General features: G+C 39.8%; 2 protein-coding genes across 2 annotated transcripts; one reads left to right on the top strand and one right to left on the bottom strand.

The window, feature by feature from the left end:
- Positions 1 to 35,668: 35,668 nt before the first annotated feature.
- Positions 35,669 to 46,351, bottom strand: SLC25A53 (solute carrier family 25 member 53). The gene is made up of 2 exons (XM_037821683.1): positions 46,294 to 46,351; positions 35,669 to 38,349 (listed from the first exon to the last, which is right to left on the bottom strand). Exon 2 carries the CDS (start codon positions 38,316 to 38,318, stop codon positions 37,398 to 37,400), a length of 921 nt encoding a protein of 306 aa, XP_037677611.1. The 5' UTR covers positions 38,319 to 38,349; positions 46,294 to 46,351; the 3' UTR covers positions 35,669 to 37,397.
- Positions 46,352 to 46,543: 192 nt separating this feature from the next.
- Positions 46,544 to 49,731, top strand: ZCCHC18 (zinc finger CCHC-type containing 18). Its single transcript, XM_037821597.1, is given in 7 exon segments — positions 46,544 to 46,761; positions 47,125 to 47,178; positions 47,399 to 47,544; positions 47,923 to 48,291; positions 48,293 to 48,830; positions 48,833 to 49,110; positions 49,112 to 49,731. Coding segments are annotated over 4 exon segments (1,218 nt in total). The 5' UTR covers positions 46,544 to 46,761; positions 47,125 to 47,178; positions 47,399 to 47,544; positions 47,923 to 48,042; the 3' UTR covers positions 49,265 to 49,731.
- The last annotated feature ends 22,358 nt before the right edge of the window (positions 49,732 to 72,089 follow it).

Genomic DNA, 72,089 nt, shown 5'->3' with positions numbered 1-72,089 from the left:
TCCCTCTGGCATGAGTCTTGTTTCCAAGATATTCACTTGTTTAAATTCTATCACCTTCTTCAAGGCTCAAATCTCACCATTTCAATGAGTAACATCCTATTTAGTAATGCAACCTCCTGTTCTATTTATTCCCCCTTACCCTTCTCTGCTTCCCATTTATCACCACCTAACACATCATACAATTTATTTATTTATTATGCTTATTACTTCATTTCAGTGGTCCCCATTAAATGAAAGGCTCATAAGACCAGACATCTGTGTTTTGGCCACTGATATCAAGTATCTAGTACTGGGCACACAATGAGTATTTGTTAAATGAATTGTTTTCTTGTGATTTTTTGTATCACAATAAATTATATCACACTCTTTGTAATCTTCTGCAGTTTTTTTTTTTCACCCAACATTGTTTCTTTAGATTTATCCATATTGATGCTCTTACATATAGAAGTACCTTCATTTTAACTGCTATGTAATATTCCATTATATGAATATACTATAGTTTGCCCATGAACATTTAGGTTGCTTCAAGTTTTTCTATTACAATGTTGCAATTAATATTCTTGCAATAGCCTCCTATTAGTCTATAAACACATCTCCTAAAAGTGAAATTGCTAGATGATAGAGTGTGTGCATCTTCAACCTGACTGAATATCACCAAATTTCTTTCTACAGGAATTGTACCAATTTACACTCATATTGACAGCATAGAAGAATTCCCCTTTCTCCCACATTATTGCCAAAATTTAGTATTTTCAAGCTTCTTTCTGCCAAACTAATGGGTGAAAATTAACATCTCCCTAGTGTTTTCATCTTTATTCCCCAGATTATTTCATGAGAGTGATCATATTTTTATTTGTCTTCTGGCCATATATATTTCCTCTCCTGTGAGTTGCCTTCCATATCCTTTGGCCATTTTCCTTTTGTTTGTCTTTTTAGTATTGCTTCTTATGGGTTCTTCACATAATCTAGGTATTGGTCTGTAATGTATTATGCAAAAATTATTTCTCTGATTTTTTTCATTCACATTTTGTTGGTTTACAACAAGTGTAACTGGAATAAACCTATTCAAGTAGGTAAAAACCACATTTGAAACCACATAAGAAAGTATTCGACCAGGCAGATTTTCAAAACTTTTTATTTAAAAGCAGTATACATACAGAAAAGTGGACGTTATCTTTAGTGTACATCTTGATGAATGTTCACAAAGTAAAGATATCCATATAACTTACCCCTCCTCTAGATCGAGAAGCAGAACACAACCAGTTTCCCCTAGAATCCACTCTTGTGCCCGATTCCAGTCACTGCACCCAAGCATGGTAATTCACGCTGTCTCATTCATTAATTTTGCCTCTTTTGTACTTTAAATAACTAAATGGAATCATTCAGCATATACTCCTTTGTCTCTGGCTTCTTTTCCTTGACATTAAGTTTATGAGATTCATCCACGACATCATGTGTATTTGTAGTTCTTTTGTACTCCTTTCTACACCACATTTCACTGTATGAACATGCAATGTATTTATTCATTCTACAGTTGATGGACATTTGGATTGTTTCCAGTTTAGGGCTATTAAAAAACACTATTGTAATGAGCAAACTTATACATGTCTTTTAGTGAACATGCATATGAGTTTTTCTTGAGTACATGGCTAGGAGTGGAATTTGTTATTCATATGGTATGCACATGTTCAGCTGTAATAGATACAGCTAACTAGCTTTCCAAGAAACTTGTACCAATTGTTGCTTGTCTTTGTAACTTTAACTTTGCTTCTTATGCCTTTTATTATACAGTGTTTTATGAAATCAGATGTATCAATCCTTTGCTTCAAAATTTGTGGTTTGGGGTTTTGTTTAGGAAATTCTTCCCTATTCTATGGACATTATGATTTTGGTTTATATTTTTAATTGGTTTTAAAATTTTGGTTGTATTCTTTGGGGCTTTTATACATCTATACTTTTTTTAGAGAAGTTGTAGGTTTTCAGAAAAATCATGCATAAAATACAGAGTTCCCATATACCACCCTATTATTAACACCTTGCATTAGTGTGTTATGTTTGTTACAACTGATGAAAGCACGTTTTTATAATTGTATTATTAATTACAGTCCATGATTTAACTCAGGGTTCACTGTGTTGTACAGTCCTGTGTTTGTTTGTTTTTAGAATTTTTATTCTAGTAATATACATGCATCCTAACATTTCCCCCTTTTAACCATATCCAAATATATAATTCAGTGTTGTTAATTATGTTCACAAAGTTGTACTACCATCATCACAATCCATTACCAATACCTTACAATCAACCCAAACAGAAACTCTGCAATTTAAGCATTAACTTCCCATTCCCTACCCCGCCCCCAGCCCCTGCTAACCCATATTCTAGTTTCTGGCTTTATGAATTTGCTTATTCTAATTATTTCATGTCAGTGAGATCATACAATATCTGTCATATCGTGTCTGGTTTATTTCATTCAAAATGATGTCTTCAATATTCATCCATGTGGTTGCATGTATCAGAATGTCATTATTGTTTATGGCTGAATACTATTCCATTGTATGTATATACCACATTTTATTTATCCATTCATTGGTTGATGGACACTGGAGTTGCTTCCATCTTTTGGCAATTATGAATAATGCTGCTATGAACAATGATGCAAATATCTGTTCGAGTCCCTGCTTTCAATGCTTTTGGGTATATACCTAGATGTGGGATTGCCAAGACACATGGTAATTCTATACCTAACTCTCTTAGAAACCTCCAAACTGTCTTCCACAATGGTTGAACCATTTTTCATTACCACCAACAATGGAGTGTTCCCATTTCTCTGCATCCTCTCCAACACTTATAATTTTCCATTTTTAAATAGTAATCATTGTAGTGGGTGTGAAATGGTATCTCATTGTGGTTTTGATTTGCATTTCCCTGATGGCTAATGATGTTGAGCATCTTTTCATATACTGTTTGGCCATTTGTTTATTCTCTTTGGAGAGATGTCTATTCACATCTTCTGCCCATTTTTAAAATGGGTTTTTTTTTTTTATTGTTGAGTTGTAAGATTTCTTTATATATTCTGGATTTTCAACTGTTATTGGATATGCAGTTTCCAAATATTTTCTCCCACTGGGTAAGTTATCTTTTTACTTTCATGATAAAGTCCTTTGATCACAAACAATTTTAATTTTGATGACGTCCCATTTATCTGTTTTTTCTTTTGTTGCTTGTGCTTTGGCTGTAAAGTCTAAGAAACCATTTCCTAATAAAAGGTCCTGAAGATGCTTCCTTATGTTTTCTCCTAAGTTTTATAGTCCTGACTCCTATATTTAGGTGTTCGATAAATTTTGAGTTAATTTTTGTGTATGTTATGCGGTAAGGGTCCACTTTAGACTTTAGTTTTGTACAAGGCATGGATCTAGATTTCTTTTCCCATCAGGGAAGCCAATTGTCCCAATCACATTTTAAAAATTATCCATCCTTTCTTTACTCCTTTTGCAGTGCAACATCTTTCATATGCCAATTTCCTATATGTTTTTTCCAATTTTGTAATCAATTTGTCAGGCCCCCCAAAAAATGGACCTGTTAAGATTTTGATTGGAATAATATTCTATTTATGGATTAATTTGAGAAGAACTGCCACTTTAATGACATAATGTCTTCCCATGAATGAAGTTCTGGGAGAGGCTATCTGCCATGGGCCCTGAATGTACCTGCATGTTCTTACAGAGTATACCAAAAATATAAGGTCCTGACCACTATTTACCTGGGCCATTTCTCAGGGTTCTGTTTGCAGCAAGCAATCCTGAGAAGGAAACACTTCCCCATGGCAAAGAGCAGGCTTTCTTCTGCTTTTTATAAAAGCAGTGAATCCTCTAAGCTCATTTTTCCTTCCTGTAACACAACCTACTGTGTGTGCAGCCATCCATAACAGGTCCTTGGTATTGCCTTTGTGGCAATTAGGGGGCATGGGAAACAGACAAAAACCAACATGAAGCTCTGGCTACTGCTTTTAGTTTGAGAAATAAAGTCCAGTGTCTCTGATACAAGATTCTCATGTTTTCTGGCAGCGTCCATGAAATTTTGGTAGGTTAACATGTTACCTTGTAAATATGCAGTTCTTGACAAGCATATTTCACTACTTTCAGATTTTTAAAAAAATTCTTTTAGTACAGTTTTTTAATTCAGTTTTTTTTTTAATCATCATTTTATTGAGATATATTCACATACCACGCAGTCATACAAAACAAATTGTACTTTCGATTGTTTACAGTACCATTACATAGTTGTACATTCATCACCTAAATCAATCCCTGACACCTTCATCAGCACACACACAAAAATAACAAGAACGAGGCGGGGCAAGATGGCAGACTGGTGAGCTGTATGTTTTAGTTACTCCTCCAGGAAAGTAGGTAAAAAGCCAGGAACTGCGTGGACTGGACACCACAGAGCAATCTGTCTTTGGGCATACTTCATACAACACTCATGAAAACGTGGAACTGCTGAGATCAGCGAAATCTGTAAGTTTTTGCGGCCAGGGGACCCGCGCCCCTCCCTGCCAGGCTCAGTCCCGGGGGAGGAGGGGCTGTCAGCTCCAGGAAGGAGAAGGGAGAATTGCAGTGGCTGCTCTCATCGGAAACTCATTCTACTGATTCAAACTCCAACCATAGATAGACTGAGGCCAGACACCAGAGACTCTGAGAGCAGCCAGCCCAGCAGAGAGGAGACGGGCATAGAAGCAAAACAACACGAGAAGCTCCAAAGTAAAAGCAGAGGATTTTTGGAGTTCTGGTGAACACAGAAAGGGGAAGGGCGGAGATCAGGCCTTGAGGCGCATATGCAAATCCCGAAGCAAGGCTGATCTCTCTGCCCAGGGCACCTTTCCTTAATGGCCCTGGTTGCTTTGTCTATTAGCATTTCAATAACCCATTAGATCTCTGAGGAGGGCCGTTTTTTTTTTTTTTTGTTTGTTTGTTTTTTTTTTTTTTTAAATCCTTTTTGCTTTTTCTAAAACAATTACTCTAAGAAGCTCAATACAGAAAGCTTCAAAGAATTGAAATTTGGGCACGTCAAGTCAAGAGCAGAACTAAGAGAGCTCTGAGACAAAAGGCAATAATCCAGTGGCTGAGAAAATTCACTAAACAACACAACTTCCCAAGAAAAGGGGGGTGTCCGCTCACAGCCACCATCCTGGTGGACAGGAAACACTCCTGCCCATCGCCAGCCCCATAGCCCAGAGCTGCCCCAGACAACCCAGTGTGACGGAAGTGCTTCAAATAACAGGCACACACCACAAAACTGGGCGTGGACATTAGCCTTCCCTGCAACCTCAGCTGAATGTCCCAGAGCTGGGAAGGGGGAGCAGTGTGAATTAACAGAGCCCCATTCAGCCATCATTTGAGCAGACTGGGAACCTCCCAACACAGCCCAGCAGCCCAGAACTGCCCTGGGGGGACGGCACTCACCTGTGACATAGCACAGTCATCCCTCAACAGAGGACCCGGGGTGCACAGCCTGGAAGAGGGGCCCACTTGCAAGTCTCAGGAGCCATACGCCAATACCAAAGACTTGTGGGTCAGTGGCAGAGACAAACTGTGGCAGGACTGAACTGAAGGATTAGACTATTGCAGTAGCTTTAAAACTCTAGGATCATCAGGGAGATTTGATTCTTAGGGCCACCCCCCCTCCCCGACTGCCCAGAAACACGCCCCACATACAGGGCAGGCAACACCAACTACACACGCAAGCTTGGGACACCAATTGGGCCCCACAAGACTCACTCCCCCACTCACCAAAAAGGCTAAGCAGGGGAGATCTGGCTTGTGGAGAACAGGTGGCTCATGGACGCCACCTGCTGGTTAGTTAGAGAAAGTGTACTCCACGAAGCTGTAGATCTGATAAATTAGAGATAAGGACTTCAACTGGTCTACAAACCCTAAAAGAACCCTATCAAGGACAGCAAATGCCACGAGGCCAAAAACAACAGAAAATTATAAAGCATATGAAAAAACCAGACGATATGGATAACCCAAGCCCAAGCACCCAAATCAAAAGACCAGAAGAGACACACCTAGAGCAGCTACTCAAAGAACTAAAGATGAACAATGAGACCCTAGTACGGGATATGAAGGAAATCAAGAAGACCCTAGAAGAGCATAAAGAAGACATTGCAAGACTAAATAAAAAAATGGATGATCTTATGGAAATTAAAGAAACTGTTGACCAAATTAAAAAGATTCTGGACACTCATAGTACAAGACTAGAGGAAGTTGAACAACGAATCAGTGACCTGGAAGATGACAGAATGGAAAATGAAAGCATAAAAGAAAGAATGGGGAAAAAAAATTGAAAAACTCGAAATGGACCTCAGGGATATGATAGATAATATGAAACGTCCGAATATAAGACTCATTGGTGTCCCAGAAGGGGAAGAAAAGGGTAAAGGTCTAGGAAGAGTATTCAAAGAAATTGTTGGGGAAAACTTCCCAAATCTTCTAAACAACATAAATACACAAATCATAAATGCTCAGCGAACTCCAAATAGAATAAATCCAAAAAAACCCACTCCGAGACATATACTGATCACACTGTCAAACATAGAAGAGAAGGAGCAAGTTCTGAAAGCAGCAAGAGAAAAGCAATTCACCACATACAAAGGAAACAGCATAAGACTAAGTAGTGACTACTCAGCAGCCACCATGGAGGCGAGAAGGCAATGGCACGATATATTTAAAATTCTGAGAGAGAGGAATTTCCAGCCAAGAATACTTTATCCAGCAAAGCTCTCCTTCAAATTTGAGGGAGAGCTTAAATTTTTCACAGACAAAGAAATGCTGAGAGAATTTGCTAACAAGAGACCTGCCCTACTGGAGATACTAAAGGGAGCCCTACAGACAGAGAAACAAAGACAGGACAGAGAGACTTGGAGAAAGGTTCAGTACTAAAGAGATTCGGTATGGGTACAATAAAGGATATTAATAGAGAGAGGGAAAAATATGGCAAACATAATCCAAAGGATAAGATGGCCGATTCAAGAAATGCCTTCACGGTTTTAACGTTGAATGTAAATGGATTAAACTCCCCAATTAAAAGATATAGATTCGCAGAATGGATCAAAAAAATGAACCATCAATATGTTGCATACAAGAGACTCATCTTAGACACAGGGACACAAAGAAATTGAAAGTGAAAGGATGGAAAAAAATATTTCATGCAAGCTACAGCCAAAAGAAAGCAGGTGTAGCAATATTAATCTCAGATAAAATAGACTTCAAATGCAGGGATGTTTTGAGAGACAAAGAAGGCCACTACATACTAATAAAGGGGCAATTCAGCAAGAAGAAATAACAATCGTAAATGTCTATGCACCCAATCAAGGTGCCACAAAATACATGAGAGAAACATTGGCAAAACTAAAGGAAGCAATTGATGTTTCCACAATAATTGTGGGAGACTTCAACACATCACTCTCTCCTATAGATAGATCAACCAGACAGAAGACCAATAAGGAAATTGAAAACCTAAACAATCTGATAAATGAATTAGATTTAACAGACATCTACAGGACATTACATCCCAAATCACCAGGATACACATACTTTTCTAGTGCTCACGGAACTTTCTCCAGAATAGATCATATGCTGGGACATAAACAAGCCTCAATAAATTTAAAAAGATTGAAATTATTCAAAGCACATTCTCTGACCACAATGGAATACAATTAGAAGTCAATAACCATCAGAGACTTAGAAAATTCACAAATACCTGGAGGTTAAACAACACACTCCTAAACAATCAGTGGGTTAAAGAAGAAATAGCAAGAGAAATTGCTAAATATATAGAGACGAATGAAAATGAGAACACAACATACCAAAACCTATGGGATGCAGCAAAAGCAGTGCTAAGGGGGAAATTTATAGCACTAAACGCATATATTAAAAAGGAAGAAAGAGCCAAAATCAAAGAACTAATGGATCAACTGAAGAAGCTAGAAAATGAACAGCAAACCAATCCTAAACCAAGTAGAAGAAAAGAAATAACAAGGATTAAAGCAGAAATAAATGACATAGAGAACAAAAAAACAATAGAAAGGATAAATATCACCAAAAGTTGGTTCTTTGAGAAGATCAACAAGATTGACAAGCCCCTAGCTAGACTGACAAAATCAAAAAGAGAGAAGACCCATATAAACAAAATAATGAATGAAAAAGGTGACATAACTGCAGATCCTGAAGAAATTAAAAAAATTATAAGAGGATATTATGAACAACTGTATGGCAACAAACTGGATAATGTAGAAGAAATGGACAATTTCCTGGAAACATATGAACAACCTAGACTGACCAGAGAAGAAATAGAAGACCTCAACCAACCCATCACAAGCAAAGAGATCCAATCAGTCATCAAAAATCTTCCCACAAATAAATGCCCAGGGCCAGATGGCTTCACAGGGGAATTCTACCAAACTTTCCAGAAAGAACTGACACCAATCTTACTCAAACTCTTTCAAAACATTGAAAAAAATGGAACACTACCTAACTCATTTTATGAAGCTAACATCAATCTAATACCAAAACCAGGCAAAGATGCTACAAAAAAGGAAAACTACCGGCCAATCTCCCTAATGAATATAGATGCAAAAATCCTCAACAAAATACTTGCAAATCGAATCCAAAGACACATTAAAAAAATCATACACCATGACCAAGTGGGGTTCATTCCAGGCATGCAAGGATGGTTCAACATCAGAAAAACAATCAATGTATTACAACACATTAAAAACTCGAAAGGGAAAAATCAATTGATCATCTCAATAGATGCTGAAAAAGCATTTGACAAAATCCAACATCCCTTTTTGATAAAAACACTTCAAAGGTAGGAATTGAAGGAAACTTCCTCAACATGATAAAGAGCATATATGAAAAACCCACAGCCAGCATAGTACTCAATGGTGAGAGACTGAAAGCCTTCCCTCTAAGATCAGGAACAAGACAAGGATGCCCGCTGTCACCACTGTTATTCAACATTGTGCTGGAAGTGCTAGCCAGGGCAATCCGGCAAGACAAAGAAATAAAAGGCATCCAAATTGGAAAAGAAGAAGTAAAACTGTCATTGTTTGCAGATGATATGATCTTATATCTAGAAAACCCTGAGAAATCAACGATACACCTACTAGAGCTAATAAACAAATTTAGCAAAGTAGCGGGATACAAGATTAATGCACATAAGTCAGTAATGTTTCTATATGCTAGAAATGAACAAACTGAAGAGACACTCAAGAAAAAGATACCATTTTCAATAGCAACTAAAAAAATCAAGTACCTAGGAATCAACTTAACCAAAGATGTAAAAGACCTATACAAAGAAAACTACATAACTCTACTAAAAGAAATAGAAGGGGACCTTAAAAGATGGAAAAATATTCCATGTTCATGGATAGGAAGGCTAAATGTCATTAAGATGTCAATTCTACCCAAACTCATCTACAGATTCAATGCAATCCCAATCAAAATTCCAACAACCTACTTTGCAGACTTGGAAAAGCTAGTTATCAAATTTATTTGGAAAGGGAAGATGCCTCGAATTGCTAAAGACACTCTAAAAAAGAAAAACGAAGTGGGAGGACTTACACTCCCTGACTTTGAAGCTTATTATAAAGCCACAGTTGCCAAGACAGCATGGTACTGGCACAAAGATAGACATATAGATCAATGGAATCGAATTGAGAATTCAGAGATAGACCCTCAGATCTATGGCCGACTGATCTTTGATAAGGCCCCCAAAGTCACCGAACTGAGCCATAATGGTCTTTTCAACAAATGGGGCTGGGAGAGTTGGATATCCATATCCAAAAGAATGAAAGAGGACCCCTACCTCACCCCCTACACAAAAATTAACTCAAAATGGACCAAAGATCTCAATATAAAAGAAAGTACCATAAAACTCCTAGAAGATAATGTAGGAAAACATCTTCAAGACCTTGTATTAGGAGGCCACTTCCTAGACTTTACACCCAAAGCACAAGCAACAAAAGAGAAAATAGATAAATGGGAACTCCTCAAGCTTAGAAGTTTCTGCACCTCAAAGGAATTTCTCAAAAAGGTAAAGAGGCAGCCAACTCAATGGGAAAAAATTTTTGGAAACCATGTATCTGACAAAAGACTGATATCTTGCATATACAAAGAAATCCTACAACTCAATGACAATAGTACAGACAGCCCAATTATAAAATGGGCAAAAGATATGAAAAGACAGTTCTCTGAAGAGGAAATACAAATGACCAAGAAACACATGAAAAAATGTTCAGCTTCACTAGCTATTAGAGAGATGCAAATTAAGACCACAATGAGATACCATCTAACACCAGTTAGAATGGCTGCCATTAAACAAACAGGAAACTACAAATGCTGGAGGGGATGTGGAGAAATTGGAACTCTTATTCATTGTTGGTGGGACTGTATAATGGTTCAGCCACTCTGGAAGTCAGTCTGGCAGTTCCTTAGAAAACTAGATATAGAGCTACCATTCGATCCAGCGATTGCACTCCTCGGTATATACCCGGAAGATCGGAAAGCAGTGACACGAACAGATATCTGCACGCCAAAGTTCATAGCAGCATTATTCACAATTGCCAAGAGATGGAAACAACCCAAATGTCCTTCAACAGATGAGTGGATAAATAAAATGTGGTATATACACACGATGGAATACTACGCGGCAGTAAGAAGGAACGATCTGGTGAAACATATGACAACATGGATGAACCTTGAAGACATAATGCTGAGCGAAATAAGCCAGGCACAAAAAGAGAAATATTATATGCTACCACTAATGTGAACTTTGAAAAATGTAAAACAAATGGTTTATAATGTAGAATGTAGGGGAACTAGCAGTAGAGAGCAATTAAGGAAGGGGGAACAATAATCCAGGAAGAACAGATAAGCTATTTAACGTTCTGGGGATGCCCAGAAATGACTATGGTCTGTTAATTTCTGATGGTTGTAGTAGGAACAAGTTCACTGAAATGTTGCTATATTATGTAACTTTCTTGGGGTAAAGTAGGAACATGTTGGAAGTTAAGCAGTTATCTTAGGTTAGTTGTCTTTTTCTTACTCCCTTGCTATGGTCTCTTTGAAATGCTCTTTTATTGTATGTTTGTTTTCTTTTTAACTTTTTTTTTCATACAGGTGATTTGAAAAAAGAAGGGAAAGTTAAAAAAAAAAAAAAAAAAAAAAAAAAAAAGAAAAAAGACAAAAAAGGGAAAAAAAAAAAAAAAAAAAAAAAAGATGTAGTGCCCCCTTGAAGAGCCTGTGGAGAATGCAGGGGTATTCGCCTACCCCACCTCCATGGTTGCTAACATGACCACAGACATAGGGGACTGGTGGTTTGATGGGTTGAGCCCTCTACCATAAGTTTTACCCTTGGGAAGACGGTTGCTGCAAAGGAGAGGCTAGGCCTCCCTGTATTTGTGCCTAAGAGTCTCCTCCTGAATGCCTCTTTGTTGCTCAGATGTGGCCCTCTCTCTCTGGCTAAGCCAACTTGAAAGGTGAAATCACTGCCCTCCCCCCTACGTGGGATCAGACACCCAGGGAAGTGAATCTCCCTGGCAACGTGGAATATGACTCCCAGGGAGGAATGTAGACCTGGCACCGTGGGACGGAGAACATCTTCTTGACCAAAAGGGGGATGTGAAAGGAAATGAAATAAGCTTCAGTGGCAGAGAGATTCCAAAAGGAGCCGAGAGGTCACTCTGGTGGGCACTCTTATGCACACTTTAGACAACCCTTTTAGGTTCTAAAGAATTGGGGTAGCTGGTGGTGGATACCTGAAACTATCAAACTACAACCCAGAACCCATGAATCTCGAAGACAGTTGTATAAAAATGTAGCTTATGAGGGGTGACAATGGGATTGGGAAAGCCATAAGGACCAAACACCACTTTGTCTAGTTTATGGATGGATGTGTAGAAAAGTAGGGGAAGGAAACAAACAGACAAAGGTACCCAGTGTTCTTTTTTACTTCAATTGCTCTTTTTCACTCTAATTATTATTCTTGTTATTTTTGTGTGTGTGCTAATGAAGGTGTCAGGGATTGATTTAGGTGATGAATGTACAACTATGTAATGGTACTGTAAACAATCGAAAGTACAATTTGTTTTGTATGACTGCGTGGTATGTGAATATATCTCAATAAAATGATGATTAAAAAAAAAAAAAATAACAAGAACAACAATCAGAGTGAAAAAGAGCAACTGAAGTAAAAAAGAACACTAGGTACCCTTGTCTGTTTGTCTGCCCCCCCTACTTTTCTACACATCCATCCATAAACTAGACAAAGTGGAGTTTGGTCCTTATGGCATTCCCAATCCCACTGTCACCCCTCATAAGCTACATTTTTATACAACTGTCTTCGAGATTCATGGGTTCTGGGTTGTAGTTTAATAGTTTCAGGTATCCACCACCAGCTACCCCCATTCTTTAGAACCTAAAAAAGGTTGTCTAAAGTGTGCGTAAGAGTGCCCACCAGAGTGATCTCTCGGCTCGTTTTGGAATCTCTCTGCCACTGAAGCTTATTTCATTTCCTTTCACATCCCCCTTTTGGTCAAGAAGATGTTCTCCATCCCACGATGCCGGGTCTACATTCCTCCCCGGGAGTCATATTCCACGTTGCCAGGGAGATTCACTTCCCTGGGTGTCTGATCCCACGTAGGGGGGAGGGCAGTGATTTCACCTTTCAAGTTGGCTTAGCCAGAGAGAGAGGGCCACATCTGAGCAACAAAGAGGGATTCAGGAGGAGACTCTTAGGCACAAATACAGGGAGGCCTAGCCTCTCCTTTGCAGCAACCGTCTTCCCAAGGGTAAAACTTATGGTAGAGGGCTCAACCCATCAAACCACCAGTCCCCTATGTCTGTGGTCATGTTAGCAACCATGGAGGTGGGGTAGGCGAATACCCCTGCATTCTCCACAGGCTCCTCAAGGGGGCACTACATCTTTTTTTTTTTTTTCCTTGTTTGCCTTTTTTCTTTTTTTTTTTAACTTTCCCTTCTTTTTTCAAATCAACTGTATGAAAAAAAAAGTTAAAAAGAAAACAAACATACAATAAAAGAACATTTCAAAGAGACCATAGCAAGGGAGTAAGAAAAAGACAACTAACCTAAGATAACTGCTTAACTTCCAACATGTTCCTACTTTACCCCAAGAAAGTTACATAATATAGCAACATTTCAGTGAACTTGTTCCTACTACATCCATCAGAAATTAACAGACCATAGTCATTTCTGGGCATCCCCAGAACGTTAAATAGCTTATCTGTTCTTCTTGGATTATTGTTCCCCCTTCCTTAATTGCTCTCTACTGCTAGTTCCCCTACATTCTACATTATAAACCATTTGTTTTACATTTTTCAAAGTTCACATTAGTGGTAGCATATAATATTTCTCTTTTTGTGCCTGGCTTATTTCGCTCAGCATTATGTCTTCAAGGTTCATCCATGTTGTCATATGTTTCACCAGATCGTTCCTTCTTACTGCCGCGTAGTATTCCATCGTGTGTATATACCACATTTTATTTATACACTCATCTGTTGAAGGACATTTGGGTTGTTTCCATCTCTTGGCAATTGTGAATAATGCTGCTATGAACATTGGCGTGCAGATATCTGTTCGTGTCACTGCTTTCCGATCTTCCGGGTATATACCGAGAAGTGCAATCGCTGGATCGAATGGTAGCTCTATATCTAGTTTTCTAAGGAACTGCCAGACTGACTTCCAGAGTGGCTGAACCATTATACAGTCCCACCAACAATGAATAAGAGTTCCAATTTCTCCACATCCCCTCCAGCATTTGTAGTTTCCTGTTTGTTTAATGGCAGCCATTCTAACCGGTGTTAGATGGTATCTCATTGTGGTCTTAATTTGCATCTCTCTAATAGCTAGTGAAGCTGAACATTTTTTCATGTGTTTCTTGGCCATTTGTATTTCCTCTTCAGAGAACTGTCTTTTCATATCTTTTGCCCATTTTATAATTGGGCTGTCTGTACTATTGTCATTGAGTTGTAGGATTTCTTTGTATATGCAAGATATCAGTCTTTTGTCAGATACATGGTTTCCAAAAATTTTTTCCCATTGAGTTGGCTGCCTCTTTACCTTTTTGAGAAATTCCTTTGAGGTGCAGAAACTTCTAAGCTTGAGGAGTTCCCATTTATCTATTTTCTCTTTTGTTGCTTGTGCTTTGGGTGTAAAGTCTAGGAAGTGGCCTCCTAATACAAGGTCTTGAAGATGTTTTCCTACATTATCTTCTAGGAGTTTTATGGTACTTTCTTTTATATTGAGATCTTTGGTCCATTTTGAGTTAATTTTTGTGTAGGGGGTGAGGTAGGGGTCCTCTTTCATTCTTTTGGATATGGATATCCAACTCTCCCAGCCCCATTTGTTGAAAAGACCATTATGGCTCAGTTCGGTGACTTTGGGGGCCTTATCAAAGATCAGTCGGCCATAGATCTGAGGGTCTATCTCTGAATTCTCAATTCGATTCCATTGATCTATATGTCTATCTTTGTGCCAGTACCATGCTGTTTTGGCAACTGTGGCTTTATAATAAGCTTCAAAGTCAGGGAGTGTAAGTCCTCCCACTTCGTTTTTCTTTTTTAGAGTGTCTTTAGCAATTCGAGGCATCTTCCCTTTCCAAATAAATTTGATAACTAGCTTTTCCAAGTCTGCAAAGTAGGTTGTTGGAATTTTGATTGGGATTGCATTGAATCTGTAGATGAGTTTGGGTAGAATTGACATCTTAATGACATTTAGCCTTCCTATCCATGAACATGGAATATTTTTCCATCTTTTAAGGTCCCCTTCTATTTCTTTTAGTAGAGTTATGTAGTTTTCTTTGTATAGGTCTTTTACATCTTTGGTTAAGTTTATTCCTAGGTACTTGATTTTTTTAGTTGCTATTGAAAATGGTATCTTTTTCTTGAGTGTCTCTTCAGTTTGTTCATTTCTAGCATATAGAAACATTACTGACTTATGTGCATTAATCTTGTATCCCGCTACTTTGCTAAATTTGTTTATTAGCTCTAGTAGGTGTATCGTTGATTTCTCAGGGTTTTCTAGATATAAGATCATATCATCTGCAAACAATGACAGTTTTACTTCTTCTTTTCCAATTTGGATGCCTTTTATTTCTTTGTCTTGCCGGATTGCCCTGGCTAGCACTTCCAGCACAATGTTGAATAACAGTGGTGACAGCGGGCATCCTTGTCTTGTTCCTGATCTTAGAGGGAAGGCTTTCAGTCTCTCACCATTGAGTACTATGCTGGCTGTGGGTTTTTCATATATGCTCTTTATCATGTTGAGGAAGTTTCCTTCAATTCCTACCTTTTGAAGTGTTTTTATCAAAAAGGGATGTTGGATTTTGTCAAATGCTTTTTCAGCATCTATTGAGATGATCAATTGATTTTTCCCTTTCGAGTTTTTAATGTGTTGTAATACATTGATTGTTTTTCTTATGTTGAACCATCCTTGCATGCCTGGAATGAACCCCACTTGGTCATGGTGTATGATTTTTTTAATGTGTCTTTGGATTCGATTTGCAAGTATTTTGTTGAGGATTTTTGCATCTATATTCATTAGGGAGATTGGCCGGTATTTTTCCTTTTTTGTAGCATCTTTGCCTGGTTTTGGTATTAGATTGATGTTAGCTTCATAGAATGAGTTAGGTAGTGTTCCATTTTTTTCAATGTTTTGAAAGAGTTTGAGTAAGATTGGTGTCAGTTCTTTCTGGAAAGTTTGGTAGAATTCCCCTGTGAAGCCATCTGGTCCTGGGCATTTATTTGTGGGAAGATTTTGATGACTGATTGGATCTCTTTGCTTGTGATGGGTTGGTTGAGGTCTTCTATTTCTTCTCTGGTCAGTCTAGGTTGTTCATATGTTTCCAGGAAATTGTCCATTTCTTCTACATTATCCAGTTTGTTGCCATACAGTTGTTCATAATATCCTCTTATAATTTTTTTAATTTCTTCAGGATCTGCAGTTATGTCACCTTTTTCATTCATTATTTTGTTTATATGGGTCTTCTCTCTTTTTGATTTTGTCAGTCTAGCTAGGGGCTTGTCAATCTTGTTGATCTTCTCAAAGAACCAACTTTTGGTGATATTTATCCTTTCTATTGTTTTTTTTGTTCTCTATGTCATTTATTTCTGCTTTAATCCTTGTTATTTCTTTTCTTGTACTTGGTTTAGGATTGGTTTGCTGTTCATTTTCTAGCTTCTTCAGTTGATCCATTAGTTCTTTGATTTTGGCTCTTTCTTCCTTTTTAATATATGCGTTTAGTGCTATAAATTTCCCCCTTAGCACTGCTTTTGCTGCATCCCATAGGTTTTGGTATGTTGTGTTCTCATTTTCATTCGTCTCTATATATTTAGCAATTTCTCTTGCTATTTCTTCTTTAACCCACTGATTGTTTAGGAGTGTGTTGTTTAACCTCCAGGTATTTGTGTATTTTCTAAGTCTCTGATGGTTATTGACTTCTAATTGTATTCCATTGTGGTCAGAGAATGTGCTTTGAATAATTTCAATCTTTTTAAATTTATTGAGGCTTGTTTTATGTCCCAGCATATGATCTATTCTGGAGAAAGTTTCCGTGAGCACTAGAAAAGTATGTGTATCCTGGTGATTTCGGATGTAATGTCCTGTAGATGTCTGTTAAATCTAATTCATTTATCAGATTGTTTAGGTTTTCAATTTCCTTATTGGTCTTCTGTCTGGTTGATCTATCTATAGGAGAGAGTGATGTGTTGAAGTCTCCCACAATTATTGTGGAAACATCAATTGCTTCCTTTAGTTTTGCCAATGTTTCTCTCATGTATTTTGTGGCACCTTGATTGGGTGCATAGACATTTACGATTGTTATTTCTTCTTGCTGAATTGCCCCTTTTATTAGTATGTAGTGGCCTTCTTTGTCTCTCAAAACATCCCTGCATTTGAAGTCTATTTTATCTGAGATTAATATTGCTACACCTGCTTTCTTTTGGCTGTAGCTTGCATGAAATATTTTTTTCCATCCTTTCACTTTCAGTTTCTTTGTGTCCCTGTGTCTAAGATGAGTCTCTTGTATGCAACATATTGATGGTTCATTTTTTTTGATCCATTCTGTGAATCTATATCTTTTAATTGGGGAGTTTAATCCATTTACATTCAACGTTAAAACCGTGAAGGCATTTCTTGAATCGGCCATCTTATCCTTTGGATTATGTTTGCCATATTTTTTCCCTCTCTCTATTAATATCCTTTATTGTACCCATACCGAATCTCTTTAGTACTGAACCTTTCTCCAAGTCTCTCTGTCCTGTCTTTGTTTCTCTGTCTGTAGGGCTCCCTTTAGTATCTCCAGTAGGGCAGGTCTCTTGTTAGCAAATTCTCTCAGCATTTCTTTGTCTGTGAAAAATTTAAGCTCTCCCTCAAATTTGAAGGAGAGCTTTGCTGGATAAAGTATTCTTGGCTGGAAATTCCTCTCACTCAGAATTTTAAATATATCGTGCCACTGCCTTCTTGCCTCCATGGTGGCTGCTGAGTAGTCACTACTTAGTCTTATGCTGTTTCCTTTGTATGTGGTGAATTGCTTTTCTCTTGCTGCTTTCAGAACTTGCTCCTTCTCTTCTGTGTTTGACAGTGTGATCAGTATATGTCTTGGAGTGGGTTTATTTGGATTTATTCTATTTGGAGTTCGCTGAGCATTTATGATTTGTGTATTTATGTTGTTTAGAAGATTTGGGAAGTTTTCCCCAACAATTTCTTTGAATACTCTTCCTAGACCTTTACCCTTTTCTTCCCCTTCTGGGACACCAATGAGTCTTATATTCGGACGTTTCATATTATCTATCATATCCCTGAGGTCCATTTCGAGTTTTTCAATTTTTTTCCCCATTCTTTCTTTTATGCTTTCATTTTCCATTCTGTCATCTTCCAGGTCACTGATTCGTTGTTCAACTTCCTCTAGTCTTGTACTATGAGTGTCCAGAATCTTTTTAATTTGGTCAACAGTTTCTTTAATTTCCATAAGATCATCCATTTTTTTATTTAGTCTTGCAATGTCTTCTTTATGCTCTTCTAGAGTCTTCTTGATTTCCTTCATATCCCGTACTATGGTCTCATTGTTCATCTTTAGTTCTTTGAGTAGCTGCTCTAGGTGTGTCTCTTCTGGTCTTTTGATTTGGGTGCTTGGGCTTGGGTTATCCATATCGTCTGGTTTTTTCATATGCTTTATAATTTTCTGTTGTTTTTGGCCTCGTGGCATTTGCTGAACTTGATAGGGTTCTTTTAGGGTTTGTAGACCAGTTGAAGTCCTTATCTCTAATTTATCAGATCTACAGCTTCGTGGAGTACACTTTCTCTAACTAACCAGCAGGTGGCGTCCACGAGCCAGTTGTTCTCCACAAGCCAGATCTCCCCTGCTTAGCCTTTTTAGTGAGTGGGGGAGTGAGTCTTGTGGGGCCCAATTGGTGTACCAAGCTTGCGTGTGTAGTTGGTGTTGCCTGCCCTGTATGTGGGGCGTGTTTCTGGGCAGTCGGGGAGGGGGGGTGGCCCTAACAATCAAATCTCCCTGATGATCCTAGAGTTTTAAAGCTACTGCAGTAGTCTAATCCTTCAGTTCAGTCCTGCCACAGTTTGTCTCTGCCACTGACCCACAAGTCTTTGGTATTGGCGTATGGCTCCTGAGACTTGCAAGTGGGCCCCTCTTCCAGGCTGTGCACCCCGGGTCCTCTGTTGAGGGATGACTGTGCTATGTCACAGGTGAGTGCCGTCCCCCCAGGGCAGTTCTGGGCTGCTGGGCTGTGTAGGGAGGCTCCCAGTCTGCTGAAATGATGGCTGAATGAGGCTCTGTTAATTCACACTGCTCCCCCTTCCCAGCTCTGGGACATTCAGCTGAGGTTGCAGGGAAGGCTAATGTCCACGCCCAGTTTTGTGGTGTGTGCCTGTTATTTGAAGCACTTCCGTCACACTGGGTTGTCTGGGGCAGCTCTGGGCTATGGGGCTGGCGATGGGCAGGAGTGAAGTTGTGTTGTTTAGTGAATTTTCTCAGCCACTGGATTATTGCCTTTTGTCTCAGAGCTCTCTTAGTTCTGCTCTTGACTTGACGTGCCCAAATTTCAATTCTTTGAAGCTTTCTGTATTGAGCTTCTTAGAGTAATTGTTTTAGAAAAAGCAAAAAGGATTTAAAAAAAAAAAAAAAAAAAAAAAAAAAACGGCCCTCCTCAGAGATCTAATGGGTTATTGAAATGCTAATAGACAAAGCAACCAGGGCCATTAAGGAAAGGTGCACAGGGCAGAGAGATCAGCCTTGCTTCGGGATTTGCATATGCGCCTCAAGGCCTAATCTCCGCCCTTCCCCTTTCTGTGTTCACCAGAACTCCAAAAATCCTCTGCTTTTATTTTGGAGTTTTTCGTGTTGTTTTTTTTCTATGCCTGTCTCCTCTCTGCTGGGCTGGCTGCTCTCAGAGTCTCTGGTGTCTGGTCTCAGTCTATCTATGGTTGGAGTTTGAATCAGTAGAATGAGTTTCCGATAAGAGCAGCCACTGCAATTCTCCCTTCTCCTTCCTGGAGCTGACAGCCCCTCCTCCCCCGGGACTGAGCCTGGCAGGGAGGGGCGCGGGTCCCCTGGCCGCAAAAACTTACAGATTTCGCTGATCTCAGCAGTTCCACGTTTTCATGAGTGTTGTATGAAGTATGCCCAAAGACAGATTGCTCTGTGGTGTCCAGTCCACGCAGTTCCTGGCTTTTTACCTACTTTCCTGGAGGAGTAACTAAAACATACAGCTCACCAGTCTGCCATCTTGCCCCGCCTCTTTAATTCAGTTTTATTGAGATATATTCACATACCATATATTCATCTATGGTGTACAATCAACTGTTCACACTACCATCTTATAATTATGCATTCATCACCCCAATTTATTTTTGAACATTTTCCTTACACCAGAAAGAATCAGAATCAGAATAAAAAACAAAAATAAAAAAAGAACACCCAAATCACCACCCCCCATCCCACCCTATTTTTCATTTAGGTTTTGTTCCCATTTTTCTGCTTATCCATCCATACACTGGATAGAGTGCCATCCACAAGGTTTTCACAATCACACTGTCAACCCTTGTAAGCTACATTGTTATACAATCGTCTTCAAGAGTCAAGGCTACCGGTTTGGAGTTTGGTAGTTTCAGGTATTTACTTCTAGCTATTCCAATATATTAAAACCTAAAAAGTGTTATCTATATAGTGCGTAAGAATGTCCACCAGAGTGACCTCTCAACTCCATTTGAAATCTCTCAGCCACTGAAGCTTTATTTTGTTTCATTTCACATCCCCCTTTTGGTCAAGAAGATGTTCTCAATCCCACAATGCTGGATCCAGATTCATCCCTGGGAGTCATATCCTGTGTCGCCAGGGAGATTTACACCCCTGGGAATCATATCTCACGTAGGGGGGAGGGCAGCGAGATCACCCGCCAAGGTAGCTTAGTTAGAGAGAGGCCACATCTGAGCAACAAAGAGGCACTCAGGGGGAGACTCTGAGGCACCATTATAAGCAGGTTTAGCTTCTCCTTGCAGCAACAAGTTTCATAGGGGCAAGCCCCAAGACAGAGGGCGCAGCACATCAAGCTGTCAGTCCCCAGTGTTTGTGAGAACATCAGCAACAATCCAGGTGAGGAAGTCCAACACCTCTGCATCCTCTCCCAACTCTTCAGGGGGGGGCCTGAATATATATTTTTATTTTCCACCCAAATTACTTTAGGATGTGTTGCTATTTCATTCTAATCTATGCAAACCTACCATAGCTCACTTCCTATTCAAAGTTCCATGTAATTGTAGTGTTTGAACAAACTGACTGTAGAAGTTATATTGTGTAGAAAATATAGATCCTACACCAAATAAACATCTCTTCCCTTGGTCTCACATGGAAGTTGAAGGTTTAACACAGTCAGTTTCATCCTTTACCCTTTGGCCCGATTTGCTCTAGTCTTAAACAGATCTGCTTTATTCATATCTCTAATTGAAGTCTGGGCACTATTTCAGCTTTTTTTTTTAACAGTTGCTGTATGCATTAATACTTATATTCATATCTACCGAGCTTTAGCTCTGAGTTTCAGGTGTAACACAGATACCCAATGTTCCAGAGACTGATCAGGTTATACATTAAGGGGTCAGCATCTCGGAATATGGAGATAGCCATTACAATTCAGGAATAGATTTGACTGCTGTAAGAGCTTACAATCTAGGGACCATCACATTAATCATTTCCCTGTTAGGCTGTGCTCTAAGATTCAATTCTGAGTTTACACATTGTAGTTAGTCCATATTGGTGAGGCATTATAGTGTTTGCCTTGGTTTCTGGCATACTTCACTCAACATGCTGTCTACAGGATCCATTCACCTCATTGCGTGTTTCACAGTTTCACTCCTTCTCGTAGCTGCTCAGTATTCCATTGTATGCACACACCACAGTTCACCATTCTGTTCCTCAGTCAGTGTACCCTTAGGCCACCTCCACCCATCGCAAATCATGAATACTGCCTCCATAAACACCAGTATGCAAGGGTCCATGCACGTCTCCGCTCTTGGATCTTCCAAATACACACTCCATAATGAGGTTGTAGGACCTTATGGCCCCATATACTTAGCTTCCTGTGGAGCCACCAAAGTGACCTCCAGAAAAGCTACACCATTCTGCCTCCTCATCAACAGTAAATATGCACATCCCTCTCTCCATGTCCTCTCCAGCACTTTTACCTCTATTTATATTTTTTCCTACAATCTTATAGAGATATAGTCATATAACATACAGTCATCCACAGTGTACAATCAGTTGTTCACGGCATCATCACATAGTTGTACATTTATCACCACAGTCAGCATTTGAACATATTGATTATTATGAAAAAGTGGTTTTTTTGGTGACTAATAAAAAAGATAATAAAAAGAAAAATAAAAATGTCATACAATACAATATAATAGTAAGAACAGAAAACAACGCCACTACCAAGAATCCCATATCCCTCCCTTATATCCCCCCTCTCATACTCATTTAACTTTGGTATATTGCCTTTGTTACATTTAATGGAAGCATATTGGAATGTTGTTGTTGACCATAGACTCCAGTTTGCTTTGATTATGTTTTTTCCCAAATACTATCCCTTTCTCAATACTCTGCATGGCTGACATTCATGTGTTCTCCCACGTGAGAACATTTTTATATTTGTACATTTAGCAACAGTCATTGGCCACTCCAGTTTTTGCCAAGCTATACAGTCCCAGTCTTCTCATCTATCTTTACCTCTGGTGTCATACATTCCCCTCTCCCACCCCTTTCAGCTTTACTCACAGACATCTTTGTTCCATGTACTTACAATATTGTGCTACCATTGCACAATATTATGCTATCTATTTCTGGATCTATACAATCAATCCTGCTGAACATTTCTGTAGTCCTTCAGCATCAAATGCCTGATCTCTACCCTCTTTCTATCTCCTGGTAGCTTGTGTTATCAGCTTTTAACTCTCAAAGTTTGCTCATTAGTGTTATTTCATATTAGTGAGACCATACAGTATTTGTCCTTTTGTTTCTGGCTAACCTCACTCAACATAATGTCCTCAAGGTTCATCCATGTTATTATTTGTTCCATGTCTTTGTTCTGTCTTACAGCTGCATAATATTCCATCATGTGTATATATCAGTTTGTTTATCCACTCGTCCATTGATGTACATTTGGGCTGCTTCCATCTCTTGGCAATCATGAATAACACTGCAATAAACATCTGTTTACAATTGTCTGTTCATGTCTTAACTTTCAGTTCCTCTGAGTATATACCTAGCAGTGGAATAGCTGGGTCATATGGCAAATCTATACTTAGCTTCCTGAGGAACCTCCACACTGTCTTCCTGAGTGGTTGTACCATTCTACGTTCCCACCAGCAATGAATAAGTGTGCCTCTTTCTCCACATCCTTTCCAGCACTTGTTATTTACTGTTTTTTGGGTAATGGCTCTTCTGGTAGGTGTGAGATGGTATCTCATTGTGGTTTTGATTTGCATTTCCCTATTGGCAGTGAACGTGAGCATTTTTTCATATGTTTTTGAGCCATTCATATTTCCTCTTCGAAAAAGTGTCTCTCCATGTTTTTTTGCCCATTTTTTAATGGGGTTGTTTGTCTTTATGTTGTTGAGTTGTAGGATTGCTTTATATATTCAGGATATTAAACCCTTATCTGATATGTGATTTCCAAATATTGTCACCCATTGTGTAGGCTGCCTTTTTACTTTTCTAACAAAGTCCTTTGATGTACAAAAGTGTTTGATTTTGAGGAGATCCCATTTGTCTATTTGTTCTTTGGTTGCTTGTGCTTTTGGTGTAAGGTCTAGGAAACCACCTCCTATCACAAGATCTTTAAGATAGTGCTCTATGTTTTTTTCTAAGAGTCTTATAGTCTTAGCACTTATGTTTAGGTCTTTGAACAATTAGAGTTAATTTTTGTATAAGGTGTGAGGTAGGAGTCCTCTTTCATTCTTTTGGAAATGGATACCCAGTTCTCCAAACACCATTTATTGAAGAGGCTGCTGTGTCCCAGTTGATTTGGCTTGACTGCCTTATCAAAGATCAATATCAATTGTCCATAGATGCGAGAGTCTATTTTGGAACACTCAATTCGATTCCATTGGTCAGTATCGATGTCCTTATGCCAGTACCATGTAGCTTTGTAATATGCTTCAAAGTCAGGTAGTGTGAGACCTCCCACTTCATTCCTCTTTCTCAAGATATTTTTGGCTATTTGGGACACCTTGCCCTTCCAAATAAATTTGGTTATTGGTTTTTCTATTTCTGCAAAGTAAGTTGTTGGGATTTTAATTGGTATTGAATTGTATCTATAAATCAGTTTAGGTAGAGTTGACATCTTAATTATATTTAGTCTTCCAATCCATGAACATGGTATGTTCTTCCATTTTTTTAGGTCCTATTCAATTTCTTTTAGCAGTTTCTTGTAATTTTCTTTGTATAGGTCTTTTGTGGCCTTCATTAAGTTTATTCCTAAATACATGATTCCTTTGGTTGCTATTGTAAATGGAATTTTTTTTATTTCATCCTCTTGTTGCATATTACTTGTGTATAAGAACACTACGGATTTTTGCATGTTGATCTTGTAGCCTGCCACTTTGTTATATTCATTGATTAGCTCTAATAGCTTTGCTGTAGATTTTTCTGGATTTTCTATATATAGAATCATGTCATCTGTAAACAGTGAAAGTTTTACTTCTTCCTCTCCAAGTTGGATGCCTTTTATTTCTTTTTCTTGCCTGATTGCTCCAGCTAGATCTTCCAGCACAATGTTGAATAACAATGGTGACAGTGGGTATCCCTGTCTTGTTCCTAATCTTAGAAGGAAAGCTTTCAGTATCTCCCCATGAAGTACGATGCTAGCTGTGGGTTTTTCATATATTACCTTTATCTTATTGAGAAAATTCCCTTTTATTCCTATCCTTTGAAGTGTTTTCATCAAGAAAGGATGTTGAATTTTGTCAAATGCCTTTTCTGCATCAATCGAGATGATCATATGGTTCTTTTGCTTTGATTTATTGATGTGGTGTATTACATTAATTGATTTTCTTATGTTGAACCAGGTTTGCATACCTGGAATAAACCCCACTTGGTCATGGTGTATAATTCTTTGAATGTGCTGCTGGATTCGATTTGCAAGTATTTTGTTGAGGATTTTTGCATCTATATTCATTAAAGAGATTGGTCTATAATTTTCTTTTTTTTTGTAGTATCTTTGTCTGATTTTGGTATTAGGGTTATGTTGGGTTCATAGAATGAATTGGGTAGTTTTCCCTCCTCTTCAATTTTTTGAAGAGTTTGAGCAGGATTGGTATTAATTCTTTCTTGAATGCTTGGCAGAATTCACATGTGAAGCCATCTGGTCCTGGGCTTTTCTTTTTTGGGAGCTTTTTGATGACTGACTCAATCTCTTTGCTTGTGATTGGTTTGTTGAGGTCCTCTACTTCTTCTCAGGTCAGTGTTGGTTGTTTGTTCTTTTCTAGTAAGTTGTCCATTTTGTGGAAGTTGTCCAGTTTATTAGCGTATAGTTGCTCATAGTATCTTCTCATTATCTGCTTTATTTCTGCAGGGTCAGTAGTTATGCTTCCTTTCCCATTTCTGATTGCATTTATTTGCATTTTCTCTCTCTCTCTCTCTCTCTCCCTCTCTCTCTCTCTTTTTTTTTTTTTTTTTTTTTAGCCTAGCTAGGGGTCCATCAATTGTGTTGATTTTCTCAAAGAACCAGCTTCTGGTTTTGTTTTGTTCTGGTATTGTTTTCCTGTTCTCAGTTTCATTTATTTCTGCTCTGATCTTTGTTATTTCTTTCCTTCTGTTTGCTTTGGGGTTTGTTTGCTGTTCTTTCTCTAATTCTTCCAGGTGGTCAGTTAATTCCTTGATTTTTGCTCTCTCTTCTCTTTCAATATACGCATTTAAGGCAATAAATTTCCCTCTCAGCACCACCTTTGCTGCATCCCATAAGTTTTGATATGTTGTGTTTTCATTGTCATTTTCCTCAAGGTATTTAGTAACTTCTCTTGTAATTTCTTCCTTTACCCACTGGTTTTCTAAGAATGTGTTGTTTAGTCTCCATATATTTGTAAAATTTTCAATCTTCTGCCTGTTATTTGTTTCCAACTTCATTCCGTTATGATCTGAGATAGTGTTTTTTATAATACCATATTTTTTATTTTGTTGAGGTTTGCTTTGTGACCCAGCATGTGGTCTATCCTGGAAAATGTTCCATGAGCACTCGAGAAGAATGTGTATCCTGCTGTTGTGGGGTGTATTGTTCTATAAATGTCTGTTAAGTCTAGTTCATTTATCATACAATTCAATATCTCTGTTTCCTTGTTGATCCTCTGTCTAGATGTTCTATCCATTCATGACAGTGGTGTATTGAAGTCTCCAACTATTATTGTGGAGTTAGCTACTTCTTTCAGTGTTCTCAGTGTCTGCCTCATGAATTTTGGGGCACTCTGGCTTGGTGCATAAATGTTTATGATTGTTATGTTTTCTTGATGAATTGACCCTTTTATTAATATACAGTGTCCTTCTTTGTCTCTTTTAATTGTTTTACTTTTGAAGTCTACTTTGTCTGATATTAATATAGCTACTTCTGCTTTTTGCTGGTTGCTGTTTGCATGAAATATCTTTTTCCAACCTTTCACTTTCAGCCTATTTTTGTCCTTGTGTCTAAGGTGAGTTTCTTGTAGACAGCATATAGATAGGTCCTGTTTTTTAATCCATTCTGCTAGTCTGTGTCTTTTTATTGGGGAGTTTAATCCATTAACATTTAGTGTTATTACTGTAAGGACAGTAAGATCTTCTACCATTTTTTTTCTTTTGGATTTTATGTCATGTCTTATTTTTTCCTCTCTCTCTTTTCACTCTTCCTGATAATCTTCATTTCTACACTCTTCCCCAAACCTGTTTCTCCTGTCTTTTCCTATCAGCCTGTAGTGCCAATCTCATATTCATGAACTCTCTCAGGGTCTGTTTGTCTGAAAATATTTTAATCTCTCCCTCATTTTTGAAGGATAGTTTTGCTGGATATAGAATTCTTGGCTCACTGTTCTTCTTTTTCAGTATGTTAAATATATCATACCACTGTCTTCTCACCTCCATTGTTTCTGTGGAGAAATCTGTGCATAGTCTTATCAAGCTTCCCTTGTATGTGACGGATTGCTTTTCTCTTGCTGCTTTCAGAATTCTCTCTTTGTCTTTGACATTGGACAATCTGATCAGTAAGTGTCTTGGAGTACCTCTATTCGGGTCTATTCTGTTCGGGGTGTGCTGTACTTCTTGAATCTCTAATTTTCTGTCTTTCATAAGAGTTGGGAAATTTTCAGTGATTATTTCTTCTATTATTCTTTCTGCCCCTTTCCCCCCTCTTCTCCCTCTGGGACACCCATAACACATATGTTTGTGCATTTCATGTTGTCACTCAGCTCCCTAAGACCCTGCTCATATTTTTCCATTCTTTTCACCAGCTGTTCTTTCATGTGTGTGAACTCAGATGTCTGGTCTTCAAATTCACTGATCCTTTCTTCTGCCTGTTCAAATCTACTGTTGTATCCCTCCATTGTCTTTTTCATCTCCTCCATTGTGCCCTTCATTCCCATAAGTTCTGTTGTTTGTTTTTTCAAGTTTATGAATTCTTCCTTATGGTCATCCAGTGTCCTTCTTATATCCTACATTTCTTTTGCTATGTCTCCCTCAGTTCATTGACTTGATTTTTGAGTTGATTTAGATTTGTTTGAACATCTCCAATTAGTTCTTCCTTCAGCTCATTGAATTGATTTAGCAATAATTGCTTCATCTCCCATATCTCAGTTGAACTATTTGTTCCTTTAGCTGATCCATATTTTCGTGTTTCCTAGTATGGCTGGTTATCTTAAGCTGTCTAGGCATCTGACTTTCTTGATTAGTTTATTTTGGAGCTTGTTTTCACTCTTTTACCTAGCGTTTTCTTCTTTGTTGGCTTTGCTCTCTAACCTTTGGTGTTTAGTTCAGCTTATTCTAGACCTTTAACTTAGATTCTGTTCAGTTGATCAGAGTTTTTCACCTCTTGTTTTTCTGTTTCTTGCCCTGCCTCTATGTAGCCTTTTTGTTTGGTAATCTCTTCAGATATTGTCAGCCCCAATCAGGTTTTCCTAATCCAGAGAGGCCCAGGTCTCGGGAGGAGAGTATGGCATTTCCTTGAAAATGAGACCCTCCTGGGAGGCCTTTAGACTCTGTGCTTCTCCTACGCTGTCCAGCAGGTGGTGCTTGCCAGCCTGCAGTTCCCCTACCAGTGTAAGGAGGCAGGGAGTCTTTAGTTCTCCAGGTGACCCTAACCCAGTCCGGGGATGTGGCTGGCTGAAGCTAGTTAACGAATTCCAAACCCTGGGATCTGAGCTCCCAAAAGGGCTGGGAAGTTATGGTGTTTAGCAAACTTTCTCCACCACCAGACTTATTGCTTTGTCTCTCAGAGCTATCTTAGCTCTGCTCTTGCCTGGGCCCAAATCACAAGTCTTTGAGGCTTTCTGTAGTGGGTTTCTTAGAGTAATTGTTTTAGAAAAAGAGAAAAAAATTAAAAAAAAAAAAAAGGAAGGGCCCAGTATGGACTACTTGAAGTCTTTGCAGATCTAATGGGCTATTGAAATGCTAAAAGACCAGGAGTTGAGGGAGATTAAGGAGCAATCAAGAAAGCAGAGAAGCTGGCTTTTCAGATAAGGGCTCTCCCTCCCTGGATTTGTATATGTGTCTGATTCTGTTTGAGCCCTTCCCTTCTCTGTATTATGTTCACCTGACTCCAAAAAGTCTCTGTTTTTATTTTGTTTTCTATTTTTTTGCTGTTTTGCTAGCCCTATCTCCTCTCCACTGAGCTGACTGCTCCCAGATTTTCCAGTGTCTGCTGTCAGTTTATCTATGGTTGCAGCTTTCATTCTCTCTCCTGGTTCCCAGCATGAACAGCCCCTCCTCCCTCGGGATTGTGTCTGGCAGGGAGGGGTGTGGGCCCCCTGGCCACAAGAACTTACAGATTTTGCTGATCTCAGGTGTTCCACACATTCATGAGTGTTGTACGGAGTTTGACCTATCTCAAATTCCTCTGCAGTGTATGGTCCACGCAGTTCCTGGCTTTCTACCAACTGCCTCGGAAGAGTAACAGCAACCTAGACCTCACCACTCTGCCATCTTGCTCCTTTAGTACAATTTTATACTTTTTTGCATAATGGCCTGTACAGCTTTATTAGGTATATTTCTAGCTGCCTTATAGATATTGTGGCACTTTTGAATGATTTATTTTTTCTATTGCATTTTCTTATTGGTTGTTGCACTCTACATGCTTTGTACATGTCACTATATAGCTCCTCATATGGAAAAATGTATTGTTTCTCTCAATAAAATGTTGAATTTGTTTTAGAGCAGAAATCATGCCTTATTTATGCCTGTATTCTTCCAACAAAACATTTAATTTGCCAACATATATTGAGTAACTACTATGTATCAGATGCTGAATAAGGTAGGAGAAATATACAACTATAAATAGAGTGCCTGTATTCAAGGAATTTACAAAATAGTGAAGAAGACAGACACATCTACAAAATATTACCATTAAGAAAGTAATATTATGTATCACAGCAGAGATATGAACAAAGCACCATGGGATCAGGGGCAGTTCATTGTGACTGGGAGTGTTCTGGAAGTCCTTATACAGTAAGTAATGTTTTAATTGGGCCTTTAATGGTGACCAGAATTTAGACTGGTACAGATGGAGAGCTGTGGAGGGGAGATGATTTCTCTTACTATGCCTGGCACTCAAGGCCTTCCACAATTTAGCCCCAAGCTACCTTTCCAAACCCAGATGCTATGTCATCCAGAAAATAAAAGTGCACAAGTCAAACTCATCCATTAACCATCTTCCAAACTCATAAAGTTTGAGTTCCCACCTAGTTATTTTGCATTATAGCACAATGACTAAGAGCAAAGGCTTTGGAGTCAGACAAATTTGGATTCTGGTCCAAGCTCTAAAACTTACTAGCTGTGACATATTGGGTAAATGAAAACTAGCAATGGTGCTTATCTCATAGGATTGTGTGCTAATTAAATTAGATAATTCTTGTAAAGCTTCTGGCATGTAGTGTGCTCTCAATAAATATTAACTCTTATGAGTGGTACCATCCATTCTCAAGTTAGTTAACACATACTTATTGCATAGTCACTATGTGTAATAGATTGTATTAGGTAGTATGAAAAATACAAAGATGAATAAGACCCCATCTCTCTCAGGTAGAGGGTATAAAATGCATACATAATCACAAGGCAAGGCAGATTAAAAGACCAAGATTCTTGCTATGACCCTCCATAACCCTGAGGAAGTTTGACCACATGATCACCAAAACCATTTCTAAATCTAACATCATAATTGTATGACTTCTTTGATTGTAAGTGCTACATGGAGGCTGATAAGTACCAGGGGAAAATGGAACATATGCAAACCTAATTCTACTTGGGAGAGCAAGGAAACCTGCAGAGAGAAAATGGCATTTGAATTGGGTTGTAAAGGATGGGCAGCATTTGGTGAGGGTAGAAATAGGGGCAAAGGAATTCCAGGTAGTGGGGGAAAATAAGAACCAAGGGAAGTGTAGGGCACATTCAGGGAATACCAAGTTGTCTTGTGTGGTTGGAACATTAGGATTTGTGATGTTTAAGTAGGGAAAAGTAAGGCAGAAAAGGTAGACTGGTGTCAGATCATAGAGAACCTTGAATGTCATGCTCAGTGGTTTGGATTTTATCCTGTGAGTTATTCACAATGGAAGGTGGCAAGGGACCCACTAGAGTTGTGGCAATTTTTCAGGTATAAAACAATGAGGGGCTGAAAAAGAGTTGCCAGTCTAATAGTAGCAAGAAAAGAAAAGAAGTCTTTGGATTTTTCATATATTATTTTGTGGTACTTCTTGCATTGTTAAATAATTTTTAATTGAATGACTCTTGAGGACAGGAACAAGTCGTTCATTCATTCTACAAATACTTATTGAGCACTTAACTATTTGTACGACTTGTTGTGGGCACTGGGAGTACAGTGGTGAATCAAGATCTTGTCTTGTTTTGAAAGTATCAGAAAATTATAACATGGAGCGGGATGACTAAGGTCAGGACAAGTTGGTAGAAGGAATAAAGATTTTGAGCTTTTACATAGTAAGTTTGGGATGCCTAAAAGATACCACAGTGGAAAAGTCAAGAAGGCAGCTGGATATAGATATCTTGAGCTTTTCTCTACTCCATCCTACTATTCCTCTTCATTAAAATAATAATTTAAGGTTTGTTGTTTAATTTTTTTTAAATCTAATGAATTACTGGCATCTTTATAAATAACTGCATATTACATTAATCAATTTATAATTTATCAGTATTATTATTAATAATATTAATAATACATCAACATTAGGGATCAAACACATAAACTGATTTCTTAACACAAGATACATATTTTGTCATAAAACAAAACAGAAGAAAAAAACGTAAGAAACTCATTATAACCCCATTCCTGAGGATTCTCTTTATAGTTAACAATTTTTTAAAATTAAGTGACCAATAAAAATCTAAAAAGGATATGTTAGACACTATGAAGAATATTATGAAACATTACTGAGAAACACTAAAATTAGAATACCAACCATTATTTTTGTTTACCTTAAAACTCAAGTTACTTTTGCTGAAATTAAAACCTCAACAGTAGCTTTTGCATAAAATAAAACTCAGCATTTATTTTTTGTAGCTACTGATAAGAAAAGTTAAGAAACTTTTAAGGAACAAGAACAAGGTGGAAAGACTCTCCCTGTCAGATATCAAGACTCACTACAAAGCTGCAGTAATTAAAGCAATGCTGTATTGGCACAAGGTTAGACAAATAGACCAATGGAAGAGAACCAAGAACCAACAGTCACAAGCATATATGAATACTTGATATTTGACAAAGTTGGTGTTCTAAATGAGTGGGGAAAGGAAAGATAAGTGATATTGGGGCAAGTGGGTAGTTATAAGGAAAACAAATGAACTTGGACCTCTATTATCACTTCTACAAAAAAAAATCAATTCCAATTATATTAAAGACATATGTGAAAGTCAAAACTAGAAAAATTGTAAAAGTTAGTACAGGGAAATATCTTCATGATGTTGAAAAGACACAAAAGCACTAACCATAAAGAAAAAAGATAGATAACTCTGACTATATTATAATTAAGAATTTCCGTTTACTAAAAGAAACCATTAAGAAAATGAAAAAAGTCACAAATGTGGAAAAATACATGCAACACATAAAAGACAAAGGATTAGAAGGTAGAATATAAAAATGACATCTACAAATTAATTTGAAAAAGTCAAGCAATTCAACTTAAAATTGGGAAAACATCATGAATAAGTGCTTCACAAAATAGGAAACCCTAATGTCCAAAAGGCATGTGAAAAGATGCTCAACAACATCAGTAATCAGGAAAATCAAATTATGAGATGTCATCTTACATCCACTAAATTGGCAAAAATTTGAAAGTGTGATAAAAAAAACAGTGTGTTCAGAAGGTGGAACAATGTCAAACACTACTAGTAAGGGTGTAAATTCATTAGGAAAAGTTAGCCATTAGGAATCATTAGGCATCATCTAGTAAAGTTTAACATGCCCATACACCATAAATCAGCTATTCCACTCTTAGGTAAATACCCTAGAGACACCTGTGTTTATGTACATTATCAAGAATATTCATGGTAGTACCATTCTGTAATAGTCAAAAACTGGAAATAAACAGAATGTTCCCTCCAAGTAGAATGGATAAATTGTGGTATATTCATACAATGGTATACTATACAATAATGAAAATGAACCAAGTACAACTCCCAGCAACAGCATGGATGAATCTTACAAACAATATGGAGTGAAAGAAGATAGTCACAAAATAATATACACAAACAATCCAAAGTTATATAACATTCAAATATCTGTGAAACAAAACTGTTGTTTAGGGATGCTTACGCAGAAAATAAAACTAAATAGAAAAGCAAAGTTATGAATATCACAAAAGTCACGATAGAGGTTACCTCTAGTATGAAGAGAGTGGATGTCATCAGTGAAAGTGGGGTGAGTGGAAAGAGCAGGAGGAGTGGGGGGGGTGGGCATCAAGGTGTTCTATTTCTTGTCCTGGGTGGTCATTACATGTGTGATACCTTTAGAAATGTTCTTAGAACTGGCAGTTCTTTTCTGAATGCTTCTATTTTCCTAATGAAATAGAAAGCAAAGTCATCAGCTGGGCATGAGGATTAGGGAGGACATATTAAAGATTTGAGGAGTACGAAGATGGTATGAAAGAAACAAACATTGGAGAGAAAAAGGAATAGGGAAGTATAGTATTTTTAATCTTATTCTTTAATGAAAGCTTTTTACTTTTTTCCTTATTATGCTTTTTTATTTCATATATAAAATTATTATATTAACTTTTAAATACTGTACTATATGCAGTTATCTCAACACTTAGTTAAGTTATAATGCTATTTGATGTTTAAAAATAAATTTTAAAATCATAAGTATCTGGGAACGCTCAGGAATGACTATGGTTTGTTAATTTCTGGTAGGTATGGTAGGAACACATTCACAGAAATGTAGTTATCTTAGGTTATCTGTTTTTCTTATTCCTTTCCTGGGTTATAGTCTGTATATTTTCTTGGGGTAGAGTAGGAACATGTTGGAAGTAATGTAGTTATTTTAGGTTATTTGTTTTTTCTTATTCTTTTGTTTTGGTTTTGTTTGAAATGGTTTTTTTATTGTCTGTTTTTTTAATTTTTTGAGAAAGTTAATTTAAAAAAAGAAAAAAAAGATATTCCAAATTTGGTAGTTTGTGCAAAATTAAGTACATTTATATCTTTAGGACTACCATGTTTAGAGTAGTATATTTAAACTAGCGTTTTTATTTTACTTTATGAAATAGGGAAATTTTCACAAACCAATTCCTTTTTTTAATTAAAGAGATAATATTCATTTAGAATATTGTCAATCATATTAGTATTCTTTTGTGCTTTTATTTTTCCCAAATAAAAGACTTTTAGTTGCAACTCTAAGAAGAAATTATTTTAATTCAGATGTATTAATTAAATGTATTTTTGTCCATGAAAAATTTTTTTAACTAGAGAAGTTGTAGATTTACAGAAAGATCATGCCAAAATACAGACTTCCCAATATACCCACCATCATTTTAATATTTTGCATTACACGTGGTACTTTTGTTACAATTGATGAGAGAAATTATTACAATGTACTATAAGCTATAGTCCACAGTTTACATTAGGGTTCACTGTGTTGTACGGGCATGTGTTTGTTTTTTTTCATTGTTGTTCTAGCAATATACATACCCCCTAAAATTGTCACCCCCTAAAATTGTCTTGATTTCACCCCCCACTTTTGGTGAGAAATTCATTGTTATAAAGCTAAAATGTGTAAGCTTTGTTATGGTGATTTACTTGCTGGTATTTAGAATTTCAGTAGTTTCCTTTTGCCTGAAATTTAATAATGCTACTGAATTTAGGAAAATTGGTAGTTTGTTGCTATCAGCACTGTTACTATAGAAATAAATTAGAATGACAGCTCTTAGGTGAAAAAAAATCATAAGTAATTCTTAGTAAAGCAAACAAATAAGATAAGAGTCATAATACATTAGTTATTTATTACTTTGCCTTGAGGTTTAGAAAAACTGATGTAATTTGTATTTAGACAAAAATACACTTGAGTTCACACAGGGATTGCATGATGGCTTTTTATCCTTTTTCATCCACTTTTTTACACTAAGCAGCTTTAGTGTTAAATTCTACACATGGTAAGTCTTTAAACTGATACAGGTATTTATTACCTCAGCTTACTGATCTCAAGTCCTAAAAGTCACTTTTTAAATGTCAAAAAATATAACCACACTAGCATCACAAAATTAAATATTATTATTTAAAATTACTAGAAAATGATTCCACTCATATACTTTTCTCAGATTTAAATGGGAAAAGTTGTTAGGTCTATATAATAATTTTCTATTATTGCCTGGATTTTTATATGAACCAGTTTACAGAAACAATTATTTAATTTATAACGTTAGTTTAAAATCCATGTTTTTGTTGTAATTAAGTAGCTTCAAGTATCAACTTATATAACATAAATTTAAAGTTTTTATAAAGGCAAATAGAGTCAATTTAAATGATTGCAACCTATTTAGCTTTAAAATATGCCATGTGAGTTTTCCTTTTGAAAGATTCTATAACTACCATTGGCCTACAGATAAAACAGTCTTTATAAAGAATGTGAACTTACAAATATTGAATCTAGAAATATTGAAATTGGTGTGTGCAACTCTCACATAGTTCAGGAAAAAATATTGTGCGTGTATATGTATGTGTGTAGACCAAGAAAGAGAGAGCGCACTCAAATAATAAAGCAAATGGGTTAAGTGTTAACAATAGGTGAATTCGGGTAAAGAGCAAATGAGTGTTCTTTGTGCTTTCTTATGCTTGCAACTTTTCTATAAGTTTGAAAATTATTTCTAAATAAGAAGTTAAAATGAAGAAAAGTGAAATAAATGCTTCTCTGGAATAAAAAAAAAAAAAAACAGGGGAAGTATGATGGCTTATCCCCTTCTTTTCAGCTTACAAACCAAGGCCCAAAGCTAAGTTATGAATTTTTGTAAATAAAAATAGTAGGTAATATTTTCTTCCTTTGGAGATTTAGCCTTAAAATATAACTAGCTGCTGTTCTATTTTTCACTTCCTTGTGCAGACTCTGTCTCCTTGAATCCACAAGTAGTGTACTGTCCCAACCCATCCATGTCTGCACAAGGATCAGATGTGGGAACTCATCTGCAGCTATTCTGGACCAGCCATTTTCTGTTGACCTTGTTGGCAGATGCCCTCTGATCCCATATCACCAACAGCTGTGTCTTTAATTTGTGACATTCAGTGAGGAATTCTTACTGCTGAGATCTACAATCAAGTCATTATAAATGACAAATTTGTTTCAATAAGAAGGTGCAAGTAGATGGCATTATCTTGATATCATGTATAAGGGAGAACTGCAACACATGTTATCTTGGAAATCCTCAAAATTCCAGAGTTGAAAAAAACGGGACAGTTAAACAATGTAATTGTTTGTGAAATTTCAGTTCCTAAAGTGGTGCTAATAGCAAACATGTCATCAATAACACAAACTCATCAAACATTCCAGTTGAAAGAAATTTATTTTCATCATCATTATCATCATCATCACCACCATTATCAATCATCATCCTTAGTATTAGCATAAAACTGGAGTTCACTATTAAAAGAAAATAAACACACCCCAAAGGCATGTCTTGCTGACAGTGAGTCAATAACATTATCTTTATGTACAAGGGACAGCACCCTGAGGATATACACCTTATCACAGTTTAATAATCAGTTCAACAATTCAACACATTTATTGAGCACCTAGGCACAATGGGGGATTTAAAACGGCATACAAGAATCCCCATTTCAAGGAGTTTTATAGGCCAATAGGAGGTATTCAAGAACACCAAGAAGAACTCATGGCCATATAATATCAGTGCCATAAGAGATGTAAGAGATTCTACGGAGAGGGGCATCAGAGGAGGCTAACATCACATTCCGTTGGGGGAATCAGAAGACACGTCATAGAGAATGCAGCATCTGAGCTGCGCTTTGAGGAACTGGAAGTATTTGGGCAGACTGGCATGGGAAGAAGGAGCACAGCAGGTGGAGAAAATAATGTGGGCCAACTCATGGCTATGGGAAAGTTCATGGCATGTTTGGGAAGAGAACAACAGCCCAGTTTGACTGGCATATGGGGTCTGTTTAACTGGGAGTGTTATGAATAAAATGCTGCAAGTTAAATGGGGACCATATTTTGAATGGCTGTGAATGGGAGGCTAATATTTCTGATCTGTAATCTATCTCATAGTAACTATGCTTATCCACACCAACAAAATATGCAATTATTTGTGAAGAGATATGATCATTTCACTTCCAGATTTCTTTGGGAAACTCAAGTGGTTTCTAGGTGATGTTATCACCTTGCTATCAAAAATGTCCCAGCAGATAACACGGAGCAATCTTACTAAATTTTCCTATTTTGCATGCAATTAAATCTCTTCCTTCAAAGTCTTTATCTTTTTCATCCAGGGACCATACCTCTTCCCAGATAAAGTATTTTTAGCCCCATCAGTTTTTGTGGCACATGATCAGTTTAGGCAAGTCCAATTTATGATTTCCAGCCACAGCTGCAGCTTGAAACTATGATCCACACACAGCCTTGAAAAGTGAGAGTGGTGGCGGTAAGGGTTGTAAATAATGTCATGGAAATGTAGCCATCTGAGATATTCTATGGAATCCCCACACTAAGAATCAAGAGTAGTTCTTTCAAATTGGAGTTCCTGGTCCCCTACTCAGTTTAGTCTTGAGGCCAACTGGAAGGGCCCCAGAACTCACAGTGCCTGATTAAGATCATCCTTTTAAATTTCCTCTTATTCTCAAGGAGTTCCTTAAAGGAATGACATTTCATCTGGTTACAAGTTATTTAAAGGTCTCCTGGGTCTGAGGGTACCAAGGCTGTGGATAGACTGAGGTGAGTTTCTTCATCTGTCCATTGAATCCTGTTGGGCTTTGTCCATACCCCACAGGCTGATAGTTGGAAACTTCTCCCAAGCAATGACAGCTCACAGATGCTAAGTAATAGCTAACCAACCCAAAGAAGTAAGAGCTATGTAGAATCAACCCAGTAAGGCTTCTAATAACAAAGATTCCATTGCCACGTTTCCTGCGTTGGTCAGTCTTTCAGCTCTTTCCTGGAGTGAGAGTTCCTCTGCAGGAAGTCATGTATAGCAGTGGTGATACCCCAAGTCACACTGGACCTTAGGATGACCAGGGAGCCTCCACGATAGATCAGGAGCACTTTTCGGCCCCGAGTGTCCCAAACATCTTGGGCAGAGGCCCACAGGCTTGGCATGCTCTGCCAGCCAATATGGGACTGCATATTGGCAACCAGCACAATCAGAGGATACAGAAGCAGGCAGGTGATTGTTCCATTGACACTACCAGACACCAAGGCAGGAATCCAATGGGGCAGGCCTTGCTCTGCCAAGCCATTCTGGATGGGGTCCTTGAAGGAGAAGTACAGAGCACTCCCCAGGCTGTTTCTCATGAGGACAGGCAAGAAACCACGATAGTAGCCCAGTGACAGCCGCCCCCAAAGTCCGTAAGAGTTGAATTCCTTGAGAATGCTGAAAGTACTGGGGAAGCGGGCTTGCTTGCGACCATCCTGGAGCACATTCTGCACCCTTTCAAAAGGGCTGAGCGCCACAGCCTCCACCACACCAGACATGAGCCCTGCGGCCCAGCGGTGCCCCAGAGAGTATGGCCCGACAGGGGAGAAACAGCATAGCAGGCTATCGTAGGTCCCAAACAGTAGAGTACCTTGCAATGTCTTGGAGAGAAGAGGGGGGTAGACTCCCCGGTAGAAGTATTTAGGACCTTCATGCCAAAGCTGTCTCACAGCTTCTGACACTGCCACAGCATGGATCTGTTGCCGGAAGACAACCTTATAGATAGGAAAGGTCAGAAAAGTAGACATAAAGTTGGAGACGGCCCCAAGGGCATAAGCCTGAGAGTGCCAACCTTTCTTTCCTGGAGCCTCTGCTCGTGTCCTTGGCTGAAGCTCCATCCCAGGAGAGTGGTTCTTCGACCCCATGCTGAAGACAACTGGGTGCAGATGGAAGAAACTGTTAAGAATGGAAAAAAAAGAAGTTAAGCTGACCATCTAAATCTGTTGGTGAGCATTTTCATAGCTTAGTAAGAAACAGAGCCTCAAGAAGTTCAGCTCTAAGGGAAAAAGCAACTCTCTGGGCCAATTTCTGAGAAATAGGCACACCCTTAAGAACTAAAGAATTTGTCAACCTTAAATTAAAACAAAAGCAATTAGTTTTTCTGGACAGACCTCTATAGTGTTTTGCCAACACAGAAATTTCCAGTATTCCAAGAAGGGTAAGATTGAAGAGAATACATTCAGGAATGGGGGAGGCCCCTAAATCTACTGTATTCAACTTTCACCAAATGAAACTTACTTAATCAGTCACATTTGATAAACTACCAGAATAATTTTTGCTATTTCCTTTCCCAAAAAAAAAGTGACACTACCTGTGATGGTTAGGTTCATGTGTCAACTTGGCCAGGTGATAGTACCAAGCTGTCTGGTCAAGCAAACACTGGCCTAACAATTGCCGCGAGGACGTTTGTGGCTGGTTAATAAACCAACAGGCTGGTTTATTAAATCATCAGTCAATTGACTGCAGCTGTGACTGATGACTCACCAAAGGGCGTGTCTTCCACAATGAGAGAATGCAATTGGCTGGATTTAATCCAATTAATCAGTTGAAGACTTATAAGCAAGACAGATAGAGGACCTTCACTTCTTCAGCTGCCCAGCGAAGCATTTCCTGAGGAGTTCGTCAAAGTTGCCGGTTCATTTCCTGAGGAGTTCATCGGACATCTTCCTTGGAGTTGACAGTTTGCTGACTGCTCTACAGAATTTGGACTCGTGCATACTCACAGTTTAGTGAGTCACTTTTATAAATTTTATAGTCATAGACACCTCTCATTGATTTGGTTTCCCTAGAGAACCCTAACTAATATACTACCCATAGAGGCAGAAAGACATTCAAAAGTTGTAGTACTATGCTTTCCATAAAAGTTGATAGTAAGTTGGGGAGGGGAGAACAGGACTCCCCTCTCTTTGTAGATTCCTACCGAAGTTGTAGCTACTTCATGGCAATGCTTACTCCGTAACCCAACCCACTCCCGAAACATACATCAAATAGAAGAGAGGAAAAAGCAGCTACTCCTGGAAGTTCAGCACCTAGAGGCTCAGCATCTGGCAACTTCTAAGCATAACCTTGCAGACTGAAGCTATATAATAGAGCAGAGTTTCTCAACCACAGCACTATTGATATTTTGTGCCAGAAAGTTCTTTGTGTGGGGGGGGAGGGGATGTCCTTTGTACTGTAGGATGTTTAGGAGCATGCCAGTAGCACTCTCTCAGTTGTGATAACCAAAAATTTCTCCAGACACTGCCATATGTCCCCTGAGGGGGATTGCCTCAGGTTAAGAGCCACTGTCCTAGAGGTACAGCTCAGAACCACAAGCTATTGCTCTCACAGAGAAAGGTCTGAGAACAAGTGGATGGTATGAGAAGCAACCCACGAGCCAGGGCACATGAAGAAATGTTGGAATCAAGAAGAAATAAATGTTCAGTGCAGGTATGAGGACCAAGGAAGTTTATCATGAAGGAAATGGGGGCTACACTGGACTGAGAGGACAGGGTGTACAGCAGCGGGAGAGGGTGTGTCAGGGGAGAGGAAGCACAGAGCTCTATGGGTAGTAGACAGGATGAGGGCACGATGACCAAGGTTCTCACATCGAGATTGACAAGGACAGGCAGCCTGGTAGGAATCACAGACCGCAGGGTGTCATACACAACACTGGGCTGTGTTGTCCCAGGGATGGCACAGGTTGTGGGTCACAGGGAGACCCCAATCTCTGCATTGGGGGGTTCTAATTATGCTAGAGGCTGATGTTTCACTCAGTAGGGACAAACAGGATGCAGGCTGGTGTTCCCAGGGAGGGGTAGAGGCCAGGTACTACCAGAAGGCCACTGCAGCCTTCCCTGGGCTGCCACGGCCAGAACCTAGCCTGAAGTGCTACCCCTTCCAGAAACACCCCATCAGCTCCTCCCTGATTTCTTGCTCCTGTTCCATCCATGATCCCACAATCTGACCTTACAACCACCCCCTTCCACTGGAGCCACACTCACCTCTTGGCGGAGGGAGTGGAGGCTCAAACTCCTGTGCTCTGCTCATCACCACCACTTCTAACACCCTCTACCATTCAATGTGTGCCTTAAGCCTAAGTCTCCAGAACCCTCATGGTCAGAAGGAGGCTGGGAGGGCTCCTCTGCCTCTGACCCTTTAGCTGAGAACTGTCCAGGAGCAAAGACTCAAGGGGCCCACTCCTTGCATTCCTCTGGGGCACCTCTGGGCCCCTGGCAGCAACCTCCAATTCTCCAGAGAGAAAAGGGACCCTTCCCCCACCCCAGGCAGGAAGCCGCTCCACTCAGATCCCGAAAGTCACCCAACATTCTCCAGTTTTTTTTACCAAGAGTCTTCATCCCCAAATCTTATTTGCACATAAAGTCAGGTGGGAAGGTAAATGTTTGCCCCTTTCTACCTAAAAGTGTAATAATGTTACACTTCCTCCCTGCTGATAAATAAAGTCTAGTAGGCCCAACATGGAGGTGCCCATGCTAAGTCCCATGTCAGCAAAACCAAAAACCTAAGCTAGTTTCTAGTTCCTGTAAATGCCTGACTTGCCCAGAAAACCAAATTTAAATACAGCCGACCAGTTATCACCCTAACTTCCTCATTCCTGAGCAACCACCTGCTCCCCACTTTGTAATACCTCCCTATGTCAAATGGAAACAATGTCAGTCAATCAGAACATTTCCTGGCTTTCTTCTGCATTGGCCCTATATGGGCTTCTCCTTTCCACCCCCTCAGGGGAGCTTCCTTCTACTTTCTGAATGGGATGCTGCCCAATTCATAAATTGAACAATAAAGCTGTGAGATCCTAAATTGCATGAAAAGGTTTTCGTTTATCACCACCTTTTCGTGAGCAGCCTATAAAAACATGTGTTACTGACTGCATAAGGCTTGCTGATATGGCAGAAAGAAAACAGGACTAGGACTTGGGACACCAGTATTCTAAGCACCAGTTCTGCTATTCGCTTCCTGTGTGGCTTTTAGAATTCATTGACATCTTGGAGCCTCAACCGCCCCAGTTATAAAATGAGCACATAGGAAGAAATGCTCTCTAGGCATCCTCAGACTGTACAGTGTCACAGGGGTTTGATACATGGGAATTTGAACAAATATTTGGTAGAGGAATTGTGCTATTATACTCCTGATTCTGCCATTTCTACAGATCATTTTCAGGGGTTAAAGGTGAATAATAATTTAGAAGTGCCTTACCTTAAATATTTAATTCATCATTCTAAAAGCATATTTTATACATCTAATTCATTGTATTTTATGGGGATTGGGAGGGTGGTCCACATTTCTCCCACGTATTTTTTTGGTGTTTTAGTTAAGATGCCAGGCTTTAAGGCAGGCAAACGAAAGAGTGAATTCTGCCTCCACAACTTACTTAGCTGTGTGGCTTGGGCAAGACATTTAACCTCCCTCAGTCTCAGTTTCTTCAGCCACAAAATGAGAAAAATAAGATTGACTTCAAAAGGTTGTTGAAAAGATTAATGCAGTAAAATAAGATAAAGTGATTGAGTACGCCCAGCTTGGTACCCTTGATAAAAAGTTTGTTTTTGTTTGTTTGTTTGTTTGTTTTAAAAAAAGGATGCTTCCTGTGATTTGAAGCTGTATGTACCCCAGAAAAACACGTTCTTAAATCTAATCCATTCCTGTGGATATAAACCCATTGTAAGAAGAGGATGTTTGGATGAGCCTACTTCAGTTAAGGTGTGGCCCAGGATGGGTCTCAGTCCTATTACTGGAGTCCTTATAAGTGGAATGAAATTCAGACAGAGAGATAGAACACCATGGAAGCAAGAACCTGAAATCAACAAAACCCAGAGGAGAAGGGAGAGACAAGCAGATGCCAGCACGTGCCTTGCCATGTGGCAGAGAAGCCAAGGATCTCTGGCAGTCAGTCTTTTGGAAGAAAGCATTGCCTTTTTGTTGCCTTGATTTTGGCATTTTCCAAGCCTCAAACTATAAGGGAATAAATTCCCATTGTTTAAGTTGACCCATTTCATGGTATTTGCTTTGACCAGCCTAGGAAACTAAAACACTTCCCAATCTCACCATCTGTCTCTACTGAGCACATGCACCTGTGGAACACTCTCAGGCCTACCAGAACCAGAAAAAGTGGGTATGTTGGCACAAATCTTGTATTCACCTGGGTGGCAGGAAAGACCTTTCTTCCATAATGCAAAAGTGCTATATAAATAATCCTAGAGGAGCCTGGCCCTTTAACATGAATTCCAAAGAAGAGACAACAGAATGGACCTGGAATCTGCCTTGAGCAGATGATCACCTGTAACCTATGATCTGCCTCCTATTTTACCATCTAGCAAAATGAGCTCAGGGGATTTCAGACTCCCGTGGCCAGTCTAGTCCAAATTGATTGCCTGTGTTAACATCCCAGGATCAAGCCCCACATTTGTCTGTTCATTTAGGGCATCCCTCTAGGGCATCCCTCAGCCAGTCCTTTGGTCAGCTCACAAACGTGTATTGATCATCTACTGATCATCCACTGCTGAATCACTGTGCATAAATTACTGAGGAGCTAGAGATGAATAAGACTTGGTTCCTGCCTTCAAAAGGCTTGGGAACCTAGGGTGGGAGACAGGTCAACAATGAGCTAAACAATACTATAAAACAAAATAAAGGGTGTGCTAATCAAGGAGGGAGCAGAAACACAAGAGAAATTTATTCCACAGGGAGCAGGGAGCACCCAAAAATTTCTGACATGATCCTCGATGGATGAATAGGCCCGTGTTAGGTGGCAGAGTGAGGGCAGGCATTCTAGGCTGAGGAAGAATCCAGGCTAAGACATGAGTGTTGCATGGGGCAGTCATTCTGTCACTTCTTAGATTTATGACCTCAGCCAAGTCTCTACCTCTCTGAGCCTCAGTAACCTTATCTATAAAATGACTGTCATAAAGTTTACAAGAGATAAAGTATATAAAGTGCTTAGCACAGTATCTGGTACATAAGTTTCTCCATAAGTTATAATAGTAGTTTCATTTAAATATGAGATAATGGAAAGAAGGCTGAAATTGGTCTAATGCACTGGGTCATCTGCAGAATGCATTTTAAATTGCTTGTTTGGAAAACAGCAGAGAAAAGCAGTTCATGGGCTTTGGAGTTTGACAGTCCTGGGCTGGAGTCCCAGGGCCTCGATTTATGAGTTGCGTGGCCTCATGCAACTTACCTAAGCTCTCTGAAACTCATTTTCTATATCTTCAAACTGGGATAACAATGCCTGTCTCAACAGGGTTGCTGAGAAGCTTTAAATGAGAGGAGAGATGGAAAATTCCTGGCACAGAGGAGGCAGGCAGCCAAAAGCAGCTATTATTGTTTCAACTGAAAGCTTTAGCTCCTAACCTTCAGGCTTTTAAGGTTTATTTGTCGAAATTGGAAAATATGGCCTCAATAGAGCCATGGATTGAAAAAGGCTCCCACACTTGATGGGATAAGGGATGCTCTGTATCTGATTGGAGCTGGCTTAGCAAATGCTCCTCCCAGCACTGCATGAAGAGACCCGCCATTTGTTCTAAAGGCCTCACCCAGGCACCTTTACACAATCCATTTCCTTTCACGGTTTTTTTGTCAGAGCTCTGAGATCTAGTCTTTGTCCTATCTGATCCCGCCCCCACCAGGTCAAACAGCAGATTACCTGATTTGGTGATAAAGCCAATTTAAATGCAGAACAACTGTCTGCTGAGAGGCCAGTCAGACGTCATGGTACTGGGGAGCAGAAGAAAGAGTTTGAAGGAAACCCCAGAGCTACTACAGCATCACCCCTGACTGGGTAAGGTGAAAAACATACATTCTCTTTACCTCCAACACACTCCCCACCCACACCCTGCTGCCATCACCACTTCACTGTTGCATGCACAAGAGAAAAGCCACAATTCTGAGATGGAAGGTGTTTTGTCTCCAAATCTGAATTGTTTACTCCAAGGAATTCTAAGTATCATGCTTGGAAATAAGAAAACAGAAAGGAGGTGAATCACCTTGGCAGGCTGAAGATGAACACAACAGCAGCTGAAGAGCATCAGACTCTGTTCACTTGCTTCCAAGCATCAGAGTCAAGAACAAGAAACAGCAACTCCTTTGCATATGGGCTGTCCACTTGTGCGGTGCCTGCCACCACTACCCCTCAACCCTGAAACCCCAACAGGGGCCTCTAGCCACACTCTACATAAGGGAAGGAAGACCTGCTCTCTAAGAACCAGAAGTAAGGGAAAATGGAGCAGGTTTCCCAGTCACTGGCTTCACTGCCCATTCACTCTGCATGCGGTTTCCATGGAGTTGCTCCTTCTCTGGAGCCAGTGATGCCAAATCCAACAAAGGAGAAGTCCCCTCAAGAGCTCACAGAAGGGCAACCTAGCAACCTATCCTTGAACTAGGAAAAGGAAGAGCTATGTTAGTGGCTGAGAGTTGTGGTTCTGGGGTATGGTTAAACTGTGTTTCACTTCTCACGCTTCTTCCTCAAGAACAAGTTGAAGAAGGAAGATGTCATAAAGATCATAGGGGAGTTGTTTTTAACCATTTCTGGGCCACAGACCCATTTGAAAATCTACAAAGCTAAGGACTCGGAAAATATACAGAGTCCAAAATCTTTGCATACAATTTGAGGAAGATCGTGGACCCGACGTAGGAACCTCTGCTCTGGAGTTACATTTCATGATGGATATGCTATGAACAGGCCATTTGCTTATTACCCTCAGCATGATGTGTTTAGAGCAATGGTTCACAAATCTCCCTACCCCCAGAATCAACTTCAGCCCTAGTTAAAAATATAAAATCACACTCCACAGGTCTAATCCTAGTAAATCAGTATCCTCCAGAGGTGGAGCCAAGAACTCTGCATTTCTAATGAGCTCTCCAGAATGATTCTGGTGCAGCTAGCCTTGCACCCATACTTTGGTGAGTACTGGCTAATAGCATGGGTTTTGGAGTCAGAGACTTGGCCCAAATTTTGGCTTCACCTTGTAACTTCAGACAAGTAATTTCATCTCTCTGAGCCTTGTCTCCTTGGGGATCATAATCAATTCAAATGTCATAAAGGGCTGCAGAAATAATGTTACTTTTATAACAGGCAGCTTGTAGTGGTGCAAAAAAAAGTGGTATAAAAAGGGAAAGAAAAGTGCCTTAGTTTCCTCTTCCCATACAATGAGTGCCATAAAAGTTGCCTTCCTCCTCCCTCATCCCTCTCTCCACCATCACACAGAGGCTGCTATTGAGATAGTTTCAGACAATATAGTAAAAATGATTTCTAGGCAGCATAGCAGGGCAAAGAGTTCGCATCTGGAGAACAACAGACCTAGGTGCAAAACCAGAAACTGATACTTATGTGCTGTATAATGTAGGGCAAGAGGTGTAACAGTCTCAGTTTCCTCATCTGTGAAATGGAGATAATAGTCCTTACCCATCAATTCTACAGTCCCAAGTAGGCCCTCCCACCCTGCTTTGGCTACTCTTCACTAACCCTCAATCCTGCAGTGGAGAGGAGTGTTTACAAAGGGCAATCTTGAAGTCAGACATGTAGAGTTGGGTGTGAGCTGTTAGCTCTGTGCTTCCTAACCATACTGCCTGGATGCTTAAGTCCCCTCTCTGTTAAATGGGCACACTGCTACCTTCTTCACAAGACTGCTGAGAGGAATAAATGCAAGGCCCGTGCAAGGGCATTTGCACACAGAAAGCGCTCAATAAATGCCCCCCCTTCCCTCAATACAAAGATGAAGAACTCTTATTGTTCACTTGATTTCTGTCCCACCTCATGTTTAAGGCATGTGGTCTGAAAGCGTGGAGGAGAGGCGAGAGAGAAGGGGAGAGAGAGAAGAGAAGCGAAGAAGGAAGCCACAAACTCACGGGTAAAATGCAAATCGGCTCAGTCTGTACGTGTGAGCTGCACTTGACACCGCGCCGGCTCCCGCGCCGGTCTGCCGCAACCCCTGCCAGATCCGCTACCCCCTTTCTAGCATTAGCTTGGGGGCTGGAAACCAAGCAGGGAGCCCGCCCCCGCGCGGGGCTGATTGGCCGCGCCGCCCGGCTCGTCACGCTCTTCTGCCTCAATGGGCAGAAGCCAAAAGCTGCCGCCGCTGCTGCTGGGAGGGCGGGATGGGTAGAGGCAGCAGCGGCAGCCGAGGGAACTGCGCGGCCTCGACTCCGCTACCCTCTCTGGGCGGGCGTGCAAAGCAGCTCCGTCTGGCAGCCCCAGGTCGCTTAGCGGCGGCCTAATTGACGCTCGTGCTTTTCCCCTGCAGAGCCCCGGAGACCGGAAGACAGAATCCACAGCTGTCGACGGCGGAGCATCCGCTGCCCACCAGCGGAGCACAGGTAAAGAAATGGGGCGCGATGGCCCGGTTCGGAGAGAGGGAGAAGTCCCACCAGAACCAGGCGGCTCCCCGCTTGGGGACTGGTAACCACGAGGCCAGGGAAAGTGCACTCCTGTGGCCGGGCTGCGCTGCGGGAGGATGTGGGGCTCGACTGGATGCTGCCCAAGGGGTAGGATTTGCCTAGATTGAGGCGGGGGGTGGGGGTGGGGATGGGAACTTTTTCGGGGGGGGTGACGAAGGGCAGGAGGAATCGCAGGCTGTCTGCCGTGAACTGCCTCCCACCCCCCATGCCTTTCCTCATCTCCTCCTGGGGAGGAATATGTGGGTGTGCGTGTCCAACTCCTTTTCCCTTTTTCCGTGGCAGGCGGTCAAAGCTGAAAATCCGAACTTGAATTCTGCGTGGCCTATTGCAGAGCTGGTAGGCGGACGGTTTCCCGGGGGAAAGTAGTAGGGGGGAGGGGGTAGCGCTTCAGCTGGCCAGCAGGTGGGAGAGAGAATTTTCTGCCCGGCGACAGCGGAGGCGGAGAAGGGGGCCAGAGGAGGGGGAAGGAGAGGGGTCGATGCGGGGTGGGGCGCGGGGGTGGCGGGATGAGCGTTGAGGCTACTTCTGACCCTTCTCTTCCCTCCGTGGGACGCAGGCTTGACTACCTAAGGACCCAGATCATCGGGCCCCGGTGGACAGAGGCCCACCACATCCCCAGATGAGCCTTCTCACCTAGGGCACCATTCTGGAGGCTGCAAGTGAAAAAAAAAAAAAAAGGCGCACGCTGGTTCCTGAGCTTATGTAAGAATCGTGAAATGATGGAGAAAACTTTGAGAAGGGGGTGTGGTTGAGGCCGTGAAGTTAATGAGATCTTGTTCTCACAAATCGGTGAGACTTAGTCCACTGCACTCTATCCTGAGAGCCCAATATCGACCCCACACACGATGACACCTAAAAGGCGACCCAACAGTTGCCACCCCTCTTGGAGGACTGGTGGGAATGGACAGATGTGGCTACAAAAGGCTCTCTGCTGGCACCTGATAATTGCCAGTCTCCTGCTGCTTATTTCTAGGGCATTGGGCAGGTATAAAATGTACTTTCAGAGTGTTCAGGAAGGCAGGGAATGCGGCTGCGGATGGCTTCCTGCTACCTTACTGACTTTTTTTTTTTTTTTTACAGTCCCTGTTGAAATACAAGGAAGACAGAGCCAGGGACGTTGTTTTTGGGATTCCTCCTGCAGATTAGGCTTTTTTGAAAAGCCTGAGCATCTTGTATTCAGATAGGCGATCACTGTCAGTCATGGCTAGCATCATTGCACGTGTGGGTAACAACAGGAGGGGGAACGCACCCTTACCGCCTTGGATCCGTACCATGCTGAGGTCCCTGGGGAGGAGTCTTGGTCCTTTACTGGCCAGCATGGCAGAGAGAAACATGAAGTTGTTCTCAGGGACGGTGGTGCCAGCGCAGGGGGAAGAAACCTTTGAAAACTGGCTGATCCAAGTCAGTGGTGTCCTGCCAGATTGGAATATGGCTGAAGGGGAAAAGCTCAAAGCGCTTGATGAAAACCCTTAGGGGCCCTGCCCGGGAGGTCATGCGATTACTGCAGGCAGCCAACCCCAATCTAAGTGTGGTGGATTTCTTGCGGGCGATGAAATTGGTGTTTGGGGAGTCTGAAAGCAGTGTGACTGCCCATGGTAATTTTTTTTTTAACACCCTGCAGGCGCAAGGGGAGAAAGCCTCCCTTTATGTGATCCGTTTAGAGGTGCAGCTCCAGAATGCTATTCGGGCAGGGATCATAGCTGAGAAAGATGCAAACCAGACCCGCCTGCACCAGCTCCTTTTAGGGGCTGAACTGAATAGGAATCTGCGCTTCAGGCTTAAGGATCTTCTCAGGATGTATGCAAATGAGCAGGGGCATCTTCCCAGTTTCCTGGAGGTCATCAGGATGATTAGGGAGGAAGAAGATTGGGATGACACTTTTATTAAACGGAAGTGGCGCAAAAGATCTGAGTCAATCGTGGAGAGAGCAGCCGGCCCTGTGGCATTTCCAGGCCCCCCACCGACAGCCATTGGCAGTGCTGCGGGCAACGCGATATAGATGATACCTTCGATGACTCAGATGAGGATGTGATCCTGGTGGAGTCCCAGGAGCCTCCACTTTCATCCTTGGATCCGACTCCCCCCAGATGCAGGGCCAGACCTCAGGATCATGGTCTGCTTATCGATTCCCCCAACAGTTCCTGGGCCCAATCTCCCTCCACCAGCAGTGGTTCTAGGTATAACCACCTAGATAAGCATAGAGCCAGGAAGTGAAAACACACAATCCACTGTTCATATTTTGGCAAGGAGGGCCACTCCAAAGACACCTAGTGACAATGAGAGCAACAAGGCCCAGGTGTTTGAGAATCTGATCATCTCCTTGCAGGAGCTGACTCATGCAGAGGAGGGGTCAAAAGAGGCCCCTAATAAACACAGTGACCCCTCTGGGCCACAGTGGGTGCTAGACCCCAGCCCTAAGTGAACCAACTCTTAACTGTATTCAGAGTCCGGTGATGAGAAAACTGGAGAGGGGGGCTTCTATTTGCATGCATTAATCCACAAAGTGGCTTTCTTTTGGGGAAGAGAACAGGTCTTGGATACCAACACAGCAGAAGGGATGGCCTGATCTCTGTTCCTGCTCCCTCCCCCACTGTTCTTGTTGTGTGTTTATTTCCTTGATGACTTTATTATCTTTGTGAAAAGAGTCTAACTCTTTTTGTTAAACATTCAAAAAGACAAAAATACAAAAAAACTAAAGTAAAAATTACCTTGAACCCCTTATGGCTATTGTCAAACCTTTGATGATTGTCCCTTCTGGATATTCCCCTATATCTTCTAGATATATGTATAGGTAAAAGTGATCAAATGTAAGTGTTATTCTATACTCTGCATTTTTTCACCAAATAATTTATGTTGTGGACTTCTTTCTGTGTAAACAAATATATCAGCATCTATTTTAATGTCTCTGTGTGATACTACTTTTAGGAAGAAATAAAGGAAAACTAAAGCTATAGTAAAAACGTACACTGGGGGGTGGCTCATGCCATGAGGCAGAGTTTTTATCAATCCCATTTTACAGGTGAGGGAAAGGGAAACTGATTATCTCCCAATGAGCCCCTGATCACAACTGACCTGTCTCTTAGGTCATAGAGCCAAACTCTGTGTCCACTACTTAATGTCCCAATGGTTTCTTCTCTACTGTATCCAGGGGAGTCATGACTGGGGGTGAGGAGCGAGATAACAGCCCAAAATGGGGATTCCGGGGCTTCATCCTGCAGGGCAATTCTCCCTTTTCTGGGTGGATTCCTTAGATTGCTGCTGCTTCTGGACAACACCTGGTTGCAATAAGGAGTCTGTCCTTTAGGCTGACACTACCCTCTGCCCCCTCCCCAATTAAGGAGAGAGCAGCTACTCATGGGAGTTCAGCATCAGGAGGCTCAGCCCCTCCACCCCACCAGCCTCACTCTAGCTACATGCTAGAGGGCACAGGCAGCCCAAGGACTCCAAGCTCATCCCTCCCCTGATCCAAGAAATAGGAATAGCTGGAGAGGGATGAAAAGCAATTTGGACCCCAGGGTATGTAAAGGAACATGGGAATCAGAAAACTAGATCCCATACATTTTAGCAGAACTGAAGGCATTAATAGGGGAGAGAGAGCAGAGAAGTAACTTCCCCACCTGCTCCTACCCCATCTTCTGGCCTCAGATTGCAGGGTGATAAAAGGGGGCAGGTGTGACCTAAGTCCCTGGGGAGCCCATGTTTCTTGTAGGTACACTAGCCCCTATCCTTGTGAGCATGACGAGACTGGTGGGTGGTGACTTCATTTAAGGCAGGTAGCAAGATAGTGAAATGAATGCGCAGACCTTAAGACCCAAGGAAGTTTATCATGAAGGAAATGGGGGCTACACTGGACTGAGAGGACAGGGTGTACAGCAGCGGGAGAGGGTGTGTCAGGGGAGAGGAAGCACAGAGCTCTATGGGTAGTAGACAGGATGAGGGCACGATGACCAAGGTTCTCACATCGAGATTGACAAGGACAGGCAGCCTGGTAGGAATCACAGACCGCAGGGTGTCATACACAACACTGGGCTGTGTTGTCCCAGGGATGGCACAGGTTGTGGGTCACAGGGAGACCCCAATCTCTGCATTGGGGGGTTCTAATTATGCTAGAGGCTGATGTTTCACTCAGTAGGGACAAACAGGATGCAGGCTGGTGTTCCCAGGGAGGGGTAGAGGCCAGGTACTACCAGAAGGCCACTGCAGCCTTCCCTGGGCTGCCACGGCCAGAACCTAGCCTGAAGTGCTACCCCTTCCAGAAACACCCCATCAGCTCCTCCCTGATTTCTTGCTCCTGTTCCATCCATGATCCCACAATCTGACCTTACAACCACCCCCTTCCACTGGAGCCACACTCACCTCTTGGCAGAGGGGGTGGAGGCTCAGCCTCCTGTCTTCTGCTCATCACCACCCCCCACACCACCCTCCATCATTTGATGTTTCCTCACAAGACAAAAGCAAGGTCTACATATGTGAGGTGATTAGGCAAACATCATAAGAGCAAGTGACATGTGTGCCACACACAGGATGAAGTCCTTAAGGACTCCATTTGTGTGACTCTGTCATTTGTTTGACAGAGAAGAGCCTTTTCTACCTTTATCCCCCTTTCCCTCCTTGTTGCAGCTCTCTCTCCTCTTGCCTGGCAACCACCCTGCCCCCGCAGAGTTGCATCATCACAGTTAGTTCAAGTATCATGTTTCCTGTCTGTGCTTTTGGTACACATGTTTATGAATTTCACACAGGCAAGAGGAGACAGCAGCAGAAGGCTGTGGGGAAGGGAAGAATTGTCTGATTGGTGATGCTGGGGGACCTCTGTTACCTGATTGGAAGAAAGATCAGTTTATTTTCTCCCCTGACACTAAATATGAATTCCAGATGAATTTGAGGTGTAAATGTAGATTTTATGCAACTGTGTACTAATTATCCTTTAATAATATAATTTTTGGTTACGGAAAGAATAAAAAGAATCAAATGTTCAAAAGCAACTCATTTAAAAACCAGAACATCAATATTTATTAAATCTCTGCATTGGGGATGATTTCCTATGGTTGAAAGTGATGAAAATAGTGGAATCAGATGCTTCAGGGCTCCATCACCTCACAGAAGGTTTGAACAATCAACAAGAACTGGCAGAAACATCTTTCTGAAAGCTACAGAAAATGTTCAAGGACTGCGGGAACAAGGTGAGCATCAAATCAAGAAAAAGGCCACTTAAAAGCAGTAGGATCTTGTGGCACCCTGGCTAGCCCTTCCCTCACCCCTCACTGTCTCCACATGGAGCCAGCCTGCACTCACTGGTCCTGGAGGGAGCAAAGTAACCCATGTGCATATAGTGGGAACATGTATGTCTGGTCCAGTCTGTCTGCTGGTGGTCTGAGAGACTCGCTGTCCCAGAACTTGCCCTACTTGTAGAAGATGGCTCACTGAGCTCTACAGAACACTGTGGGAGAACAGTCAAGTGGCTGCCTGGGACAAGAGACTGCTGTCTGTAGGATAAACAGAGCAGTATCCTACTGTGAGGAAACTGTATCCTAGGAAAGAGGGGCTATTTGTATTATGTAAACAGCAGAATTCCTAGGGCCACCTGCACATGCCCAAGACAAGAGGCCTGTACCCAAAGGGTCTGGGCAGCCTCTATACTTTGTTCTGGAGCTATTCTCTAAGCTCGTTTTATGGATAAACCCTGAAGGAGAGCACTTGCACAGATCAATCTGCAAAGACTTGGTAAGGCATTTTCTTTTTTTAAAATTATTATTATTCTTTTTGTTGTTTGTTTGTTAGCTCCTGGCATTCAAGTAAAGTGCTGTCATAATCCTAGCTGGATACAAGCTTGAGGAAAAAGATGCCTCAGAGTCTAAATTCCAGCAATAACACAATAAAATATCAAAATGTCCAGGTTTTGACAAAAGAATTACAAAACATACAAGGAAACAAGAAGTGATGGCCCAGACAGAGAAGAAGATTAAAGCATTAGACACCATCAATGAGAAGGTCCAGACTTGGGACATACCAGGCAAAGACTTTTTTTAAAATAGCCCTAAATATGGTTACAGAGTTAAAGGAAAACTTGGACAAAGAACTAGAGGAAATCAGAAAAATGACAGTTGAACACAAAGAGAATAGCAATAGATAGAAATTATGAAAAGGAACCAACAGAGATGAACACAGTAACAGAAATTAGAAATTCTCTATATGGGTTCAACAACAAATTGGAGCTAGGAGAAGTAAGAATCAGTGAACCTGAAGATAAGGCAATTGAAATCCAGTCTGAGAAATAGAAAGAAGAGTGAAGAAAAGTGAAGAGAGAGAGGTGAGGCAAGATGGAAGACTGGTGAGCTGTATGTTTTAGTTACTCCTCCAGGAAAGTAGGTAGAAAGCCAGGAACTGCGTGGACTGGACACCATAGAGCAATCTGTCTTTGGGCATACTTCATACAACACTCATGAAAATGTCGAACTGCTGAGATCAGCGAAATCTGTAAGTTTTTGCGGCCAGGGGACCCGCGCCCCTCCCTGCCAGGCTCAGTCCCATGGGAGGAGGGGCTGTCAGCTCCGGGAAGGAGAAGGGAGAACTGCAGTGGCTGCTCTTATCGGAAACTCATTCTACTGATCCAGACTCCAACCATAGATAGACAGAGACCAGACACCAGAGAATCTGTGAGCAGCCAGCCCAGCAGAGAGGAGACAGGCATAGAAAAAAAAACAACACGAAAAACTCCAAAATAAAAGCAGAGGATTTTTAGAGTTCTGGTGAACACAGAAAGGGGAAGGGCAGAGCTCAGGCCCTAAGGCGCATATGCAAATCCCGAAGAAAAGCCGATCTCTCTGCCCTGTGGACCTTTCCTTAATGGCCCTGGTTGCTTTGTCTCTTAGCATTTCAATAACCCATTAGATCTCTGAGGAGGACCCTTTTTTTTTTTTTTTTTTTTTTTTAATCCTTTTTTCTTTTTCTAAAACAATTACTCTAAGAAGCCCAATACAGAAAGCTTCAAAGACTTTCAATTTGGGCACGTCAAGTCAAGAGCAGAACTAAGAGAGCTCTGAGACAAAAGGCAATAATTCAGTGGCTGAGAAAATTCACTAAACACCACAACTTCCCAAGAAAACGGGGGTGTCCGCTCACAGCCACCATCCTGGTGGACAGGAAACACTCCTGCCCATCGCCAGCCCCATAGCCCAGAGCTGCCCCAGACAACCCAGTGTGACGGAAGGGCTTCAAATAACAGGCACACACCACAAAACTGGGCGTGGACATTAGCCTTCCCTGCAACCTCAGCTGATTGTCCCAGAGTTGGGAAGGTGGAGCAGTGTGAATTAACAAAGCCCCATTCAGCCATCATTTGAGCAGACAGGGAGCCTCCCTACACAGCCCAGCAGCCCAGAACTGCCCTGAGGGGACGGCACTCACCTGTGACATAGCACAGTCATCCCTCAACAGAGGACCCGGGGTGCACAGCCTGGAAGAGGGGCCCACTTGCAAGTCTCAGGAGCCATACGCCAATACCAAGGACTTGTGGGTCAGTGGCAGAGACAAACTGTAGCAGGACTGAACTGAAGGATTAGACTATTGCACCAGCTTTAAAACTCTAGGATCATCAGGGAGATTTGATTGTTAGGGCCACCCCCCCTCCCCGACTGCCCAGAAACACGCCCCACATACAGGGCAGGCAACACCAACTACACACGCAAGCTTGGTACACCAATTGGGCCCCACAAGACTCACTCCCCCACTCACCAAAAAGGCTAAGCAGGGGAGAACTGGCTTGTGGAGAACAGGTGGCTCGTGGACGCCACCTGCTGGTTAGTTAGAGAAAGTGTACTCCACGAAGCTGTAGATCTGATAAATTAGAGATAAGGACTTCAATAGGTCTACAAACCCTAAAAGAACCCTATCAAGTTCAGCAAATGCCACGAGGCCAAAAACAACAGAAAATTATAAAGCATATGAAAAAACCAGATGATATGGATAACCCAAGCCCAAGCACCCAAATCAAAAGACCAGAAGAGACACAGCACCTAGAGCAGCTACTCAAAGAACTAAAGATGAACAATGAGACCATAGTACGGGATATGAAGGAAATCAAGAAGACTCTAGAAGAGCATAAAGAAGACATTGCAAGACTAAATAAAAAAATGGATGATCTTATGGAAATTAAAGAAACTGTTGACCAAATTAAAAAGATTCTGGACACTCATAGTACAAGACTAGAGGAAGTTGAACAACGAATCAGTGACCTGGAAGATGACAGAATGGAAAATGAAAGCATAAAAGAAAGAATGGGGAAAAAAATTGAAAAAATCGAAATGGACCTCAGGGATATGATAGATAATATGAAACGTCCAAATATAAGACTCATTGGTGTCCCAGAAGGGGAAGAAAAGGGTAAAGGTCTAGGAAGAGTATTCAAAGAAATTGTTGGGGAAAACTTCCCAAATCTTCTAAACAACATAAATACACAAATCATAAATGCTCAGCGAACTCCAAATAGAATAAATACAAATAAACCCACTCCGAGACATATTCTGATCACACTGTCAAACACAGAAGAGAAGGAGCAAGTTCTGAAAGCAGCAAGAGAAAAGCAATTCACCACATACAAAGTAAACAGCATAAGACTAAGTAGTGACTACTCAGCAGCCACCATGGAGGCAAGAAGGCAGTGGCACGATATATTTAAAATTCTGAGTGAGAAAAATTTCCAGCCAAGAATACTTTATCCAGCAAAGCTCTCCTTCAAATTTGAGGGAGAGCTTAAATTTTTCACAGACAAACAAATGCTGAGAGAATTTGCTAACAAGAGACCTGCCCTACTGGAGATACTAAAGGGAGCCCTACAGACAGAGAAACAAAGACAGGACAGAGAGACTTGGAGAAAGGTTCAGTACTAAAGAGATTCGGTATGGGTACAATAAAGGATATTAATAGAGAGAGGGGAAAAATATGGCAAACATAAACCAAAGGATAAGATGGCTGATTCAAGAAATGCGTTCACGGTTATAACGTTGAATGTAAATGGATTAAACTCCCCAATTAAAAGATATAGATTCGCAGAATGGATCAAAAAAAATGAACCATCAATATGTTGCATACAAGAGACTCATCTTAGACATAGGGACACAAAGAAACTGAAAGTGAAAGGATGGAAAAAAATATTTCATGCAAGCTACAGCCAAAAGAAAGCAGGTGTAGCAATATTAATCTCAGATAAAATAGACTTCAAATGCAGGGATGTTTTGAGAGACAAAGAAGGCCACTACATACTAATAAAAGGGGCAATTCAGCAAGAAGAAATAACAATCGTAAATGTCTATGCACCCAATCAAGGTGCCACAAAATACATGAGAGAAACACTGGCAAAACTAAAGGAAGCAATTGATGTTTCCACAATAATTGTGGGAGACTTCAACACATCACTCTCTCCTATAGATAGATCAACCAGACAGAAGACCAATAAGGAAATTGAAAACCTAAACAATCTGATAAATGAATTAGATTTAACAGACATATACAGGACATTACATCCCAAATCACCAGGATACACATACTTTTCTAGTGCTCACGGAACTTTCTCCAGAATAGATCATATGCTGGGACATAAAACAAGCCTCAATAAATTTAAAAAGATTGAAATTATTCAAAGCACATTCTCTGACCACAATGGAATACAATTAGAAGTCAATAACCATCAGAGACTTAGAAAATTCACAAATACCTGGAGGTTAAACAACACACTCCTAAACAATCAGTGGGTTAAAGAAGAAATAGCAAGAGAAATTGCTAAATATATAGAGACGAACGAAAATGAGAACACAACATACCAAAACCTATGGGATGCAGCAAAAGCAGTGCTAAGGGGGAAATTTATAGCACTAAACGCATATATTAAAAAGGAAAAGTGAAGAGAGCCTAAGGAACCTGTGGGACACCATCAAATGCATCAATATACACATTGTAGGAGTCCCAGAAGAAGAGAGAAAGGGGCAGAGAGAATATTCAAAGAAACAGTGTCTGAAAACTTCCCGAATTTAACAAAAGACATGAGTATACACATCCAAGACACTCAATGAACTCCAAATCAGATAAATCCCAATAGACCCATGCCATGGCATATTATAATCAAAATTCCAATGCCAAAGATGAAGAGAAAATTATGAAAGTCACAAAAGAGAAGCAGCATGTCACATACAAGGGAGCCTCAATAAGATTAAGGGCAGATTTCTCATTGGCAACCATGAAGGTAAGAAAGCAGTGGGAAGACATATTTCAAGTGTGGAAAGCAAAAAATTGCCAACTAAGTATTTTATATCCAGCAAAACTATTTTTCAAAAATGAGGAAGAGACATTCCCAGATACACAAAAGCTGAAGGGGTTCTTCACCAGTAGACTGGTCCTACAAGTGATGCCAAAGGGAATTCTGCCAGTTGAAATGAAAAGACACCAGACAATAGACTGAAGCCACATGAATAAATAAAAATTTCTGATAAAGGTAACAACAGGGGTAAATAAAAATGCCAGTACTATTGTATTTTTGGTTTGTAACTCCATTTTTTTTTTTTTTTTTACTTCCTACAGGATCTAAAAGGCAAATGCAAAAAATGTAATGAGAAATCAGTGGTTTTAGACTCATACTGTATAAACAGGTAATTTATGACAAGAAATACATAAAGGTGGAGGGACAGAGGATTATAGGAATATAGTTTGTGTATACTATTGAAGTTAAGTTGGTATCAAAGCAAATGAGATTGTTCCAGATTAGGGTGTTAAATTTAAGCCCCATGGTAACTAAAAAGAAAATATCAGAGAATATGCAAGCTCAAAGACAGAAATTAGAGTACAGGTTGCCAGGGGTAGGGGAGGCAGGGGAAATGGGGTGTTAATGCAAAATGGGCATAGAGTTTTTGTTTGGGGGGATGGGAAAGTTTCAGTGATGGGAGGTGGTGAAGGTACTGCAACATGTGAATGTGATTAATCCCACTTGAATGGTATGCTTGGCAGTGGTGGAGAAGGGAAAGTTTATGTTGTATATATGTTCCCATGATAAATAAAAAAAGAGAAAGAAGAAATAGCAGCTAAAGGGACAATGGCAATTAAAGGCAATATATGATCCTGGATGGGATCTAACAAGGAAGAAGGTTCAGAAGGACATTAATGGGACATATGAAAACATTGGAATATAGACTGTAAGCTTTATATTAATGTTAAATTTCTTGAACTTGACAGCTGCATTTAAGGTGGATACATAGGTGAATATTCTTGTTCTTAGGAAATGTACATGGAAGTATTAAGGATTCAAGGAGCATGATGTATACATCCTACACTCAAGTGTTCAGAAATAGATTGACAGAAATTTAGTAGACAGATGGATTGATAGATTGGTGGAGAGATGGAATGATATGGCAAATGTGGTATAATGTTAAAATTGGTGGATCTGACACATTCTTCTAGTGATCACGGAACTTTCTCCAGAATAGACCATATGCTGGGACATAAAACAAGCCTCAATAAATTAAAAAAAAAAATTGAACATATTCAAAGCACATTCTCTGACCACAACGGAATACAATTAGAAGTCAATAACCATCAGAGACAGAAAATTTACAAACACCTGGAGGTTAAACAACACACTCCTAAAATTAATGGTTTATAATGTAGAATGCAGGGGAACTAGCAATAGAGAGCAATTAATGAAGGGGGAATGATAACCCAATAAGAACAGATAAGCTATGGTGGGTAAATTTAACATTCTGGGAATGCCCAGGAATGACTATGGTTTGTTAATTTCTGATGGGTATGGTAGGAACAAGTTCACAGAAATGTTGCTATATTGAGTTATTTTCTTGGGGTAGAGTAGGAACATGTTGGACTCCCTTGTTATGGTTTGTTTGAAATGTTTTTTTTTTATTGTATGTTTTTTTAATTTTTTTTATATAGTTGATTTAAAAAAAAAAAGTTAATTAAAAAAAAGAAAAACAATGAAAAAAATATGCAGAGCCCCCTTGAGGAGCTGGTGGAGAATGCAGGGGTGTTGGGCTCCCCCACCTTGATGGTTGCTGATGTGCTCACAGACATAGGGTACTGGTGGTTTGATGAGCTGAGCCCCTCTACCATAGGACTTGCCCTTGGGAAGACTGTTGCTGCAAAGGAGAGGCTAGGCCTCCCTATAACTGTGCCTAAGAGCCTCCTCCTGAATGCCTCTTTGTTGCTCAGATGTGGCCCCCTCTCTCTAGCTAAGCCAACTTGGCAGGTGAAATCACTGCCCTCCCCACTACGTGGGATCTGACACCCAGGGGAGGAATCCCCCTGGCAACGTGGAATATGACTCCCAGGGAGGAATCTAGACCTGGCATCGTGGGATGGAGAACATCTTCTTGAACAAAAGGGGAATGTGAAAGGAAATGAAATAAGCTTCAGTGGCAGAGATTCCAAAAGGAGCCGAGAGGTCACTCTGGTGGGCACTCTTATGCACAATATAGACAACCCTTTTTAGGTTCTAATGAATTGGAATAGCTAGCAGTAAATACCTGAAACTATCAAATGACAACCCATAACCCATGAATCTTGAAGCTAAAAATGTAGCTTATGAGAGGTGATAATGTGATTGGGAAAGCCATATGGACCACACTCCCCTTTGTCTCGTTTATGGATGGATGAGTAGAAAAATGGAGGAAGAAAAAAAAAAAGGCACCCAATGTTCTTTTTTACTTTAATTGTTCTTTTTCATTTTAATTTTTATTCTTATTATTTTTGTGTGTATGGTAATGAAAATGTCAAAAATTTATTTTGGTGATGAACGCACAACTATATAATGGTACTGTAAACAATTGAATGTATGCTTTGTTTTGTTTGACTGCATGGTATGTGAATATATCTCAATAAATATGAATTTAAAAAAAATTGGTGGATCTGGGTATCTGGGGGAATAGGGGTATGTTGGTGTTCTCTGTGTATGGTTTGTATTAATTTTTAACTGTCCTGTAAATTTGAAACTATTTCAATATAAAAATTTTAAATTTTAAAAATTGATGAAAATATTATAAAGGAAAAGACTGATAATTCAGAAGGCCATATTAATAGACATAAAAAACAAATGGCAAGCTGGTAAATAACGGCAACAAATATGACAGCAAGGGGGAGGTGGCAACAAAAAGAGAAACAATAATAACAGCAAATTTTTATTGTGTTTAGATAGCTAAGATTTATTAAGGTCCTACAAAGGGCCAGGCATGTTCTAAGAGTCTGACATTTTTTTTTTTATTAGAGAAGCTGTGGATACACAGAACAATCATGCATGAAGTAAAGAATTCCCATATCCCCCCTTCCCCCACAATTAACACCTTGCATTGGTGTGGTACATTTGTTACAGCTGATGAAAGCAACATTTTATAATTGTACTCTTAACTATAGACTGTGGTTTAACTTAGAGTTCACTGTTTATGTAGTGCAGCTCCATGGATTTTTTAAAAAAAAATTTATTCTAGTACCATATATGTAACCTAACATTTCCCCTTTTAACCACATTCGTATTCGACATGGTTTTTTTTATTTCCTTTCATTCTCACAAATAAACCCTGTGATAGATCCTAATATTGTTTCCACATTCTAAAACATTCTTTTTGTAAAACAAAAAACAACAGTGCCCAAAATGTAAATATATAGCTTAATAAGTTATTGTAAAATAAACTGCCACAAAGATTGAGCAATAGAACATTGCCAGAACTCCAGAAATCCCAGTGCACCCCTGCCCAATCACCATCTCTTTCCTCTCCCCTAGAGGAAACCACTGTCATGACAATTACGGCTATTACTTCCTCGATTTTCTTTATAAACCTACCATTCAAATATAAACCCCCAAACAATATAGTTTTGTTTTTGAACTTCATATAAAAAATCCACCGGAGTGTTCCTATGCGGGGCAAGTCCTAAAACCCAGAGGCAACAGCCTCCTTAAGATCAACAATCAGATGCAGCCCCCTTCCCCATACTGTCGACACCCCCTTTCAATATGAATAAGTTAGGGTGGTCACTGCTTAGACACCTCTGAAGATGGAGAAAGAGATTATGTGAGAGGAAGGGGTAGCAACAAACAAGATAAGATTTAACAAGGGTCCATGAATACTGAAACTTTCTATAAATATATATTTATAGAGAGAGATGCTGTGGTGTTGGAATAGCTGGAAGGAGGTAAATGTTACAGGTTACCTGTAACATTCTTCAAAATTTGCCCTATAGCTACTCATTGAATTGTGCTTTGAAAGTTTTCACCTTTCTGAATATACCCTATATTTCATAATAAGGAAAGAACTGAAACTGTGGAACTGTAACCCATAACAATTTTTGAAGTTACCTATATAACTCTTGTTGAGCTGAACATTGAAAGTTAACACCTTTCTGTATGTATATTTTACAGTGGAAATAGCTGAAGTTGTGGAACCATGACCCAACATTTTTTGAAATTTGCTAAACACTTGTTAAATCGTACTTTGAAAGTTACCACTATTATGTATATATGTTAAAGTTCACAACAAAAAAATGCATTAAAAAAAGAGTGATGCTTGCTACAGATCTATGGTAGATACCATTTATCAGATTAAAGATGTTTCCTTCCATTCCTGATTTACTAAAAATTGGGTTTAAAAAAAATCATGAATGGATGTTGAATTTTATCTAATGCTTTTTCCACATCTATTAAGATGATCATACACCTTTTCTCCTTTTATCTGTTAATTTGGTAAATTACATTGTTTGGTTTTCTAAACCCAAACCAACCAGACATTCCTGGAATAAACCCACTTTGATCCCAATTTATTATAATTCTTATGTATTGCTAGATTCAATTTGCTAATATTTTATTTAGGATTTTTGCATCTAGGTCCATGAGAAACTAGCCTGCAATTTTCCTTGCTTGTAATTTCCTTGTCAGATTTTGGTATCAGTGATTTGCTAGTCTTATAAAAAACTGGTTGAGAAGTACAACCTCTTTTTTCTATCCTCATCTGGCTTTCTCCATTTAAAAATGAAGAAACTGAGGTGCAAGGTGGTTAAATAGATTACTTGTCATAACTACACTGTATTCAATTATCTGGCTGTAACCAAGATTTATTGAACCAGCCTCTGTAGAGCTGGGCACTACCTTGTTTCCAGTGTTTCACGATTATAAACACACTGAGACTAGCATCCTTGTTCACATACAGGTTTGCACACATGACCAATTATTTCCTGAGGATACATTACTGTAAGTGGAGTTGCTGATGGATCAAGGACTATGTTCCACAGGAACCAGAGTGGAAGAGGTGGCAGCCCTACTTTGACAGCTTTGGCTCACATTCAGGGATCTTTCTGATTTCTTAACTTTCTGTATTACTCTTTAACTCTGAGCTACTGGAGACTTTTATCTCAGTACATTCCTTCTGCATTGTCCTGTTATGAGCTGCCCTACTTCCCACAGCCCAACCCCTACCAATCTGGGAAACAGCATCACTAGCATCCCGCTTTTCAAAAAGTCAGAAGGGCTTTTATCTGTTATATTAGGGCTTCCCTTAGAAACCTACCAGAATCGCTGCCAGGGCTTCTGTTCTCCCCTCATCTGCTCTTCTTCCCCCTCTGCACTATTTGGGTAGCTACCTATTTACTCCCCCTTCCCATGCCTTCCATCAGTAAATATGAGAGTATCTGTGTAGTTGGGCTTAGAAGGAAACTTTTCACATCAGGTTAGACTATCCTTTTTTTGTTCTAGGCAGCCTCCTGTGGATGGACATTTGGGCTGCTTTCAATTTTTTGCTACTATGAACAATACTACACTGAACAACCTTGATATGTCTTTTTGTAAGCATGAACTACAGTTTCTTTAGGAGTGGAATTGCTGTGTGGAAGCATGCATACATCTTTAACTTTACTAGAACACCCCAAATTGCTACCCAAAGGGGTTTGCCAATTTACATCCCCCACCCGCAATACTGTATGAAAATTCCCAATTCTCCATATTGTCACCAAAATTTGGTATTATTATACTTCTTAAGTTTTGCCTAACTGTTGGGTGTGAACTAATAGCTCATGTTTTAATTTGCATTTTGAATTTCCTTGATTGATAATGAGGTTGAATTTTTTTCATAGGTTATTGACCATTTGGGTTTTGTTCTCTGTGAACTTCCTGTTATCAGACTTACATTAGCCTCATAAAATAACTTGTGGAACTTTCCTTCTTTATTCCCTGGAACAGTTTGTGTTAGAAAACAATTGTTACTTGAAGATTTTTCAGAACTCGCCTATAAAACCAACTGAGCTAGGTTTGTTCGTTTGTTTATAAAGAATTAACTGTTGTTTCCATTCTTATTAAAGGTCAGTTCAGCTCTATGAAATGCCTCCAAATTACTTAAGTTTTCAAATGATTTGAGGGAAGGGTTGTTTTTTTTATAACTTTTTATTATGGAACTTTTCAAACACACACAAGTATAGAGAATGGTATAATGAACACCCATATACCCATCACCTAGCTTCAAGAATTCTCAACATTTTTCAGATCTTGTTTCATCTATAAACCCCCCCCACACACACACTTTTTTTGTTTGTTTGGTTTTTTTTTTGATGGAGTATTTTTAAGTAATTACTAGACATTTTATCAAATAGAATGTTTCTTATTTACTCTATCCATAGTTTTATCTCCCCCCTTTCATGCCAAATATATTTTTATTGAGGTAAAGTTCACAAAACATAAAATTCACCGTTTCAGCCATGTTAAAGTGTACAATTAGTAAACATTCCAAATATTTTTTATTTGTGTATTTCACTTTATTTTCTGGAGCAATTTTCCAGAGCTTTATTAGTCTTTCCCACAAATTTGCTTTGGGTTTAGCTGATTTTTCTATTGTTTCTGTTTTCTAGTTCATTTATTTCTATTCTTATCTTTATTTGATCCTTCCTTCTTCCAAACTTAAGTTATTAAATTGGACATTTACTGCATAAATTTTCAGTCTTTCTTCATTTAAAGCTCCTTGGCTTTAAATTTTCCTTTGAGTGTTGCTTGAGTTGCATCTACAAGCTTGGCTGAAAAGCACATTTTTCATTACCAATTTTGTTCTACACATTTTATTATCCAATTCCACAATATTTCATGCCATTTCACAATTTTATATCTTCACTGTGAACTCCAGTCTCATACAACCCACTGTCTATTCCACACCTCCACTCAAAATTCTAACAGACAACTCAAACCAGTTAAAAGGAAATCTTGTTTTCTTCTCTCTCAGTGAATGGCACCATCATTCACCAGTTGTTCAATCAAATTTTAAGCTGGGTGTCATCTTTGAACTCTCCTTCACAGCCCATGTCAGCAAGTCCCATTGTTCTAACTCCAAAATATTTCTTGAATCAACCCACTTTTCTCTCCATCTCCCTTGCCACCACTCTAGTGCAAGCCACAATAACCTCTCGCCTGGACTACTACTAACTAGTATAACAGTCCACTCTCTTCCATCCCTGACTTGAGGTACAAATAACATGTCTCCCTAAACACAGGCATGTAAGCGTTTCCCCACCACCTGGAAATAGCAGTCATGCTAAAGGAACTCCCAGCCCCTCTCTATTAGAATCTGCTGACTCCTTGTTCCTTCAGTGTCCCGCAGATGACAGTGGGGGAACGTTATCACAGTGACTGGAAAATTCTCGGTACCATTTCCAAAGAAAGGGTGAGGCTTTAACCTACAGTGAAGCAAAATACCTGGGAAAGTTGTCCCCCAAACTAGAAATGAGTCTTCTAGTCCCAGCATACCTTCAAGAACAGGTGCAGTCATCAATCACAGCAATATTATTTTCCTCTCAGCAGATGCAGACACTTCTCTGGCTGGAGACCAATGGCAGAATTTAGTCTCAAGATGGGCACAGGCCTCTGTATACTTCCAGAGCCACAGCCCCAACCACTTTACGTCACCTTGACTACCACATCTTGAGGTACTCAAAGCTGATCGCACTCTTTTTCCACATCACCTCCTTCTTCGTTTGGCTATTCTAAATCTCTGTATTTCTCCTTCTACAGAGTAATAGCAATGTTTAATGACACTGATGAAAAAGAAAGTAATCACAAATTTAGTTTCAAACAAGACATTTTGCTATGCTGTACTGACTAAGCCATGTTCCTTGATCCAGCTTTTGGGAATTGGAGGGCTCAGCTCTTCAAGAAGCAGTATTTGATTCCAATCTGGATATGGTACTTTGTGTAAAGACTGCCAGGCAGGTCACCCGTGGAGGGGTTGGGCCATTGGATAAGGAGAGGAGTGACATCATTTCAGCATTTTTGATCCTCTGGCTCCTCCTCTTACTAGCTATGTGAACTTGGGCAAGGTAGTTAACCTCTATGTGCCTCAGCTTCCTCAACTGTGAACACGGAGATAAAAACAGGAAGTTCCACATAGGGTTGTGGTGAGGATTAAGCAAGTGAATATTTGCAGTCTTTAGAAGAGTGCCTGTCACATCATAATCTTGTTCCAAGATTTTGTGTGTGTTTGCTGATTGACTTTTTTTTTATTTTAGAAAATAATCTTTTTTAACATTGTTTAACATATTAAAAAGAAACAGCTTTCATAGATATACAATTACCATATGACCCAGCAATCTCTCTACTGAGTATATACCCAGAAGAACTGAAAGCAGACATTCAAATAGATATTTGCACACCGATGTACATAACAGATTATTCATAATTGCCAAAAAATGGAAACAACCCAAGTGTCCATCAACTGATGAATGGATAAACAAAATGTGGTATATACATACAATGGAATATTATTCAGCCGTAAAAAGAATGAAGTCTGATGTATGCGACAACATGGACAAACCCTGAAGACATTATGCTAGCTGAAATAAGCCAGACAGAAAAGGACAAATATTGTATGATGTCACTGATATGAAATGATTAGAATAAGCAAACTCATAGAGTTGGAATCTAGAATATATGTTACCAGGGGCTGGGTGGGGGGTAGAGAATGGGCAGTATTCGGGCCTGCAGTTTCTCTTTAAATCCTCAGGATGACCTTATGAAGGAGTTGTGTCCACAAATGAGGAAACTGATGCTATAGAGTTCACAGAGAAAGCAGAATTCCTGCTCTCTGCTTGAATGACGCCACTGAGAATCTACCAGTTCTCTCACTTCAGAGTGAAAGCATCCCTTCCTGCAAAACATTCATGAAGGAAAACAAAGATCTAAATAAATGTAGACACACTGTGTTCATGGATTGGAAGACTCAATATAGTAAAGATATCAATCTTCCCAAAGTGATAGGTAGATTTAACACAATTTCTATAAAAACCCCAGCAAGATTTTTTCACAGATACAGACAAGATTATGCTAAAATTTCTGCAGGAAAGCAAAGGAACTAAGAAGCTGAAACAATCTGAAAAAGAATAAAGTTTGGGGAATCACTCCAATGATAACACTTATTATATAGCTATAGTAAATTGAGACAGTGTGGTATTGGAGGAATAATAGACACCTAGGTCAAGGGAAAAGAATAGAGAACCCAAAAAGAGACCAACACAAATATGCCCAACTGATTTTTGACAAAAATGCCAAAGCAATTCAATGAAAGAGGATAGCTTTTTCAAAAAATGGAACAATTGAACATCCATAGGCAAAAAAATAAACTTTGACCTAAACCTCACATCATATACAAAAATTAACTCAAAATGGATCATGGGCATAAATGTAAAACTATGAAACTTTCAGAAGAAAACAAGAGAAAATCTTTGGGACCTAGGTCTTGCAGAAATGTTCCTAGATGAGACACCAAAAGACATGACATCTATAAAAGAAAAAAAGTTATAAATTGGACTTCACTAAAATAAAAAAAAAAACTCTTATGCTGTAAAAGACCCTGTTAAGAATGTTCAGCAGGATTGATTGTATAGATCCAGAAATAGATAGCATAATACTGTGTGATAGTAGCACAATATTGTAAGTACATTGAACAAAGATGTCTGTGAGTAAAGATGAAACAGGTGGGATAGGGGAATGTATGACACCAGAGGTAAAGATAGATGATGAAGACTGGGACTGTGGCCAATGACTGTTACTAAATGTACAAATATAAAATGTTCTCACATGTAGGAGAACAAATGAATGTCAACCATGCAGAGTGTTGAAAAAGGGATGGTATTTGGGAAAAAACATAATCAAAGCAAACTGGAGTCTATGGACAACAGTAACATGGTAATATACTTCCATTAAATGTAACAAAGGCAATATACCAAAGTTGAATGTTTATGAGAGGGGGATATAAGGGAGGGATATGGGATTCTTGGTAGTGGTGGTGTTTTCTGTCCTTACTATTATATTGTATTGTATGAAATTTTATTTTTCTTTTTATTATCTTTTTTATTATTCACCAAAAAACTTTTTCATAATAATCAATATGTTCAAGTGCTGACTGTGGGGATAAATGTATAACTATATGATGATACCATGAACAACTGAGTGTACACTGTGGATAACTGTATGTTATGTGAATATATGTCTATAAAATTATAGGAAAAAAATATAAATAGGGGTAAAAGTGCTGGAGAAAACATGCAGAGAGAGATATACCTATTTACTGTTGATGAGGAGGCAGAATGGTGTAGCCTTTCTGGAGGTCACTGTGGTGGCTCCATAAGAAGCTAAGTATGTGGGGGCCATAAGGTCCTGCAACCTCATTATGGGGTATATACTTGGAAGATCTGAGAGCAGAGACATGAATGGACATTTGCACACTGGTATTTATGGAGGCAGTATTCATGATTTGCAGTGGGTGGAGGTGGCCTAAGTGTACATCCACTGAGGAACACAATGGTGAACTGTGGTGTATGCATACAATGGAGTATTGAGCAACCACAAGAAGGAGTGAAGCTGTGAGACATGCAACCAGGTGAATGGATCCTGTAGACAACATCTTGAATGAGGTATGCCAGAAACAAAGGCAAACACTATAATGCCTCACCAATATGCACTAACTACAGTGTATAAACTCAGAATTGAATCTTAGAGCACAGCCTAACAGGGAAATGATTATTGTAATGGTCCCTAGATTGTAAGCTCTTATAGCAGTCAAATCTATTCCTGAATTGTAATGGCTATCTCCAAACTCTGAGATGTTGATCCCTTTGTGTATAACCTGATTGGTCTCTGGAACACTGGGTATCTGTGTCACACCTGAAACTCAGAGCTAGAGCTCAGCAAATATGAATGTCAGTATTAACACATACAGCAACAGTTTAAGAAAAAAAAGCTGAAAAAGAGCCCACACTTCAATTAGAGATATGAATGAAGCAGATCTGGTTAAGACTAGGGAAAACCAGGCCAAAGGGTAAAGTTTGAAACTGACTGTTATAACTTTAACTTCCATGTGAGACCAAGGGAAGAGATGTTTATTTGGTATAGGATCTATATTTTATAAACAATATAACTTCTACAATCAGTTTGTTCAAACACCACAATTACAGGGAACTTTGAATAGAAAGGGAGCTGTGGTAGGTCTATAAAGGTTAGAGTGAAATAGCAACACATCCCAAAGTAATTTGGGTGGAGAATAAAAACATATATTCAGGGCCCCCCTGAGGAGCTGGGGGAGGATGTGGAGGTGTGGACTTACCTGGATTGTTGCTGATGTTCTCACAAACATTGGGGACTGATGGCTTGATATGCTGAGCCCTCTGTCTTGGGGTTTACCCCTATGAAGCTTGTTACTGGAAAGGAAAGGCTAAACCTGCCTATAATTGTGCTTAAGAATCTCCTCCTGAGTGCCTCTTTGTTGCTCAGATGCGGCCCTCTCTCTGTAACTAAGCCACCTTGGCAGGTGATCTCGCTGCCCTACCCCCTACCTGGGACATGACTCCCAGGGATGTAAATCTCCCTGACAACATGGGACATGGCTCATGGGGATTAGCTTGGACTGTCATCATGGGATTGAAAACATCTTCTTGACCAAAAGGGGGATGCGAAATGAAATAAAATAAAGCTTCAGTGGCTGAGAGATTTCAAAAGGAATCAAGAGGTCACTCTGGTGGACATTCTTACACACCATATAGATAACACTTTTTAGGTTTTAATGTACTGTAATAGCTAGAAGTAACTACCTGAAACTATCAAACTCCAACCCAGTAGCCTTGACTCTTGAAGACGACTGTATAACAATGCAGATTACAAGGGGTGACAGTGTGATTGTGAAAACCTTGTGGATCAGACTCCCTTTATCCAGTGTATGGATGGAAGAGTAGAAAAACGGGGACAAAAACTAAATGAAAAATAGGGTGGGACGGGAGGATGATTTGGGTGTTCTTTTTTACTTTTATTTTTCATTCTTATTCTAATTCTCTCTGGTGTAAGGAAAATGTTCAAAAATAGATTGGGGTGATGAATGCACAACTATATGATGGTACTGTGAACAACTGATTGTACACTATGGATGACTGTATGATATGTGAATATATCTCAATAAAACTGAATTTTTTAAAAAAAAGACCCTGTTAAGAGGATGAAAAGACAAGCAACACACTGGGAGAAAATATTTGCAAAGCACATATCCAACAAAAGATTAGTAGCTATAATACATATCCCTCCCACACACATATAAACAGTAAACACACACAGAGTAAAAAACCAAACAATCCAACTAGGAAATGAGCAGAGGACATGAACAGACATTTCACTGAAGAATATATACAGATGGCTAAAATATGTTCAAAATCATAAGCCATTGGGGAAATATAAGTTAAAATGACAATAAACTATCACTACACACCTATTAGAACAGCTAAAATAAAAAATAGTAACACCAAATGTTGGCAAGGATTTGGAGAAACTGGATCTTTCATACATTGCTGTTGGCGATAAAAAATGGTATGGCTCTGGAAATCATTCTGGCAGTTTCTCATAAAACTAAACATGCACTTAGCATATGAACCACTCTTGGGCATTAATCCCAGAGAAATGAAAACACATTTACACAAGAAACAGTTCACAGCCCACCCGCTGCAGCCCCTGTCCTCTGCAGACCGTGACCAACGACGACGTGCTGTTCGAGGACATGTACGAGCTGTGCAAGGTGATAAGCAATGGGCCCGTCAGTGTTTTGTGATGATGGATCAACAGAGAAACTGAGCAACAATTTGCTGTAAAAATTGTCGATGTGGCCAAATTCACATCAAGTCCAGGGTTAAGTACAGAAGCACTGTGGTAACTTGGAAAACAAACAGCTCGCAATCATGGTAAAAAACAAAAAACAAAACAAAACAAAAAAACAGCACCCTGGCAGCCACAAGAGGAGGCAGAATGGAGTTGCAGCTCCTGCAAGCCTCATTCCCAGAAAATGGTCATTATTTGACTTCTCTGATGGTTCCTTGGAAGACCCCACTTGCAAGGCTGTCTTTGTTAATCCAACTCAGAGAGAGCCCCAGGCAAAAATCTTTGTGAGGGAGGGCTGTTGAAAAATTCTAGAAGCAATTATTTAACTTCACAGTTGCGGCAAAAAGAAGCTAACCAGAAAGCTTAAAAGGCAAAGTAAGGGAATAAGATATCCATAGTGGCTTTGAAAAGCTACAACATATTCCTGGCAATCTAGGCAATGCACATGTGTAGGGCTGTGCACATACTCAGGAAAGATCTGAGACGGTCTTAAGTTCTCACCTCTTGCTCATGTTGAGGCCCTGTGAAAGCAGAAAGTAAAGACTAAAGAAGATTTGTAAATTGCCTGGCTTAATGTTGAAGGCATACCCCAACATGCACACAGAACTCCCAAATAAAGGCTAATAAGCTAACCAGACTTCAGTGGCTACAGACGACCAAAAATACAGACTTTACAGAATTAGTTCATAAAAGTCACTAAACAAACAAATAAGGGCAACAACAAATAACAGCAGCTACACTAAGTCCTGGAAAGTGGGGAGAATCTGATTTCCAGAGTTGCCATATTATATTATTTAAAATGTCCAGTTTTCAAGAAACAATTATGACACATGCAAAGAAACAGGAAAATATGGTTCTTACACAGGGGGAAGAAAACAATCAATAGAAACTGTCCCTGAGGAAGTCCAGATGTTGGACTTACTAGAAAAAGACTTTAAATTAGCTATTTTAAATATGTTCAAAGAACTAAAGGAAACCATGTCTGAATAACTAGAGTATGAGAGCAAGGTCTCATCAAATAAAGAATATCAATAAAGAGATAGAATTTATACCTAAAAGAACCAAATAGAAATTCTAAAGTTGTAAAGAACAATATTCAAAATGAATTCACTAGAGAGGTTCAACAACAGATTTGAGCAAGCAAAATAAGTAATCAACTCACGTGAAGACAGGTCACTTGAGATTATCCAGCCTGAGTAGTAGAAAGAAAAAAGAATGAAGAAAAATTGAACAGAGCCTCAGACACCTGTGAGATAACAAGAATACCAACATATGCATAATGGGAGATTCAAAAGGAGATGAGTGAAAGGGGCAGAAAGAATATTTGAAGAAATAATGGGCAAATACACTGCAAAATTGATGAAAAACATTAATCTCCAATCAAAGAAGCTCAATGAGTTCTCACTAGGATAAACTCAAAGACACATCAAAATCAAACTGTCAAAAGCCAAAGATAAGGAGATTGTCTTGAAAGCATAGAGAGGAGTGACTCTTCACATACAAGGGATCCTCAATAAATTGAACATCTGATTTCTCAACAGAAACCATGGAAGCCAGAAGGCAATGGGATGACATATTCAAAGTGCTGAAAGAAAAAGATCGTCTACCAAAAAATTCTATATCCAGCAATACTATCCTTCATAATCAAAGGAGAAATTAAGACATTCCCAAATAAGAAAACCTGAGAGAATTCATCACTAGCAAACCTGCCCTACAAGAAATTGTAAAAGGAGTCCTTCCAGCTGAAAAGAAAGAACACAAATAGTAACTTGAATCTGTATAAAGAAATAAATAACACCAGTAAAGGTAACTACATCAAAAAATATAAAAGACAATATGTGTATTTTTTATTGTAACTTTTTTATAATTGATTTTAAAAAACTACTTTATAAAGAAACAGTTATAAATCTGTGTGGATGGACATACAATGTGTAAGTGTGTAGTTGGTACGAAAATAACAGCACAAAGGAGGAAATGGAGATATTTAGAGCCAAGTGTTTGTATACTATTGAAATTAAGTTGCTATTAATCTGAACTAGATTGTTATAAATTAAGATATTGTCATCCCCAAGGCAACCAATAAGAAAATAAAAATATATAGTAA

This window comes from Choloepus didactylus, chromosome X, assembly GCF_015220235.1.
Source record: "Choloepus didactylus isolate mChoDid1 chromosome X, mChoDid1.pri, whole genome shotgun sequence".
NCBI lineage: Eukaryota > Metazoa > Chordata > Mammalia > Pilosa > Megalonychidae > Choloepus > Choloepus didactylus.
Note: the sequence above shows the minus strand (reverse complement) of the source record. Positions and strands in the feature narration are given on the sequence as shown.

What these genes read in the sequence shown, in the direction of transcription:
- SLC25A53 (XM_037821683.1), bottom strand. Translation starts at nt 38,318, where the DNA reads ATGGGGTCGAAGAACCACTCTCCTGGGATGGAGCTTCAGCCAAGGACA.